Below are 72,089 nucleotides of genomic sequence, written 5' to 3'. Positions count from 1 at the left end.
CATAATATCCAACTCCTTAAGTGTATTGTTTATAATCGACCTGCTTATGCCTTCATTCCTGACATATAAATAGTAACATTTGATTTGTTAAGTTTAAAATTGAATTCTAAAGTTGTTTAGAAGATTCTTGTGTTGTTTTATTAGATAATCTCCGATAATTTATGCAGATTTATTTTAAAGTTGGTGTGAGTGAAAAGGAGTAGTTGCTAGATATCAATGACCAATAATAAGGGTTATTTATTACCTTGGCTGGAACTGCATAAAAACTGGGTCATTGACTTAGGTATTTGTTTTTTTCAGTCCCACATTCTGAGATTTTTTTTTTTTTAACTTATGCATTTTTGGCTGCATTGGGTCTTCTTTGCTGCGTGTGGGCTTTCTCTAGTTGTGGCGAGCGGGAGCTACTCTTCGTTGAAGTGCGTGGGCTTCTCATCTTGGTGGCTTCTCTTGTTGCAGAGCACAGGCTCTAGGCGCACGGGCTTCAGTAGTTGTGGCACGTGGGCTCAGTAGTTGTGGCTCGCGGGCTCAGTAGTTGTGGCTTGCAGGCTCTAGAGCGCAGGCTCAGTAGTTGTGGCGCACGGGCTTAGTTGCTCCATGGCATGTGGGATCTTCCCAGACCAGGGCTTGAACCCGTGTCCCCTGCACTGGCAGACGGATTCTTAACCACTGCACCACCAGGGAAGTCCCACATTCTGAGATTTTTGTATCACACATACACATGTACACACACATGCACACTGCACACATTCATACATAGTGTGTATGCGTATGTATATATTTTCCACTTGAACTTTCCTTCGTCTAAATGTGAAATTTCTCTACTTTCAGAAAATTTCCTTATTGCTAAAAGTGTGGTCCTTAAGGTACTGAGATGATCCCATATGTACAATGATGAAGGATTCCATTTTGAGTTGTCTCTTGGTGGTGGAGACATCTCTGTACTGAGCTCTTCTCACTTTCTCCCACAGTCCCTGGTACAATCAAGAATAGCTATTCACCACTTGCCAGATTTGACTTGGGCACAGAGCATGTGGTCAGAGGACAGGATGCGATTGACCAATTCATATGGCTCAAACCATGACCTAGGATTTACATAGGACGCTGAGCCAGACTGCTGCAGACAATAATCCCTCAGTGCTTTGAATTTACAGAGTGCTTTAGATATATATATTGCTATATTTCTCTTCCCCCAAGCTCTTGCTAACCTACTATCTCATGGTGGTTTCACAGAAGTCTGGAAAAGTATGAAGTGAGAAGCATGACTAAATCTATTTTTCTTACCTTTTTAATTTTATGTTTTCATTTTCCTCCCTCCCTCCCTTCCTTCCTTCCTTCTTTCTTTCCTTTCCTCATTCCTTTCTTCTTTATTTCCTTCTTTCTTTCTTATTCACAGAAAGAGAAACTAAAGGGGTAGAGATGTTTAAGTAAAATGTTTAGAATTCAGGTCTACCAGCTGCAAACCCAGTGTAATTGCTACCATATAAGAATATAGACGGAGACAGAGGAGAGACAGAAAGAGAGAGAGTTGTGTTGTGTGTTAGGTGGAGGGAGTGAAGCAGTTCACAAGTGTTTCCACTTTAAGCTTTTCCCTGATTATCCAAACCTTTGTATCGTGGAAGGCACCCAAGGAGCCATCTGGGTCAACTTCCTACCACTGCATGGCCCCACTCCTTGATCTGGCTTCCTCTTGATCATTTCACAGATGAGATGCTCATATCTCACAAGGCAGCACATCCTGGTTAAATCGTTTGTGTGGTAAGAACATATATTGGGCTGCAATTTGCTTCCCTGTGACTTCCATCCCCTACAGGAGTACATAAACAAGTGTAATCTTTTCCTTGACAATCTCTAGTCTAGACATCTGAGAACACGTATCATGACTTCACCAGCTTTTCTCCCCTCCAGGCAAGCATCTCTGTTTTGTACAGCTTTGCCTCTCTATGTTTATATTGCATTTTATCCTTGTCCTTCTTAAGTTGGACAGAGAACTGAGAGCCAGACTCCCACCAAGAGAACAATGGGTAGTTATATTCCCTGAGCAGAAAGGCATGTGGAAGTGGAGATTCAGAGCATCTCTGGGGGCAGATGCTGACAATGCTGTCCTGACTCTGCCCCCAAGATAAGTTACCTACCCCTTGTCTACTTCTGCTTTTTCATCTGTAAAATGATGAACTAGGAATCAATGAAATAATGCTTGTGAGCAGTTGGGAACAGTGCCTGACACATAAGTCTATGTATGAGCTGTCATTGCGTTCATATTTTTGGCAGTCATTTCACAGTTAGTACATTCTGAACTTTGAGTCAACCAAAGACCATGGGCATTTTCGTATCAACCAGTAAAAGTCAATATCCCTTCTCCCTTGTATATACGAGTGTGTGCAGTTTGTATGTGTGTGTGTTTGAACCTGAATGAAAGGTTCTATTCCTGCTAAAAGTCATCTGGCTTATTTCAGTATATATCCTCCAGCCTGTTAAGTGGTTTGAATCTTGAAGGCGCCCATCCAACATGGCAAGTCTCCCTCCCAATCTTCTGTTCTCTGTGGGTTTGACAGGCGTGCCTTTTATGACTCCAATCTTACATTGGAAAAAAAAGCCAAATAAGACTAGAACAATTAGAGAGCACTTTTTTGGTTTATGTCATCATCCAGACTACACTGACTTATCTAGTCCATCATAGTACAAGCTATTTAATTTCATGTTTGTCTGAAATCAAGATCTCCACTTTGCAAGGGCTCTATATTGACTTACCACTGAGTATCCATATAGTCATGCAAGGAAAGGAGATTAGTTTGGCATGATTTATTTATAAAGCAAATTTTCATTTTGCTCCTTTCTCAATTCTCTTAGCTATTAAGAAATCACATTAAATATGTGTGGTGCTGGCTATCATATGCATAGCTATCACTATAATTTTGCTTATGGACTTGGCCAGAACCTGTGATTTTACTATCGAGGACCAAATCAAGTGTGTGTTTCTGGTTTACCAGAAACTAATGACTATTAATCCAACCTTGGGTTTTACTTTACACTTATAAACTGTGACAATACTCTTTTTTTTCTTCAAAAGTCTTCCAGTGCTTCACAGAAAGTAATTTATTTCCCTTTATACATAAACAACACTCAAGAAACAAAGAAAAGGAAAGAAAACCAAATAGAAGAGCATGTCCAGAGACTCCTAGTAATTTCTTTGGGATAATCCGTGAGGTTGAGTAACAGAACCAGTAAAAATCAGATTTCCTCTCTGCTTGCCCAGTATGTTTTCCCAAGAGCAGCCCTGCATTCCCTTATGTCTCATTCCCTTATGTCGGCCCTTATGTCTCTCATGGGAGCACCTTATCAGGTAAGATTTCAACTAGAGGTTCACATGAGACTCCATCTGTTTGAACAACCTATGAATCTTTTGAGGTTTTGGTACATCATTAATTTGCAGTAATTGTTTTGACATTGTTGATTTCTCAAAACATAAAAAGTATTCTCTATCAATAAAGGGGCTGTGATTTCATTAAAGATTTGTTATATTTCAAGGGGGAATACAATGTTTTATGAAAAACAAAAGGAACCTTGTCATATTCTGTTAAAGCAGTCTCCTAACCCCCACTGAAATTGCCTGAGGACTTACATGGCTCCTAATTGCACACAGTCTACCTTAGATTTTCATGTAATTTAAATGAATGGCTCTTGTACTGAACGTCTCATTTCTAAATTACTCAATGTCTCTTATTTAAATTGCTCAAACTCAATATTTTGACCTCCCTCCTCAAAGAGTCACCTAAGAGAATAGAAGATTCTGGAAAAAAGAGAACCTATCTCAGTTATCAAATTACTCATTATGTTTTTAGACATGACTAGTTCACATTTCTTTACTAAAATACTGTAGATGTTTGCCATAGGAGGAGAGGACTGGATGGATAATTTGAAAAAAAGGGTTTTATTTCCCTAAACAGTTCCCAGAGAGATTAGAAAATACTTATTACTGCTACCTTAAAATCTGATCTGTAGGGCTGGCCCACTGCTCTCTGCATGTGAGGGAAGTAAACTGCCAGATTGTAAACACAGCTTGAGTTGCCTCCTTTTTGACGTTTGAAATAAACTTAGGTCCCCTTGGGATCTGAATTTAGTTTTGACAAAATGCCGCTTTCTGTTTCAACAAAGGATAAAAGGATATCACCTCATAATGGCTCCTTCTTAAACTAGTTGTCCTTAAAGTGGTCATTTTGAATGAGCTAAGGTGTAGATTTGAGAAAAACATTCAAAATCAGCAGGAATTTTTAAGTCCTTGGTTTGAGGTGAGCTTCACATGTTTGGAAAATATTGTATTTTCAGAGCTTAGTTGGACTGGGATATGAGGAAGCACAGGGTAGGAGTGGAGGAGGTTAGGGAGTGGTGATTATTTCCTGGCTGTCCCTGAAGCTGGAGAGAGAGGGAGAGGGAGGGGGAGGGGGAGGGAGAGAGGGAGAGAGGGAGGGAGGGAGGAAGGAAGGAAGAAGAAGGAAGATGAGGAAAGAAAAGGAAAGAAAAGAAAGGAAAATCAAGCTTTTGGTCAACTTTAAAAATATCCCTTTCCATGTCACACTGCCACTGTTAACGGGGCTGCTGGTTCCATTCTGCAGACCTTTCCTTACATCACCAAGTCTGTTCACTGTCACAGTGATTCTCATTGAAATGCACGAATAAGGGTGGATAAAAATTGTTTTGTGAAGTGTTATGTGTGAGCGTGGATGGGTGGTAAATGATAATATTAATAACAAATATAATAAAATGTAACGATAATAAGCTCGGTGCTCTGTGACCACCTAGATGGGCGGGATTGGTGGGGGGAGGGAGGTCCAAGAGGGAGGAGATAGATGTATACATACAGCTGATTCACTTCATTGTACAGCAGAAACTAACACAACATTGTAAAGCAACTATACCCCAATAAAAAAAAATAATTGACATACAATAAACTGCACTTATTTACAGTGCACAAATTAAAACAAACAAGCTGATACTAATCGAGGACTCGCTCTGTGCCTGACAAGATTTTTACATGTCCCAATTCATTTTCATACAACAACTCTATGAAGTAGGTACTATTACTATCGTCATATTTCAGACGAGGAAACTGAGGCACAAGCAGGTAAGTAAATTAATCAAGTTGCCTCAGGTTTTAGGCCAACGCTACTTACATAGTTCGCTCTTTCTGTAGCATGAGCTTAGATTTTTAGCAACGCCGAGGTAAGTCAGAAGAAAGGCATCCCCTACCTTCCAAACTGAGTAGACTGGAGGCATGTCCTGCTGTGTTGTCTTGGTGGTGCCATGTCAATTCCCAGCAATAGTAATTAGCACTACTGTTTGGGGGAGGGACTGATGGGGAGCGAGTATGTAGCAGCGTTGTCATTTTCTGGGATGAACTGAGACAAAAGCAAAAACTTGTAGGAGGGACATCTGAGACACACACAGGACTGGGATTTAGGGCACTCATTGATTCATTCAGCAAATATTCATTGAGCATATACCATGTGCCTGGCACCCCATTCTCAACCGTGGGGACACCATGGTGAACCCAACAGATAAGGCCCTTCCTCTCATGGAGATGACATGGCCTCGTATGCAAAGCTGCGTTTCACTCACACTGTCTGGATTTTCAGTTGTCCACAATTCTCTGCTTTAGAGGATGTTCCTTTTATATTTCAGCTACTTGTCTGGAACCTTCTCCCTGTAAACAAGATTATTTTCTGAGGCACAGAAAGGGATTATACACATTTAGTCTATAAGAGCAGGGGAGGGAAAAGCTCCTGCAGGTTACTTAAAATCGGCACAGATATACAAGCATGACTTACACAGTCCTGGGCTCCAGCCCAAGAATGTGCTGTGTCCACAACTACCATACTGCATAAAAACGCACATTAAAACAGTAATAACAGAGAAAAGAAAGAAAGAAAAAGTCATGGAGATAGAGCAGAAAGGGTTCTTGAATTAAATCACTTATGTCTGGGCTCATTCACGTAAGGATGCAATCAACTCACTATTTCAGCAGCTTGGGACCTTAGAAATGCATTTCAAGATTAATTATAAAGTGAATTCTTTAATACGGAAAAATATACTACTTTCCTATTACTTTTAACAACAGATTCTAGTTAATGAAGCCTTGAAGCAGTTTAGTGGCTTGACTGCCACCTACTGTTCATTTTTTGCTAAAACTCACATGTAGCTTGGGCAGGAGGTAAGAAAAACGCCTTGAGCAAATCATTTTTTTTGAACAAGTGTTTTAACATATGTGCTGTAATGTAATTATTTTTAAAATTTAGGAGATTGAGAGAATGTGATTGATTGCATTTCAAATTACTATATTTGTCTTAGTAGTTTATGACACTTTGGTTAAAAATGAAAATTCTACAGCATTATAAAAATGTATATATATATATATACACGGCATTTCATTTAGTCCTGACAAAGCATTATACTTGAAATTTATAAAAATATGCCACAAACACAAATGCATCAACCTGAAAATATCATCTCATGAAGCTGGCATCTCTGATCTTTAAAACAGAAAAGAGATCTCTATCATCATACTTTTATGCTTACACGGCTTGTGCAGACTTTGAAAATGTACTTCTTCTATCTAGATAAGGAGATCAAGTACTGTACATCCCCAGCTATGTCTGAGTGATTCAGGCTTTTGATAGAAGTCTCTTCAGTTAACACAGCAGTCCTGAGATTCTGTTAAATGTTTAGAACTCAGAAGGCCGATGGGTTAGTGCATTTTTCTCTCTCATGTCTGTCTGAATTACTCATTTTAAAGTAATAACTAATTTTCTGGATAAGACAATGCTATTTACTATTGAAACAGAATCTTGGTGGAAACTTTGTAAACGTGATCCTAAGACACAATCTATGTGAGTTATTTTATTTTTTGATTGTAACTTTACCAGCCTTTGCACTGAATTTTGTATGTAAAGAAAAACTGTAAACTGTTTTTCTTTACTGTCATCCTACATGTATGTATACGCTTTCGTATTTTCAAATGTGTTTGTAGATTGTCTCATTCACACTTAAATCCAGTTACATTTATTTTATTTTTTTAAAGCATAAGGCAAAAATCACCTGGAACATTTTGGCCTTATTAAAATGTGCTTCCTGCTAAAGCTATGTTGCAGTTTTCAATATAAAATGGTGTCAAATTCTAACATTCTAGAAATCTTTTCAGCTAAAGTTTCTTATCTCTACCATGGATAGGTATAGAGTAGTGATAGTTTCATTCGCTAACACAGTATTGGTAAAAGAATATAAATATCCATTTTTTTTTGCCATATAGTATTTTGTTTCTGATTTCTGAAATAGCCATCTTAGATTTTAAAAATCACTATGAGCTCTGTGATGAGCCCTCTCTGTATATAGTTTTACAGATAAATGCACATTATTTGAAAGTTTGTCCTTTATGGTGCCAATAATATAAAACAAAAGCTTTTTTGTGTGTCTCTATTTATAGTGACACTGATAGAATTTAGAAAAGTGATATGAAATGATATTAAGCAACATGAGCAAATTTGATCAAATATTAGTTTTACAGACTTTTCCCCCAAGTGATTCCATCTAATAACAATGACACTAATCCAAAGCCAAAGAAAAATAGTTCTACTTAAAATATTGGCAAAGAAGCTGAAACAAATAAAATTAAGCTGACCTTTTAATAAATGTCTGTTTATTGATTTAAATTCACTTTTTTTTTCTTTTTCTGAGCAATGCTGATGAGGCATGTTAGAATACAAGCATGTATAATAACTTGGACACAACCATTTTTATTTCTTTTGTGTGTCATTACTGAAAGATTGAAGCCAGCTTCACCTAAGTGTAGTGATGCAAAAATAATAGTATCCCAGTCTGGCTGCTCTAGAGCAGAGGCAAACAAGAGCTTCATATTAAAGTCTTCGAGGTAGCTGACATGACGCATCTAGTCAGACGTAAATAATGACAGACGGAAACTATCATGAGGTCTGTGAAGCATCAACGTACTGCTATCATTTTCTCTCTAACCTTGCCTTGCTAGCAGCTCTCAGCCTTACAGCCTGAGAGATCATTTAAAAAGCAAATCCTAATGACTCTGCCCACTCTAACAATAGTCAGTGAGATTGGCATCAATTTAGCTCAGTTTAGAAACTCAGGATAGCAGCCATTGTCGACTTGTGACACCCTAAACTCCGCTTGTTCTCCACATATCAACCCCCAGTGCTACCCCTTCCTCATGGCTATTTCCACGCCTGGCAAAATAGATTCTCTTCTCTGGTAGGAAAATTATTCATCTCCGTTATTTGTGTGGCACTCTGCATATAATCTCTTAGGCTGCACATATTTTCCTGGGCTAACTCATTTTGGTACAAAAAGCTTTAAGTCCCCCCTCTCTTTTCCATGTGGCACACATAATTTTGTGTATATTATGTATGCACAGGGTAACAGTGGGTAAATAACATCCCAGTGTCCCTGTAGCTTAAGACTAACATGGTTATGGTTCAGATAAACACATCTGTACATGGCTGCCATAATCAATGTGGAATGGCAGAACAATTTTGCAGATGCAGTCCCAGGAAGATTAAAAAAAAAAAAAAGCTGTCTTTTCCAGATTCAGTAGAATCTATTCACCAAGAAACCTGTGATAAAGCAGTCGCATGTTTTATTTGTTAAGACAGTGATGACTTTGCAAGCTGGTGGGGACTGAAGCTGATGTACAATAGGATAATAGCATGATCACTTTGCAAATCAGCATGTGGCTTTGCCTGGGTGCTGGCGGCAGAAGGGCACAGGGTTCTGAGAACTCTAGCTGGCAACCTGAAAAGGCAAGGAGATCAAACTGCCTGGCTGTGAGTGTAAATGCTTGAGGATAAATTGCTGTGACTCTCCTTCTGCTTGGTTAAAAACACATTGCATATATGCGTTTTCGCTGTTTTGTAAGAGGCTCGGAGGTAAACGTATGGGCCTGCGTGTGTGGAGTGGGTGGTGGTGGGGTTAGGTAGCAGAAAAGAATGGGGGAGTCTCACAATAGCCCATCCTAATGGAGAGCTATTGATCTCATTTCAGAACACTTTAATTTACAGCTAAACATCTTACTTACCTTGTGTAAAAGAGATGCCAAGTTGAAATAAATAATAAACACACAATATATTAAGGACTTTTGAATTTTGCATGGTAATAAATATTAATGCAGCTTGTGACTCCCAAAGAAAATAGAAGGCACTTAATTCTGTTGTTGATATCAGGTACTGTGCAGGTTGATTTCCCGAGGTGAAAGTGAAAAATGCACTATTTGGACTTAAATTTAGATTTAATAAATAACTAATTTAGGATCTTGTTCTATATGCAAGGATATAATCACAAGGCATTCATTTTTAAAAGGTTTCATTTATTCTTGTGAGCTTAATTATTGCAAGGAAACTGTGAGCAATTTGTTTTTTACCAGTGTCTGATTTCTGAGAATGGTTATTAAATATTAAATGGATGCATAATTCAGGCAATTAAGAAAGTAATCACACAAAGTAATGTAATGGAAGTTAATTATTACTGCATAAGCAAATAGTTCATTAATGCTAGTAGTTGGTTGCTATAGCTGCCTTCTTAATTCATGCAGAACTGAAGCATGAAGCCTCTGTGTATTCAGGGAGCTAGTAGGAAGTGTGGTGCTGCAGAGAGAGCGCCACTAATGAAAAACAGAAGCAAATAAGGCCATATTGACCCCTGACTTGTCTAAATAAGGTGGGATCATCATTACTTAAGAGAGTTTTATGGAAACCACGACTGCACTAGCTGCTTATAATTTTTTGGTAACACCAACCATGTTTTAAATCAAGGAGAAATCAAAAGGAATTCAGCTTGTTAAAACAAAAATCACCAATTGTACTTCCCCTGTTGCTGTTGTTTTAAAATCAATTGTTAAATAGCTAAAGTCATTATTTGCAACTTAAAAAGACGCCATAGACATTTATTTTCATAAAAACATGACAGCGGGTAACAGACCTTATTTGTCCTGCCCCGGAAGCCCAAGTGAGAATTCTGACATTTCTTTGCTAACACTATCTCCCTAAAGCATTATACTTTGTAAAGGCTATTTTATATGAATTTAACACATAGGAGTTCTGGAGCTCTCCAGACCTTGGGCTGCAGCGAGACGGTGGGACCAGGCCAGGCAGAAAGGGAGGAAAGCAAACAATGGCGAGGATTTAGCCTTGAGCCCCCAGGACCGAGCCAGGCCTGCCTCCGGAGGAGACCAGCTCCTTAATGGGCTCGCTTTTTAACTACCCAGAACCGCCCAAGGCTCCCTGCAGCAACAGCACTGCCTGCCCCATCTCGTTAGAGATGTGAATCACCCAGAGAAAGGCAGTTCTGTGAGGCCAGGTGCTCTTCCGGCATCCTGACTGAGGCGTCAAGCTGCCGTAATCCTGACATCACTTGCTTGCCTACTTACAGTACCTTGCTAAGCTATCCCCACCAGCTCCCAGGCTGGAGGCTGTGCTCGGTGGGCACAGTGACAGTCAAGAGATATTGGTCTTGTCAAGGGGATGCTTCCAGCCATTCAAGGACGGTCTCCTCTCTGTTCCTAGTGCTTGGCTTGCCACTGCAGAAAATAGAAAAGACCTACAAGACAGACTCCAACTCTGCTTTAGGAAAGCAGCTTACAGTGCTTTTAGAACAGTGGTCCTTTTAACCTGTTTTTTTTTGTGGGGGGGTCATAGAGCTTTTGGACACTCTAATGCAATTGGGCATTTACACAAAAATGTGCATCTGATTTTAGAAGTTTCATGGTCTCCTTAATCCTGTTGATGGATCTCAGTTTAAGACCCTCTGCTTTGGAGGAGACCAATGTCTTCAGATAGTGAACGTTTAGGAGATAATCTGTTTGGGTTTTTGGCATATAGATAATAAATATAGCAGAGGGGTTGGTGTGGTCTGAGGTAGTTTGGGGAAGGCTTTATGGAGTAAATGAGCCTTGAGGTTGACAATGAAGGATGGTTGGTATTTTGAAGTCAAAGGTAGAGCATTTTTGTATAGAATAGCATGAGCAAAGGAAGAAAGGCAAGATTTCATTCATTTATTCATTAACATTTTACTTCATTTATTCATTAGCATTTTTATTCATTTATCAAATATAGAACTCCTACTGAATTAGGTAATCAGGGGAAATAAAGGTAAGACACGGTTTCCTGACCTCAAGGGATTTACAGTACAGAAGATGCAATACGGCAAGCACATAAATTAACATGTTACAAAGAACATGTAATTGCTCTGAGTGAATTCAGCTAGGGGGTTTCAAAACGCTCAATGTAAGAGACACGTTTCGGCATTGTTGGAAGGCAACTGTGCAATTAAATGGGCAGATGTGAAGCACTCGCTGACAAGACCTCACCTTTGGTTTGGATGTCATACCTCAAAAAGAGGAAGGAAACAGTATGGGCAAAGTCAGGGAGGTGGAGAAACATGTTGTGTGTTTGGAAAACATGTTTAGCTTGAATAAAGCACAGGTTATGAGTAGGGAAGGCTTCAAAAGGTGAATGGGGACAGGTCATGAATACTCTTAACTGGCAAGTAAGGGGATTTGAGTATCACGAATGGAGAACCACAAATTTTCCTTAACGTGGTGTTTTAGCACAGTACACCTAGCTACAGTGCTCAGGAAGTGTTGGCATGGAGTGGTACACCTAGCAACAGGGAGACCTCACAGGCCGCTGCAGAAACGCAGGAGGGAGCCACCGAGCGGGATCTTGTTGGTATATGTCTGAGGGAATTAACTTGGTGAACTGCAGGTAGTGAAGGGGGAGGCATGGGAATTTCCAATTCCTACCTACCTACTGGGGCCAGAGAAGGGACATGACCCATGGGTCACTTTCAGAAGGAGACACTATTTTTACTCACCAGGGAGAAAGCAGGCGTGTCGTCATGACAGTGGACTTCTATGGTGTCTCTGCCACTCTCTCCTGGTTCTAGCTTCAGAAGGACAGGAAATACATGCCAGCTGTATCATTTGTCCCCCTCACCCCAGCCTATTTTCATATCTTCTCACTCAGAGCAGTGTTTGCCACACAACGCTGGTGTGTAAGTCCAGATCATTTCCATAAGTTTTTGCCCTTTAAACCAAACTATTACTCTGCCAGGGGCCAAGGGATTCCTTGAGGAAGGCTTGGAGGTTTCAGAATGTGGGCTTCACCTTCTCTCTGATTTAGAAACAAGCTTCTCTTTCAGTTTTTTTTTCTTTTTTTTTTTTTAAGTGGCATCTCCCACAGTACCTCATTTGATCTCCATAAATGCAGGAAGTAAATTGGGAAGATATTTCTCTTACAGATGAAACACAGAGGAGATAAATGCCTAGCTTAAGACAACATAGTGAAAGACGACCCCAAGATGAAAACTTTCCACCTCAAGACGGTATTGATGTTCAAGACAGCCCTGAGTGAAAGGTAGCAGGAGCCTCTATTTTCTCTACTCTGATCCACAGAATTTCTTCCAGACTCCTAAGTTCATCCTAGCGTTTATAGGCTAAGCTCAGGTCAGATGAGCTCTGTCTGTGCCTTAGGGATTACTTGATTTCCCATTCAGCAGTAGATCCTTTCTCTACTCTTACAGAGATTTCGATCGCGGCAAGCTGGTATTCCAGTTCTCATTGTCTGCTGAGGCACTTTTCACACTCTAGGGCAAATGTCATTTCTGCAGTTTCTCTACTTGGGAGCAAGTCTCTTATTCCCTTCCAAGTCACCAATGACTTTAAATGTCAGAATTTATCCCAGCAATACTAAGCAGCCACTTCACTTGCTTATCAGCATAGTGTCCGAGTTCCATTTAAAGTCTCAAGGCCAGTGCTTTCTTAAACTAATTCTAGAAGTTTCTAGAGAGTCCCAAAGGACTTCCAAAATTTGGCTGCTTCTTCATCACGGTTGAGGTGAAAGTGATCAGATTATAGAATTTTTCTCCTATGTTTGACATTGTCACATCTGATGCCACAAAACTCTCCTTTAACACACTCCGAATTAGCTGCTAACCAGTTTCTTTCACTCCACATTTCAAATTCTTTAAACCCTGGAAAAGCAAGCCGCCACAGCCTGAAGGCCGAAGATATCTGTGTTGGACGCTCAGCTATTTTAATGGCCTTTACAACGTGTCTTTAGGACTCTGCCCATTTCTCTTTTGGCAGTCTTCACTGTGATGGGGGTGGCAGTGGAGGTTCGAAAGGGAAATCCCCACCTCATGTGAATGCAGGGCTGGCCTGCACTACTCTCCTTAGACAGAGTCTAAGCTGCCAGAGACGGATTCAGCTCCCACATTGGAGCTCTCCTCCGTTAAACCCTCCGCATCACCACAGTGAGAGAAAAACATGCCTTCTGGGGACTAATGACTGATTCCCTACATCATGTCTAATGTATCCCAGGGTGCTAACTTCGGCACACCTGCCTCCACCACTGGTAAGGTAATGAGATCACTTGTGAGTCACTGGTCACCGACAACATTTATAATATTCTTCAACCGAACGTCATTGCGTAGCCAGTGTGCAGTGTTCCCCAGGGGGTGGCGAGTTCTGTCACCCTGGGAGCCCTGTTTTATGGGTAGTTGGTTGGGGAAGTGGTTCAAAACCCTTTATAAATGAGGTGGATGCATTTGGAAAGGTTCTAGGTGTCCCATGATACGCTGTTAAATTTCGTTACTAATTACATCATCAAGAGGTAATTATAGCCCTCTGAGGCCAGAGATTTTAAAATTATAGCCACCCAGGAAGTTTAGCCCATAAAAAAAGGAATGCATTGGCCTGAATAACTGAGGCGGTTGGGGAAAGGTGTGGGGTGGTGACGCACAGGGAGCTCAGGAATCCAGTTCGCTTGAGTTCAGTTAGCACCGAAGTCCATTCACAGTTGTCTGTGCTGTGGAGATTGAATGAGGCTGCATTAGGGACACACTTCTCAATTTTAAAGAATCAAAAATTACCCAATTTACTCAGGAAGGTATCTAGAATAATTATCTTATTTCTCTTCCTTAAACCAGTCCCTTTTTTGGTAAGTTCGCAGAAAGCAGAGCTGACATTCAGTTTCAAGTGAGAAAAGAAATGTAAACTTCCTTTGAGCCACATTTCAAGATAATGTAGTAATGTAGATTTTTTTTTTTGGATACCAAATAGCCAAAGATAAATACAAGGCAGTGAGACACAGTGTTCCTGGACTCTCTTCAGAAGAGCTCTTTGGACTTGGTCTCTTAATACCATCTCTATCCCCCTTTGCATTTCTGCCGTGAGTGAACTAGCGTGAGGAGCTTACCGCCTCCTTTCCTGAGAGGCATGCCAGTGGAATGGTTAAAATGGGACTCTGGATCAGAATCCCTTGATTTGCTTCCTGGCTCCTCCAAGGTAATCTTGTATATTACTTAGGGTAGCACTGGTTGCTATAACAAATAAACCCCACGTTGTCAGTGTTTTGACACAATAGAATTTTATCTCTCACCCATGTAACAATCTAGTGCTGGTGTTCCTGGTGAGCAGTCTTCCATGTTGTGATTCAGAGATGAGGCTCCTTCATCTTGTGGTTCTTGCATTTCTTAGAACCTCAGCATCTTCTGTATCCAGCCAGCAGATAAGTAGGGAGTGTGAAGAAAGCACAGTCAGTAACTGACAGAGCTGGAAGAGACACACATCCCTTCCACAGCTTTCTACTGCTAAGAACTAGTCACATGGTGCCACCAGGATGCAGGGGAGGCTGGGAAATGTAGTCCCTGGCCAAGCCGGTTGATTCTATGGAAGGGAGAGAACAAATGTTGGTGAAAGTTAGCTATTCTTGCCACAATTCGGCCAGATACTTCAATACTCTGTACCTCATTTCAGTTCCCTCATCTATAACATAGCAACAATAGCAGTACCTACTTCAAAGAGTTGATTATGGATTCAATTAGATAACATATAAAAATATTTGGTACACAGAAAGTACTTCATAAAAGTTGGCCATTATTTCAACAATTGTTATTGTTGTTAATTTTTCCGGTAGTTACTTTCTTAACACCCAACAGAGACTCTCATAATTAATATCTCACATTACTCTAATTAAAATGGATAGCCAAACAGTGTGTGATAAGTCTCATGGCTCTTTCATGAACAAAGAGAATCTATTTGATGGGGTAGGTATAAAACTAACCAGTGTGACAGTCAGACAGTCCCTGAAGGATATGAAGCCTGCCTGTAAAGTCATGGCCCCTGCTCCCCTCCTGCTGTATGCTCTACACTCAGAAGGAAAAAAAGTTAGAATTTCTCAGAGGGGATGACAGAACAGTTCATCATTTCATTGTCTACATGTTATTTTTCAGTATTTATTTCCATACCATTTCCATTAGAAATTATAGGAAGCTTTTGTCTTTGAATCTGTATCTATATGTACTTAAAAGGCTCAAAAAGGGCATTTTCAACCTGTGATTCATTTCTATTTCGATAAAACTTCATAAAGAGAACCCAATTCAGTAAGGTCAGTTTTCCTGGCTACTAAATTCCTCTTTCAGACTGCAGAAAAATTTCATGGTCACCAGCAAGAATCCTGGGAAAGTAAAAAGAAATGAATGAAGATAATCTAGACATTTTATACACAGAGTGGGGAAGGCATGCTGGTGATTAGCCTGTTACACTTCCTGAAGGGCTGCTTACTTTTATTCAGTGTCATAAACCAAGCCAGGCCAAATCGCACCACACTTGACCCAACATGACTCAGCAGTGGTTGGAAAGCTGAAAGTCAAGGCTGTATAGCAGAGTATTATTATTATTATTATTTTTTTTTTTTTTTTGCGGTACGCGGGCGTCTCACTGTTGTGGCCTCTCCCGTTGCGGAGCACAGGCTCCGGACACGCAGGCTCAGCGGCCATGGCTCATGGGCCTAGCCGCTCCGCGGCATGTGGGATCCTCCCGGGCCGGGGCACGAACCTGTGTCCCCTGCATCGGCAGGTGGACTCTCAACTACTGAGCCACCAGGGAAGCCCTATAGCAGAGTTTTTAATCAAATGGACTCTGTTAGCAGAATACTTGGGTTGGAATCTTGGCTTCACTCTTAACTATACCTGCACAACTTCGGGCAAGTTACCTAACCTTTCTAAATCTTGGTTTTCTCGTCTCTAATTTGGGATAAAAATAATGCCTGCCTTATATGTTTAACTGAGATAATTTCTGTGATATACTTAGTACAGTGCTTGCCTCATAATAACAGCAGGTACTTATGTGCTCTGTCTTAAGAGCTTTCCTTGCATCTACTCATTTAATTCTCATAACAAACCTATGGGAAAAGGTACCACAATTAGTCTCATTTTACAGGTGAGGAAATTGAGGGCCAGAAGGGTTGAGTAGTCTTGCCAAGATCACATAGCTACTTAAAATGTAAAGTCACAATTCAAACCCATGCCCGGAGTCCAGAGTCCATGCTCTTATCTTCTGTATTATTCTGCCTCTTCATAAGAGCTCAGAAATGTTATCCATTATTTACATTTTTATGAAAAGGTAGAGGTTAAGAATTTAATTCAGGAATGTTTGATAACATAGCTCTGAAATTGGGGATATGAGGGGATAAGAGCCTGGAAAACCTTTGCTCATTAATACCTATTGAGTTAGTAAATGAGTGAATAAATGAATGAGTGAATTAATGTGTGGATGAAAACAAACCTTGCATGATCTGAAGCCAGGGATATGTCTCAGAATCAAACTCTGGAAATTAGCATCAGCTGAAAGACATGGACCTTGTACCACCATGGCATCACAGTGAGCAAAAATGACAGTTCTGATGCACTGGTTGTATTTGAGTCAGGGGAACCTCCCCGCTGAGTCTCAGACTTCAGATGGAAGAAGGCTGCTACCCCTTGAGAAGCACTCAGTGTGATGATCCTATGTCAGGAGTGTGTGTGCAAAGATGATTTCCCTCAATGCAGCGCTGGCCCATGTAAAATACATTTTTATCTAACTTTCTAAAGCCCCATTTGGTGTTCCAATAGCAGAGTATAGGAGGCATGAGTGTCCTCTGCATTATGCTAATTGTTTAAGCAGGACAGTTTATTACTTCAGTCAGAGGGGTAATGTAGATCGGAGAGGGGGGAAACGTAGGGTACAAACACAATTTTCTAGTTTTTGAGAAGCAATTACAAATAGATGAGAAGCCATAAAATATTACACGTAGGATGGCTTATCAGTATGACTGAAAAGGTGGCTGGAGCCTGTGCAGTCAAGAGCAGGAGTGGTTCAAAGCTGACAAGTCTACAGCGATGATTTAAAAATAGCAATGGTAATTCTGCAGCAAAACAGAACAATGAAACCAAGAGTAACGGTGCTCAAAAAAGACACTGGCCCAACACAATGCTCTTTCATTGGGTAAGCTATTTTCATAGCAAACCCAAATTTCAAAATGTCAGCCTGATAAATAGGGGAGATCTGAAAGGATAAAGTCAAGGTGTTTTGTTTTAATACTTAGAAAAAAAAAAGGAAACTTACTCTTGTTTCTAACAATCTTTTAGAGCTCTAAGGAAAGAGCGTGTTGTGCTTTGAAAAGAGATCTAGTTATATCTTGTCTAGATGGTATTTTAATGTATACAGGCTTAAGTAGGTTTGGATCATATTATGAGGCTCATTTTTTCTCTGTAACAGAATGAATACTGGTTAGAATTCAATAACCATGAAGAGCTATAAAAGTTTAAAATATAATGTCTTACTCTAATTTCCATTTTCTTCTGAATATAAGTGTTATCTTGGTATGGTAAGATTTGATGAGGTCTACCAGCATCTGGTAGGATAAAGTATTTACCAACCTGGCAGGGTGGCTCTGAGTCCTAGATTTTTTGTTTTAAGTCTTTTATTGAATTTGTTACAATATTGCTTCTGTTTTATGTTTTGGTTTTTTGGCCAGGAGGCATGTGGGATCTTAGCTCTCCAACCAGGGATCGAACCCACACCCCCTGCATTGGAAGGTGAAGTCTTAACCACCGGACTGCCAGGGAAGTCCCTGAGTCCCAGTTTTGAGAGCCATCTCTCCTTATTGGCTGGTAGATCTTGGACAGTGTTTAGGATCTCTAAGGTTCCCTTTTCTCATTTCTAAAATGAAAGTAAAATAGCCTCTACTACATAGGGTAATTTTGAGGCCTAAGTTAATGAATGCAAAGCGCTTAGTGTGAGCTAAATTAATAGCAGCTGCCATTATGGCTATTTTACTGCTACTGCCTGTAATCTTGGGCAAGCTGTGTGATACTTGGCAAGTCTCCTAATCTCTTTGGCTCTTGAATCTTTCCAGGGATGGAGCTAGGTAGCTTTGAGGTCCCTTAAATTTATACATATATAATTTATTTCATTCTTCATAGAAACCTCTGTGTAGCTTAAAGCAGAGGTCTAAAAAAGGTTTTCCAAGAACAGTGTGCCTCTTAAGAATCAGGAATTTTCATCCCAGTTGTTCCTCCTGCTAGGTGGAGGTCCTCTTAAAACATAGTTCATATATGAGATTAGAAATGAGATCATAACGGATTTCAAGGACCATGCAACTTGACATAGCTGGCAAGAGCATCTTGACTCTATATACCAGCTCTGTCCTGGAGGTATGTTCTTATTATTAATCATTTAAAACTAAAAGAAAGATGTTTCAGGTACTCTCCTGTTCTGTCTTAAATCCCTAGCTGAGAACACACCTAGAATTAAATAGGACCCACGGAGGAGCAGAGAGCAGTCCTATCTCTGTCTCCTCAGCATTGTTATTTGCTCTATGATGGGAGAGAGAAAACCATCCATAAAGTTACAAGTGAATTAGAAAGTGGCACAGCCGCAAGAGTCCAGGGCTGATTTCAGGCTATGTTTTGACATTGATTATGCCTGCCTTTGCTATTGTCATTCCAGTCAATGGGATGACAACAGGGAGTTTAAGGGAGCACAGAGAGAAAATGATACACAGAAGCACAAAGAAAGTAGTAAAAGGAAACGCTCAAGATAAGCCAAGCTAGTTTGGGGCACTTGGGTTGAAGGGCCAGGGTGGAACCTCTATCAAGTAGGGTAACAGGAGTGCCAGACCATTCTCCCCACCAAATCCTGTAGTTGTCACAGAAAACCTCACATCCTTTCCTATTTTCCATCTTCTCATCCTCATGTATGTTGAAAGGGTTAATTATATTTGCAAATTGTTTTGTTTTAAGGATCTTGAAAAAAATTCATGAAGTTGTGGAAGACTGAGAATTAAGCACTCATTCATGATGAAAATCATGTATAATTTTTATACTACTTAATATTTTACAATGCATTTAATGCATTTTACCTCTCTGGGCCCTTACAAATGTGAGGCTTGCATTTGTATGATAGCGTTATCTCCATCAGTTGGATGCATTAGGCTGCAAGTAACAGAAAACTCAACTCAAAATGTCTTTAACAACATGTAAATGTATTCTTTTGGGTCAGAGCTGTGAACAGATTTCAGGATTGGTTGATTCAGTAGCTCAACATGGTCACCAAGACTCCCAGTTATTTCTACCAATGTGCTGTCACTGGTGTTACCTACATCCTCAAGCTGGTAGGAAGATGGCTACAGTAGTTCTAGGCATCACAGCAAAGCCCAGATATTTTCAGAGGAAAATGGAAGGTCCTTTCTCGCTGATGACTCTCTTTCTTAGGAGTGAGAAATGTTTTCCAAAAGCCCTCCTGCAGGCTTCCCTTCATGCCTCATAGGGCAGAATTGCATTGCATGCACTTCTTGAACTAGTCATTGGCAAGAGGAATGGGATTACTTTTAGACCAATCAGGTCTATTTCTGGGGATGTGGTCAGGGTGCCCTGAAGACTGTGGCTGCATGGGAGAGAGATGGAGGAGATCAGAACAGAATGAGGTATATGGAAGCAGTGGGGAACAGACACAGTGTAGGTAACTCATAGTGTCCACTATACCAGATAGATAGATAGATAGATAGGCAAAAAGATAGATATAGATACAGATATAGATATACACTGAGACTCAGAATGGTAAAGGGATTGCCTAAGCAGTGACAGAGCCATCGTTGATAAAAGCTGTTATAAAGGGTATGTAAAATATTCACAGAACAGGGCTTCCCTGGTGGCGCAGTGGTTGGGAGTCAGCCTGCCGATGCAGGGGACATGGGTTCGTGCCCCGGTACAGGAAGATCCCACATGCCGTGGAGCGGCTGGGCCTGTGAGCCATGGCCGCTGAGCCTGCGCGTCCGGAGCCTGTGCTCCACAATGGGAGAGACCACCACGGTGGGAGGCCCGCGTACCAAAAAAAAAAAAAAAAAATCACAGAACAGAGAATGTTCTGCCTGGAAGAGACTATAAAGGTCATCAAATCCTTGGTCTCTCCTAGTACTTTGAGGGCGTGGGCCTTGGTATCACTAGCTGCTTAGCCAAAAGCACTTACTTAACACATACCTCTGAATTGAACTTATCTCTGAAATCTGTTGATCTTCCCTTTAAAGGGCACTGTGTGTGAGTCCTACAAAAATTTTGCACTAGTGGGAGAGTGGTAGGAGAGTGAGCCAGGAGAGCTCCCTCTCACTGAAGTCCCTCCTGCTTCTGAGGACAAAGAGTGTGGGAGGGCAGGGAAAGAAAGGAGCTTGTTTCTAGCTGAGTGTCTCCCATGACATTTGGAGGTGGGAATGGACAGCTCCTCCTTATACTGAGCAGCCTTCGCATCCACGCATGTACACCTCCAGAGGCCCCTGTGGCCTTTGTCTTTCTTCTCTTTAATTCCTACAGTCCTCTCTGTCCTTTACTGCATTTCCTGCCCCAAGCTTTGCTTCTTTTTCTTATCATTAAGTCCTGGCACTCATTTCTATCTGGTTTTACCTTGATAAACCTAGAGGAGGAGCTGGGAATTGTTTTCAGGTTCTACAAGTAGAAGAAGGTCAAAAACAGTGGCACTGGCTGTTCTAGCCTCAAGGTGAAGCATCTTCAAGACAAGCAAACCTTTCTCCTGCAAAAATCGACTGACCGCACGGAGCATAATTCTGGTGTATTAATATGCTAGCTGAGTCTTTGTCTCTTTGCTGAACCTTATCAAATATTCCTAAGATTGTCTACCTTTTAGCATAACTGTAGAACATCTTAATGCTAAAAGAGCCACTCTCCCCCACCTTATCAAAGACATTTTTATCCAGACTTGGCAGGGGCAGGGATGAGTGTGCTCTTTATCATTGGGCCTGCCGTGCACTGTCAGGGCTGTTGGCCACACCGTCCCTGGCTGGGCCACCAATCATCAATCCCTGTGTCCTTAGGTCTCTCTCCCCCTGATTCAAAGTCCAGGTGGGGGTGTCCGGTTGATCCTGGGTCAAATATCCTTGCTCTGGGTGTGCTTGTGTGGCGGGGTGAGGGGATGGGGAGAGTAAAGAAGGTGGGCGTTCCAGCTTGAGTTTTTGGAGTGTAGGGGGGCGGTGGCCTGTCTCCCACCAAGGCTAATTAAGTGTACAGTTTAGATGTTGGGGGTTCAAACGTCAAGCAGCCAACAAAAGACCGGAGTCTATGATACAGGGTGTGTGAAATGCCTGGGTTTCTAGAGTGGAGAAGCTCAGACCCAATCAGAACAGAATGATCACATTAAAGAAAACCTACTAGTTAGCAGAGCAAATCAAATAATCAAATTGTTACCAACCCTCCCGAGTCGGTCCCCAACAAGGGTCCTTCTGCCTGGTGTAGCTTGCGCCAATAGAACAAGACGGAGTTTGGTTCGGAAGCAAAGGAAAGCTTTAACTTGGATCAGAGAACGGAGAGGTGCGAGCTCTACGGCACACGCTCTCCCCGGCAGGCTGTGGGAGGGGCTGCTTTAGGGGGATTTTGTCAGTGGGGAGGGGGTGGAGTTCTCACGGCGCTGGTGCGGCTGCGCTGCTCAGGTCCCAGATCACACTGCGGGGCTCGCGTAGGGTCTCTGCGCCCGGCCTGCCGCCATCTTGAGTTGAGTGTGCTGTGAGGAGCTTCAGCGCGCGTCCCGGGCTGAGGTGTCGGCTCCGCCGTTTCACAGGGAGCTCTCGTTTGAAGGGCTGGGGGCAAGGCCTCTACATGGGCCTCGCTATGAGCAAGTGAAACAGACTAAGCACGAAGGGAAAAAAGGTTAGACTTTATCTTATTACCCCGATTCTATCTTTATTTCCTGGGAGTTGTTTGTGGGCTTTGTTGGTGTAAGAATGTTTTTTAGGACAACTGTGGTGGTAGTTCTCAGACTTCTGGGTGCGTCACAATTGCGGAGCACTTAGTAAAAATACCCCGTTTCTGAACCTCCCCCCAGACCTGTTAAATGAAACTCTTCTGGGGGGAGGGGACCAGGAATCAGCAGTATTCATAAACTCCCTGGGTAATTATGATGCATTTGGTCTGGAGACCTCCTCTGAGAAATACCGCTGTGTGTGGCCTGAGAGAAGTGATCAGCAAAACAACAAAAATAGCTAAATTTAAGTAGAGCTTTCCATGTTAAACACTTTACCCAGGTTATCTCATATCAACCTCACAATAACTAGCAGGTGGTACTATATTAACCATTTCACAGGTGAGCAGAGAGATGTTAAGTAACTCGCCTAAGGTCACAGAGCTGGTAAGGTTTGCAGCCATGGGTCTTAACAAGGTTTGTGGGTCCTGAGGATTGGTCCCATGGAAAATGCAGAGAGAGAAAGATGATTATCACATCCAAAGAGGGCAAGAAGCTTAAAGAGGGAAACACTAATGTAATCACAATAACTAATATGTTCTACCTTAATTTCTTTTTAACGTTCTAAAATTTGGTTCAGTAATCTAGAAAGCAGAAAAGAGGGGGGGGGATAAATTTTGTATGACATTAGCTAAAATTGTATTGTCTTGATTTTCTTATTTGTATGGAGATAAAATTAGCGAAGATTCTAGAATCCATCCCAGGTTCAACTAATAGCAATCCTCAGACAACCAGATTTATTCTCCTTGCTTTTAACTGAAAGGAAAAAAAAAAGTCAAATGATAAAATGATAACCAAAGAGAATTTTGGTTTTTAAAACTACCTTATAGGGCATGTTCTCAGATCACATTGAACCCAATATCCTATATGTTTTCTATTTGTGTCCAAAATACTGCCCAGTGAGACCTGCCATTTGGAATGATGGTCCCATGACCCCACAGTCACAAGTCACATAACAAATATGAGTGCACCATGCTGAACTTGTTAAGGGATGAACATAGCTTGAAACACAAAGGCTTTATTTTAGTTGATCAGAGAATTCAATTAACCAGAAAATCCCATTTGTTGAAAATACAGTACTTTCCCCACCCCTCCTAAATGTCGTATTTTCTGTATCTGTGTGGCAGGGTGGTGCGGGGCTGGGGAGGGGTGGGGTGCGGGGGTGTTGGGGGGAGCCTTAGTAGGGATGGGAAGAGGTCAGCTTACACTTTTCAAAGGAAAGGAGTAACCACGTGTTCTGTATATAACAAAAGATATCAGTCACCCTGATGAGTTTGGATTCAACATAATAAAAAACAGGAGAGTTTCATTAAAAGAAGAGTAGCTTCCTGCCAGTCTGAGTGATGGGTCCCACTGGGAGGCAGAGAGATGCACAAAAGTCTTTTTGTACCCATGATCCTTTGATCCTTTATTTTTATGGTAGATAAGACAGTAATTTTTCTACTGACCCACAGAAGGTTACCTAAGAGAAGCCCAGAAACTGCCCTGGATTATAGTAAATTTAGAAAGTGGGCGGAAAGCATATATAAAGATAATTTCTGGCTTCCCTGGTGGCGCAGTGGTTGAGAGTCTGCCTGCCGATGCAGGGGACATGCGTTCGTGCCCCGGTCCAGGAAGATCCCACATGCCGTGGAGCAGCTGGGCCTGTGAGCCATGGCCGCTGAGCCTGCGCGTCCGGAGCCTGTGCTCCACAACGGGAGAGGCCACGGCAGTGAGAGGCCTGCGTACCACACACACACAAAAAAGATAATTTCTTTTACCTTATTTTATGTATCACTTTCCTTTAAAGAAAACACTGAAAAAAAAAACCCCACATATTTTCTTTTTTAATCCTATATCTTTACGAAGTGTGAAAAAGAGGTATTTTGAATATTGTTTAATAGATGGAGAAACAGAGAAATCTACCTGGCCTGGTCAGCTAGGATAGTAGAGAGGTGTCAGACGAGGGGTTTAAGGGTCCTTTGCTGCCCCCCACCCATATCTTCTCTGTTAACTATCTCTAACTTTCATTGGTCAACCATCATTAGCAATGTGGCCTCAAACTCTTTTCTGCTTGAAGTCCCACCCCATCCCCATTTGCACTGTAAATAGCATCTTGGTCAAGAAAAAGTGATTCTGAAAATGCTGTCTCTTGTAAGAAGAACTGTAAAAACAAGTAATTTCACTCTAGAAGTGAACTTCCTACCTGAAGGGGAGAAAAATAAGAAAGATGGACGACTGTGGAATTTTCATAGAAGTTTTTCACGCAGGAGACGCTGTGGGCATGTCCTCCCTTTGCAAAGCAAGTGGCCCTTTATGTGTGTCTCAAAACATCCTGTGGATTTTACCATCTATTTCAATGGGAGTTTTTGAGACATGGAAGGCAAAGAGACTTACTGACCTTTAAAAAGCAGCTGATCCATTTGTAGTCTCTACTGTCGACTTAGCAGTTGCTTCAGTATTTCAGTGGAGGTTTTTAATAGAAAGGAGGTTCAGGAGTCACACAGTTTATTTTGACTTGACCATTGGGAATTACCATATCTGACCATCGGGGAGGAATTATAAATGTTCTTTAGTGTCACTTTACTATGTGATGATCAATTAATAGAGCTTGTGCTGAGGAGGATAGAGAATGGTAGCAAGGAAGGAACTAGTTGATGTGGAACAAAAGAGCTAGTGAAAAGATTAGTTTTTCTGTGGAGTTAAAATAGACGAGTGAGTCTCTGGACTCACAGTCTTTCACAAAGTACTAATGGCTGGCTTTCATTTGAGAAGGGACAGATTCAGGGCAGTCTTGGGATAAAGGTTGTTCATGTCCTCTTGTCTGGGTAAAAGTTGTTCCATTCCCATATTGGAAAATTCTGAAAAAATATGTTTCCTGAAAGTTAGTTTTAGTGTTCTGGTTTCAGTGAAACAACACAGAGGGTTCTATGATAGTCCAAGAAGTACAAATGGGATAGTGAGAAGGAGCTGTGCTTGGAGGGGACCTACATATCCCTTACAACCAGCTGGTGAAGAGTCCCTTGATGATTATAGATGAGATATCCATAGCTTTTGAGTAATTGCAAAGGTAAAGTCAGAGAAAATAACTAGAACCATGATGGTGGAATGTTGTAATCATCCAGGAGAGAGCTGATCAGAGCCTGATCCAAAGAATGGAGTTGAAGGGGGATAGTAGAGAGATTGCATGAAAGGACAGTTGGCAGTATTCAGAAAGAGACACAATTGCCGAGTGAAGAGGAGTGGAAGAAGTAACAATAATTCTGGGATTTTAATTATTTTTACTTGAGAGTGTATAATTGGACAGCATAGCCATGTGTGATGGGTAAACAAGGATGAATTTGGTGTTTGTTAGCAATTATGATTAGAGCCAGTCTTGGAAACAAAATGGTACATATACATGAACCAACAAGGACAAAAGGGACCAGACAGATCTAGGTGTCATCTATGACTGTTTCTAGAGTTACTTGTGGTTCTTGCAGAGTGGCTTATTTATGGGATGCCTGGAGTGGAATACAAAGCCATACTGAGCTACAGATAGAGTTAAAGAGTGTAGCATATTTTGAAAATGTTTCCCAAATGATTTACCAAAGCCACAAAAAATGTAGTGAAAGAGGAATAAGCAAAGTGTATTGATCAACCAAAATGTAACTGAATGTAATTAGCCAGTGAATAATCATATTAGAATCAAGGTAAGAAGATCTCAGTGCATAAATATCTTCTGAAAATTATACTGTTTTGAATTCATTAAAAATTTTTAAAAATCTGAACTACTTTTACTCCATTGATAGGAAAAAGAATATTCCTCAACTTTGTTCACCCACAATAAAGGGGAAAAAAGAGCTTTACATAATAAAAAGATTACGTACGTGAAAGTTCCAACATATTTCTTAGCATAAAGTTAGTACTTTGTAAGTGTGAATGTGTTGAATAAAATTAAGTGAGATTCCTACACAGTTTGAGTTTTATTGCTAAGCTATTTTATCCTTTTGGTTGAATTTGTATAATATATAGTCTCTCCTAACACCTGCATCCATCTTTACCCTTCTTAAAAGAATAATCCAGCTTCATCTTCCCTATTTTCTCACTTTCTTCCAATCTCCTGGCTTTGCCCACTCACCCTCTGCTCAAACTCACCTGGAGGAAGTTGCTAATTGCCAACTTTCAGTTTCATTTTCAGCTCTTACTTTACCAGACCTCACTGGAGTATGTGACACCACTTTTTCTTTCCTGCATCTGTATCCACCTTTGGCTTCCTGGACATTTCTCTCTCCCAGTTTCCCCCCAGTCTTTCTGAATTAATCTTTCTCATTTTCCTCTGAAACTTCCACTTTCTCTCTCCAGGCCTTGAATGCAGTACTTCTTTATGAGTGTATCCTTCTATTCTGCTCTCTTTCCTCTTTCTGCTTTCAATTTTAGTATAAAAACACATCCGTGGCTTCATTTACCACCTTCAGGCCCGTGACTCCGGAAATACATATGCAGCTGAAGTCTCCCTTGTGTTCCAGAGGAGTAGTGCCATCTCCCTGGACACTTCCACTAGGACAGCCATGGACAGTTCAACATTACCACATCCAGAAAAGAATTCATTTTGACCCTCTAACCCCATAAGCTGCTTCTTCTGTATTCCTTATCTCAGTGAACCATAATACCATCCTCCCAGTTGCCAAAACCATAATCTGAGACTCATCCTTAACTCTTTCTTCATGTTGAAATGATGTAGATGTCAGCCCTCAACTACTGTTGATTATGTTTCACTCCTACTGCTATTATTCAAGTTCAGACTCTTATTATTACAGCCGTTTCATCCTCCTTGCCTCCAGTTTTGCCATTCATTCACAGCACAATTACGGAGTGTTTGCTAACATCCAGGCATTGTGCTGGGGATGCGTTCCAAGAGATGAGCATAGCCAACCTGGATTCTGCTCTCATGGAGGCTCCACTAAGACCCATAGTCACCTTAAAACCCAAATATGATCATGTCATTCTTTGTTCAGCATCTTTGAGCAGGCTCTCAAGCCTCAGGGCTACGTCTGCCTTTCTTAGATTGGCGTGGAATGGCTTGTGTGAGACACTGCCCATTGCCTCCCCAGGGGAATCTCAACTGCAGCTGGACACAGGGCCACCCAGAAGGCAAGGCATTGTCTTCCAGACTCCCATGCAACCAGGGTGGTGGCCACGTGACTCAATCCTGGCTGATGAAGTGTAAGGCTGCTTAAAGCCGGTTAAACTAACCTGGGAGGGGTGGTGGAAGGGGGCACTTTGTGCCCTCTGTCTTTCTTCATTCTTTTGCCCTGCTACACAGATGTGCTGACGGGAGTCCAGCAACCATCTAGAACCACGAGGAGACCTTGAGTATGGAAAGGTGTGTACTAGGATAGTGAAGCAGACAGATGGGAGCCTGAGTCCCTGAAGAAACTGAAAATTGTGGAGCCCTATACCATCTTTGGCCCCCTTACCATCACATCTTTTTGTGAAAGAGAAATACACTTTTACTCTTTTAACTTGATTAAACCACAGTTAGTTGGGGGTTTTATATTACATGTAGTGGAACTTAACTAAATAAATGAGACTTATAAAGACCTTTACAACGTGAGCCTTTCTTACCTCTCCGGAATTAGCTTATCTTACTCCTCATGCAAGTCCGAGATCCCCCCAACTCTCTCCTCTCCTCTTCCTCTCTCTCTCCCTCCCTCTCTCTCTCCTCTCTCTTCTCTCTCTCTCTCTCTCTCTCTCTCTCTCTCTTCTCCTCTCCCCCCCTCCCCGTCCCTACCACGCACTCCCACTCACACAGTGCAAACTCACACCTTCATGCTATTGTCCCTGCTGCTCCTTCTACCTGGACTTCCCTCTCCCTTTACCTTCACACATTCTTAAGTCTAATTCTTACTGGCTTGGTTCAGATATCACTTCTTCAGACCTACTGGTTTGGTTCAGGATCCTTCACTACCCCTTCTCAGCCTGGCTTAGGTGGTGCCCTCCTAAGTGCTGCTTCTGTATGCTTCTGTGCTTATGGTCTTTTTAGTCTCCTACCTAATACATTTCTTGTTTCCTTATCTGAGTTCTTCACTAGCCTGTAAGGGCAGGGGGTATATATGCCTGTTTGAATGAATAGCTTGCACTCTAATTTCTCTTGCCCATGCTGTCAGTTTCATATCTAGTCAATGGAAGAAGTTTAAACTAACAGGGTTGGGCTTCCCTGGTGGCGCAGTGGTTGAGAGTCCGCCTGCCGATGCAGGGGACATGGGTTCGTGCCCCGGTCCGGGAAGATCCCACATGCTGCAGAGCGGCTGGGCCCGTGAGCCATGGCCGCTGAGCCTGCACATCCGGAGCCTGTGCTCCACAATGGGAGAGGCCACAACAGTGAGGCCCGCATACCGGTAAAAAAATAAACTAACAGGGTTTTATAACTTGACCAAGGATGATCTTAGAATCGATTTGCCTATCTTCCTGTTTTCTTTCTTGTGTCCTGGGCACATGTGTGGGTGGGGTGACTTCATGTGAGTTGGGACAAACTTGCTGAAGTGGAACTGTTCGCTCAGGGAGGATGGGGTAAGTGTGTATAGCAGTTTTCTAGGTACTCTTACAAGTCTTCGTACAACTGGCCACAACCTGTGAACCTGCTCCACACGTTGTTAATGTTCATTTGGAAATCTTTTGCATACACTGGGGCTAGGCTGAGCCATCTCAAATCCAAATCTTCACCCTGCCACTTAAAAGACTTGAATGGATCTACTTCTTCTCTGGAGATGTCTAGTCTCTTTAATGGGCCACACAGACCTCTCTTCTACTTCTTCGGCCTCATCTCTTACCACCATTTTGCCATTTCCTTTGCACACTAAGAAGCTTGTTCTTTTGGGATAGCCCATATCATTTCTTACCTCCAAACCTTTGCTCCAGCTACTTCTTCTGCCTGGATTGTCTCCCCTAACTTCTAAAAGTACTAACTCCACCCATTGCTTAGGGACCTTAGAACTTGACTCAGGGCACTTCCTCCTCCCAGAACTCTTCTCCAGGCCCACACTGGCTGGGTTAGGTTTAACTCATGCCCCCAGTACCCTGTGCTTGGCTCACCCATCGCACTTGCCTCAGCAGTTAATAACCCATCTCCAGTGTGTTGGCCCCTCCAAAGGCAGGAACTGCATCCTGTTAATCTTCGAATCTTCCCGGTGCTTGGCACATGGCAGGCATGCAAAAGTATTTTGCTTAATTAATAAGTGAAATATCAAATGTAAATGCTCTCAGAACCACACAAATTACCTTATTGCACAAATTTTCCTGGTCTCACTCTGATGAGCCATCAGTTTTCCCCTTTGCACATTTCCACATCCTGGATGGGACTGATGATTTAATCAGCTCATGTGAGAGTTTGGAGTGACATCTTGGGAACTAGCCTGATGTTGGAGGAGGCAGGGGGACTGACCGTAAACTCTTTATATGAGCAGAAGGCTGTTTAATAACTGTGAACATTCGCCCCTAGTTCTGAGCTTCGTCACAGCACACCACACAGAGACCTGGGGTGCTCACTCTGGCTCAAGAGAGTTATCATTTGCCTGGAGCATAACCTGACATCCCAGGAACTTCTTCACCTGGGGAAACTGAACCAGAACTTAGAGGCTTAGAGGTTCTTTGGTGGAGGTGCCACTGTCTATGAGACCCTTGGCTGCCATCTATCCAGACTGAGTTCCCCTCCTTCCAGGTGGAAAAGGTGCCAGAGATTCATATATGTGGGGGCCTAGTTGGTGCTGATAAAAGGTCATGTAGAACCTGTGTGATCTTAGATAAGTTATTTAACCTCTGTGTGGCTTAGACTCCTCATAAAAAGCATGAAAATACCTATGTCATAGGGTCAATAGGAGGACTAAATTAGATAAATTATTGAGTCTTGCAGAGGCAAGGTCTGTAAGTAAGTGCTTATAAATGTCAGTTGCTATTATTACTGTTGTCATAATACTGGTCTGTGGTGTCTACAAAGAACAAATCTTGAGAAGATAAGTGAGACAGAAAAATGTCCTGGAGGGGAACTGAAATGAAAATGTAAACCAGCGTCTCCGTGTTGGAATTCAGAATCGTTTCATTAAGGAAGACTATGTGTCATGTCATTTAATGATCTAAAAAACACAACAAAAACCAGAGTTTGCATGAAAAACTTGTATGATTATGACTACTTTTTCCCTTGCCTCCCCTTTTTGTGCTGTCACTAAATTTCCTGTTCAAAAGTCACCTCTTGGGTCCCTCACATTGATTTTGCTCAATTATCTTTCAGCACTGCTCTGACCTATTTATGGGAAGTGGCAGGAGCTTTCTGCCTTCCCCAGAGATCTCACTCCTCTTTTCATAAAGACAGAAAGTGGTCCTTGTTTCTTTTAAATGCTAAGCTCTTTTGCCTACCTTAGAAGATGTGGCTGACATCATCTTTCTGGTTAAGGGACTATGTTTCCTACTGAGGAAGCTTGAGATGGAGCAGAGGGCAGGTGATAGGCAAAACCAGGGAACACCTTAGGTCTAAAGAAGCCTCAACAGGAGGGAATCCTGGGGCGCAAGGTGCAGATAAGTAACCGTAACGCCAGTTTGCTTTTGCATGCATTGGTGGTATGCCCACATCCTCCTTTGCCTCTTACCTCACTGCTGGCTGCTTCTCCATCTCCTTTGCAGTGTTCTCTTCCTCTGCTGGTCTTTCAGTGCTTGTGTTTCTCATGGTTCTTTTCATGGGCCTGAGCTCTTACTCTTTACTTTCCCTGGACCATCTCAACCATCCCAGGGCAACAGGAACCAGATCTGTCTCCCAAGCTCCAGACAAGTACATGCAGCTTCCTTCCCGGTTCCTACTTGGATATCCCACAGGTTACTCAAACTCAATATAACAAAAATCCCATGTTTCTCCTCCCTCAAATTTGCTTCTCCCTTAGTGTTCCTTGTCTCAGCAAACAGCACCACTCCCCAAACTGTTACCCAAGGAGCAACCTGGAAGTTGACCTTGACTTTTCCGCTTTCTCTCTCCCTTCCCATTCAGTCCATCACTAATACCTGTCAACTCCTCTAGTTCTTCTCTACGTTAGTCCAGGCCACCAACACTTCTCTCCTGGGCCAGTGCAGGAATTCCTCTGCTGCCTCCTCTGCTTCTAGGCTTGTTCCGATCTGTTCTCCATCCTGCAGCTAGTTGGATAGTCTAACACTGAAAATCCACCTGATCTAACATTTTCCCCACTTTCCCAGTGCCCTAAAGATAATACCCAGGCACCTAAACATGCTCTAAGGCCCAAGATTCAACCTTGATCTAGCTTCCAGCTGCATCTCTCCTCAGCCTTCTCCTATTTTTGTGCTCCAGTTACCCTGAGCTTCATTCAGTTCCTTTCACCTCTGTACCTTTGCACATGCTAGTCCCTCTGCCTTAGCATGCCCCCACCTTTGGCGTCTGGGTTACCTCGACTCCTCCTTGGCCTTCCAACTTAAACACCAATCTCTCTAGAAGCCCTTCCCTAAGCTTGACTGTATCCCCTGTTCTCTCTACTCCCACCAGCATAACATGGATCACAACTGGCATCATTACTTGTTCAAGATTTGCATTGCTTGATAGTATTGGAGAGCAGGGAATATATCTGTCTTGTTCAATGGTATTTCATTGCCTGGCATACCAGGCACAGTCATGCTCAATAAATATTTATTAAATATTTAAATAAATTAATAGAAATAAAAATCTCTCTTCATTGTTTTATTTTGAATTTTGCTGATCATCAATAAGATTGAACTGTTTTGGTATGTGTTTCTTGATCATTTGTTTTTTATTAGTTGCCATTTCATATTCGTGGCCTATTTTTCTTTGTTTTTTTGTTATTGATTGTTAAGAACTTTTTGTAAATTGAAGATTTTATTTCCTTTGTATTTTGTACATAATTTTGCTGATTTACCCCTTATTTTTTACATTTGGTATTTTTTCTTATAAATAAAGTCTTTAAGTTGTTACATATTCAAATTGACCAATCTTCTGCATGAGGATTAGAAAGGGCTTCCAGGGCCTCCCTGGTGGCGCAGTGGTTGAGAGTCCGCCTGCCGATGCAGGGGATACGGGTTCGTGCCCCGGTCTGGGAGGATCCCATATGCCGCGGAGCGGCTGGGCCCGTGAGCCATGGCCGCTGGGCCTGCGCGTCCGGAGCCTGTGCTCCGCAACGGGAGAGGCCACGACAGTGAGAGGCCCGCATACCGCAAAAAGAAAAAAAAAAAAAAAAAAAGGGCTTCCATATAGGCGTATGTTTGTATTTGCAAAGTAAGGAAGCATGCCTGACATATTTCCTCTGTGGGTTGATGTGGAGGGGAATGCCTGTGAGGAAACATTTATCTCTTACTTTGCTATAATGTTGTAAAGTATTTTGTAGATCCTTTTTTTTCCCAACAAAAATATTTAAGGATAGCTGTTAAGACTTCCACTTCCTAAAGATGGAGTGAATATGTTTTTCTCAATTCCTCCTGCTTAGCAAAACTAAAAACCTTGGACATTATTTAAAAATCAAACACGAGACTCTGAAAAGTAGAAAGAGGAGGGAGATCATCTAGGGAACTTGCAACCCCAGGAACAACATGGTGGTGAGTTCCTGGGTTTCTCTCACATTATACATCCCGGTCTTAGAGTTGAAGAAGCCATTGCAACCCAGAAACACCAAGGGGCACAGACAAACATAGCCCCCCAGAAAGCCTGCTCTCTAGTTAAAGGACCAGGGAAAAGGCAGCCTACACACTCTCATCCATGCCAGCAAAAGCTAAGTTGGGCGGGTTACTTATGCCCACCCTAGGCTGTAACAAGGCACCTCTGTCCCCCTCCCTGCTGCTGGGGTGGTGTCAGAGAAGGCCAAGTAGGGAGCCAAGACTTTTCAAAGTGCCCTCCCCCAGGTATCATTGGAGACCATGTGGGGAGACAGAACTTCCCACTCCTCATGGCAGTAATGAGACACCTTTCTGTTCCCCACTGGGGTAGTGTCAGAGTAAACCTAGGGAGAGTCAGGACTTTCACCATCACCCAGGGGGTAATGAGGTCACTACCACTTCAGTGTTGATGGAGGCCACAGGGTGATCCAGAACTCCCATCCCCACCCAAAAGTATCAAGCAGCCTCTCACCCTCTGCTGTCAGTGGAGGCCACGTGGGGAACCTAGACTTCTACCTCCACCTGACAATAATGAGGCAACCCCCTGCCAGGGTGGCATCAGAAAATGACAGCTAAAACAGAAAGTTTAAGTAAGATCCAGAGTCTCCTAACTTAATATGCAACTGTTCAGGTTTCAGTTGCAAACTACTCCTCATAGCAAGAACCAGAAAGATCTCAAACTGAATTGATAAAAGACAATCAGTAGATGCCTTACTAATTTCCTAGGGCTGCTGTAACAAATTACTACAAACTGGCATAAAACAATAGAAATTTATTCTCTCAGAGTTCTGGAGACCAGAAATCCAAAATCAAGGTGTCAGCAGGGCTGCCCTTCCTTCAAAGGTTCTAAGAAAGGGTCTGTTCCTTGCCTTTTCCAGCTTCTAGTGATTCCAGGTATTTCTTGGTTTATAGCTGCATCACTGTAATATCAGCTTCCATGGACACATTGCCTCCTCCTCTGTATTTCCCTTATAAGGATACCTATCACTGGGTTAAGTCCTGCCCAGATAATCCAGGATGATCTCTTCAACTCAAGGTCCTTAATTACATCTGCAAAGACCCTTTTCCCAAATAAGGTAATGTTCACTGGTTCCAGGAATTAGGATGTGGATATATCTTTTTGGGAGTGGCCACCATTCAATCCACTATGGGTGCCAAAACTGAGATGACAGAGATATTAGAATTATCAGACAAAGATTTTCAAGTAGGCATGAAAAAAATACTTCAGTGACCAATTATGAACATTGTAGAAACAAATGAAGAAACAGAAAGCCTCACTGAGAAATCGAAAGTCTCACCAAAGACGTAGAAGATATCAGGAAAAATCAAGTGGAAAATTTAGAAAATACAATATGGAAATAAAAAGCTTAGTGATGGGCTCAACAGCAGAATGGAGAGGACAAAGGAAAAAGTCAGTGAACTGGAAAATAGAAATGATCCATTCTGAACAACAGAAAGGAAATAGATTGAAGAAGAGTAAAAAAACAAAAACCTAAAATAAAGAGAGCCTCAGGTACCTGTAGGACTATGACAAAAGATCTAATGTTCATGTCATTGGAGTTCCAGAAGAAGAGGAGAAAGAGGGTGAGGCTAAACAAGTACTCAAAGAATAATGAACAAAAACTTCTTGAATTTTATAAGAGACATAAACCTACAGATTCAAGAAGCTTTGAGAAACCCAGTCAAGATAAAGACAAAAAAATCCATACCAAAACATATCATAATTAAATGTCTGAAAACTAAAAACAAAGAAAAAGTCTTGAAAGCAGCCAGAGGAAAACCATATCTTACCTGTAGGTGAAAGGCAATTCAAATGACATTGTATTTCTCATCATAAAATGTGGAGAAAGAAGTGGCCCAATATTTTCAAGTGCTGAGAGAAAACTGTCAGTCCAGAATCCTATGCCTGGTGAAAATATCCTTTAGGGATGAAGGGGGAATCAAGACATTTTCAGATTAAAAAAAATTTTAAGAGAATTAGTCTTCAGCAGACTACCTTAAAAGAATGGCTAAGGAAAGTTCTCTACATAGAAAGGACACAATAAAAAACAAAACTTTGGAACACCGGGAAGAGAGAAAGAACACAGTAAGCAAAAATATGTGTAAATACAACAGGCTTTCCTTCTCTTTAGTTTTCTAAATTGTTTGATGGTTGAAACAAAAAATTATACCAATCTCCAATGTTTCTAATATATGTAGATGAATATTTGAGACAATTATAAATTGGGGAGATTAAGAGGATGTAAAAAGAGGTAAGATTTCTATACTTCACTCAAACTGGTGAAATCATGACACCAGTAGACTGTGATAAATTATGTATATTTGATGTAATATCTAGAGCAACCACTGAAAAAGCTGTACAAAAGGATACATTCGAAACATTATATACAAATAAAAATGGAATCTAAAAATATGTTCAGGTTACAGGAAAAAGAAAACCAACCAACCAACAAACAAAATCAAGAATAAACAAGACAAAAATAAAATGGCAGATTTAAACCCTAACATATCAGTAATTTCATTAAATGTAAATGGTCTAAATATACCAATTAAAAGACTGGTAGAGTGGACTAAAAAGATGACCCAACTATATGCTATCTACAAAAAATGTACTTCAAATAAGATGTAGGCAGGTTGAAAGTAAAAGGATAGAAAAATATATATATTATGCAAGCATTAATCAAAGGAAAGCAGGAGTAGCTATATTAATATCAGGGCAAAGAAAATTACTAGAGACAGAGAGGAACATTACATGATAGAAGGTCAGTCTACTAAACAGACACAATAATCCTAAATGTTTATTCACCAAAGAGCAGAGCTGCAAGATATGTGAAGCAAAAACTGATGGAACTAAAAAGATAAATAGAAAAATCCACAATTATAGTTGAAGATGTCAACACCCTACTCTCAACAATTGGTAGAACAACTAGACAGAAAATCAGCAAGGATATAAAAGAACTAAATAACATTATCAACCAACAAGATCTAATCAACATTTATAGAATATTTTAACCAACAAAAACAGAATGTACGTTTTTTTCAAGTGCACTTGGAACACATAACAAGATAGATCATGTCCTGCGCTATGAAACAAAACTTAACACATTAAAAGAAACTGAAATCATACAGAGCACATTCTCTGACTGCAATAGAATCGAACTAGAAATTACAACAACAACAAAAAATCACAGGAAAAATTATAGCACTAAATGCATGTATTAGAAAAGCGGAAATGTCTCAAATTAATAAACTAAACTCCCACTCCAAGAGCTTAGGAAAAGAAGAGCAAGATAAGCCCAAAGCAAGGAGAAGGAAGGAAATAATACAGATAAGAGTGGAAATCAATGAAAATGAAAAAAAAAAGAAAAATCAATAATGAAAACAGCTGATTGTTTGAAGAGATCAACAAAGTGGACAAACCTCCAGAAAGACTGACCAAAAAAATAAAAAAGATATAAACTACCAACATCAGGAGTGAAACAGGGGCTATCACTGCAGATCCTGTAAATATCAAAAGGATAATAAGATAATACTAAGAACAATGTTACATGCATGTAACTGACAACTTAGATGAAATGGACCATTTCCTCAAAAAACACAAACTACCACAATTCATCCAATATAAAATGGATATCTCTATATGTACTAAGGAGATTGAACTCATAATTTTAGAACAGAAAAATGAAATCACCAGGCTCCGATGGTTTCACTAGAAAATTCTACAAAGTGTTTAAACAAGAATTGACTTCAATTCCACACAATCTCTCACAGAAAATAGAAGAAGGAATACTTCCTGATTAATTTTCATGAAGCTAGTAGTACTCGGACATCAAAATGACAGAAAGATAATACAAAAAAAACCAACCACAGGCCAATCAATATCCCTCTTGATTATAGATGCAAAAATTCTTAACAAACTATTAACACAAAGAATTCAGCAATGTATAAGAAGAATTACACAGAAAGATGAAGTGGAATTCATTCCAGGAATGCTGGTTGATACCAGAAAATCAATGTAATCCATCATATTAACAGACAAAACAAATCATATGATCATATCAATTGATGCAGAAAAAGCATTTGACAATATTCAAAACATATTCATAATAAAAACTCTCAGAAAAATAGGAATACAGTGGAACCTCCTTAACTGATAGAGAGTATCTACAAAAAACTTATAGCTAACATTATGTTTAATGGTGAAAGGCTGAATGCTTTCCCCTCTAAGACTGGGAGCAAGGTAAGAATGTCTACACTTACAACTCTTATTCAGCACAGCTCTTCAAGTTCTAGCCAAAGCAGTAAGGCAAGAAAGAAACTAAAAGCCATAAATATCAGAAAGGAAAAAATAAAACTGTTCTTATATGAAGATGGCATGATTCTTTAGGTAGAATGTCTCAAGGAATTTCAAAACAAAGGCAAAAATAAAAAGCCTCTTAGAAGCTAACAAATGAGTTCAGCAAGGTTGCAAAGTACAAGATAAATGCACACACAAAAAATTGTATTTTTACATACTAACAGTGAACACATGGACACTGAAATTAACACAATATTCTTTTTTTTTTTTTTTTTTTTTGCGGTATGCGGGCCTCTCACTGTTGTGGCCTCCCCCGTTGCGGAGCACAGGCTCCGGACGCGCAGGCTCCGGACGCGCAGGCTCAGCGGCCATGGCCCACGGGCCCAGCCGCTCCGCGGCATATGGGATCCTCCCAGACCGGGGCACGAACCCGTATCCCCTGCATCGGCAGGCGGACTCTCAACCACTTGCGCCACCAGGGAGGCCCCACAATATTCTTTATATTTATTCCATAAAAAAGTATGAGTAAATCTAATGGAATGTATATAGAATTTTTATGCTGAAAACTGTACAAAGTTGATGAAAGAAATCAAAAAATAAGTAAATGAAATAACATACCTTATATATGAATTGAAATATTCAACATACTAAAGATCTCAGTTCTTCCAAATTAATATACAGGGTTAATGAAATTCCTATCAAAATCCCAGCAAGATGTTTTTGTAGATATAGACAAAATTATTCTGAAACTTATATGAAAAGGCAAAGTAACCAAAATAGTTAAATCAACTTTGAAAAAGAATAATGTGAAAAAGAAAAATAATTTCAAGAACTAAAATATAGTTACAGTAATGAAAGAATATGGTATTGGCAGAGGGATAGAAAATGGAACAGGATGGAAAGCCTAGAAGTACATTCACACAAGTATATACAACTGGTTTTCAACAAAGATGCAAAAGCCATTCAATGGAAGAAGCACATAATTTTCAACAATGCAGCTGGACATCCACAGGCAAAAAAAATCAACCTTGACCTAAGTCTCACATGTTATACAAAAATTAATTCAAAATGGTCATGGACTTAAATATGTAAGCTAAAACTTTAGAACTTCTAGGAAAAAACATAGGAGAAAATCTTCGTGACCTAGGGTGAAGCAAAGAGTTCTTTGACTTAACACCAAAAGCATGGTATATAAAAGGAAAATTGATAAATCAGACTTCATCCAAATTAAAAACTTTTTCTCTGAGAAAGATCCTGTTAAGAAAATTAAAAGAAAAGTTAAAGAGTGGGTAAAAGTATTTACAAGTCACATATTATAAAGGACAAGTATCTAGAATATATTTTTTAAATTGTCAAAACTCAAACAAAAATTATAATTAGAAAATGAGCAAAAGATATGAAGAGTCTTGTCACCAAAATGACAACTAAGCACATGAAAAGATGTTCAACATCATCAGTTATTAGAGAAATGCAAGTGAAAACCACAATGGAATATTACTACACACCTATCAGAATGGCTAAAATAAGAAATTTGACACCACCAAATGCTGATGAAAATAGGGAGAAACTGGATCACTCATACATTGCTGAAGGGACTGTAAAGTGGGTGGAACCACTCTGGAAAATAGCTTGGCAGTATCTTAAAATACTAAACGTGCAACTACCATATAACCAGCAATTGTACTCCTGAGCATTTAACCCAAAGAGACGAAGACAGTGTCCATACAGGAACTTGTGCTTGAATGTTACAGCAGCTGTATTTGCAATAACCAGAAACTGGACACAACCCAGATGTCTTTCAGTGGCTGAGTGTTAAACAAATTAGCACATTCATACCATGGAATACTACTCAGCAATAAAAAGGAACATGTATTGATACAGAATAATTTAGACAAATCTCCAGGAAGAATAATTACACAGAGTGAAAAAAAGCCAATCCCAAAAGTTTACATACTATATGATTCCATTTACATAACATTCTTGAAATGACAAAATTATAAAATAGAGAACAGACTAGTGGCTGCCAGGGGTTAAAAGGGGGTGTAGGTGGGAGGGAGGGAGGTTTGGCTATAAAAGGGCAACATTCGGAATCATGATAGAAATGTTCTGTGTCTGACTTCAATGTCAATATCACGATTGTGACGTATAAAGTTTTGCAAAATGTTACCATTTTACATGGGATCTCTCTATATTATTTTTACAACTCCATAATCTATAATTATGTCAAAATAAAAAATACAATTTAAAAACCCCGGTTAAAACCAGGTTTTAAAATAGTTTAATACTTTCAAGATAATAATACATAGAAAAATTAACTTGGGTTTTGTTAATATTACCAGAGCTAAAACAATTTCAGTTTTGATAGTGTAAGATTCCTTTGACCCATGTAACTTACTCTGTCATAAATTTCTGGATATGTTGGTTTTTTGGTTTTGTTTTTTTAAATTTTTTGCTCTATTTTGTTTCTTTTGAGAAACCATGTCTTTAAAAATCTAGAAAAAGATTTTTTTTAAGTATAATGCAACATTTGGAAAAGAATTATGCTTCTTTAATAATTCAAATTACAATTGGCCTCTATCTGCCCTAAATTAAATCTCTGTTAAAGAATTAGGGGAAAATGCTCATGGCTTGGAAAAGACTAAGTTCAGTTAATTATACTCTTGGCCACAATAAACCTAACTTTTTTACAATATACTTTTCTCTTGGAAACAAAACACAGAAAACTGCACTAGAGTACCTTGGCTCTGTCATGAATGGTTTTACACTATGAGTAAATCGTATCCCTTGTTTACACATCTTGGGACATAAGGTGCTTTATTCATGGAGGCCCCATGGCTTTGTTTTGGACATTGCTGGTTTAAGTTCAGTAATCAATGAGAACGGGACTAAATTCCCCCTTTGTTCCACTTGAGCTCCTGTTAGGCCAGCAAGGTGGGCTTGAAGAGTATTGGCCTTGGAGTCACAGGGTTTGGGCTCAACTGTGCCTCTCTCATTTATGAGCTATATGGCATTGGGAAAGTCACTTGAACTACCTGAGCTTAGAATTTTTTATTTGTAGCAAAAGAAAGATTACATCTTCCACCTAGGATGATGAGAAATAGAGAGAAAATATATATAAATAGACCTGCTCATATTATGAGCTCAGTAATTGATCACTCTTACTATTACTGTTATTTGGGCTTGGCACTTGCTATGCTGTGTTTCTATTTATCTTTGATTTATCCTTTCAACTGGATTGTGAGTACCTGGAGGGCAGACATGCCACCAAACCACCTTTATAACCCTCACATCTTTCAGGATAATGTTTTGCACTCAATAGGGGCTAAGTAAAAATATTAGTTGATAACAAAGATGATGCTGTAAGTAGAACAATTGAAGGTAATACATCATGTTGAAGTTCCTTTAACACATCTGTGTACAAGTTTTAGTGCATTGGAATGAACTAGGGAGTTGGTAAAACAGATCTCTGTTCTCTACCTCCTACCCCAGGGAATCTGATACAGCAGGCCTAGGAGTCTGCATTTTAGAATGCTCCCGGGGTAATTATGATGCAGGTGGTCCATGTACTGATTGCATTCAGAGAAACCATGCTTTAGTAGATAACCTATGTCTTGCTGACTGTTAAGTTGTAAAGAGATTGCCCATATGATACATAAAGTAGGAACTGATGATTGTTGAAATGAAAATTTGGTCTGCAGGGTCATCCAAAAAATCCACTTTATCACTGAGCTGCCAGGCACATATTACAAAACTAATCAGAACTTACTTTTAATTAACATGTTTTATGTCCTAGTTATCTAAGCCAAAACTATATATGTACATGCTGTCTTCTTGGCTCCAGCTTGCCTAGTGAAGAGAAAATAGAAATGGAATAAAATGCCCAGTGGGCATTAGACTGCAAATACATTTATCCTGCAGCAAAGCATTAATTTATAAAGGCAACTGCAATGCATTATGCATACAGTCCATCCTCATTTGGCCCCCAAACTGACTCTTAGAGGGACATGTCCTTTCTCTAGTGGCTGCTATTTAGGACAAAGACTTGGAACATTATAATAACAAAATGATTGTACTTCCTAGGAGTGCTACCCTAAAGCACTTTCTTTTATTATTAGGAAGACTTGATACAAAATTGAGGAAATAAGAACTGGTGGCAAGAGTTATGTCCTCCTTCCACCATAGGGACATAGGGACCATTTAGAGACAAAAATAAGTGATTTTGTTCTTCATGAGAACAAGTAATACAGAAAAGACCTGTTATTTCCTTTTGGTTTTCATCCAAAGACTTCAAAATACTGATTAAGAATAATGCCTGTTTTCAGATGGTTAGTAAGAAAAAAAGGGGAACATTTTCTTGTTAGGCTATAAAACTGAAAATAATCATTTTGATGTCTTCTCCTCCATCCTTACATTATTTACAAAACTACTTCTATTAATATGTAAATTATCCAAAATAAAATGTAAAATCAGTTTACTAAGAAATCACGGTTCTGTAGAAGATACTGGTATATAATATATGTATTCTGGAACTCAATGATAATCCAAGTCCTTGACCCTAACATGGGTTCTACAGTGAAATGGATGTAACTGGCCCCTCTTGTAGGCCATCTCAAACATTTCCCATTCCTGAGGATATGAACAAAAAATGGACTTTGAAAAAAATATGTATTCTTAGATCTTGATTCTACTCCAACTCTGCAATAATTACAGTAATTACAAAGATAAAGGGTAAAAGTCACAAAGTGCTGGCTGGGACATTCCAGAGCAGGAGAAAGCTTGGCGCCATTTTTATAGTTATGCCTATTAAGATTTAATAGATGGAAAGTTTCATTAGTGAGCTGTGCTGCAATTAACTTCAAGGAGGTTCCAGACTACTGTATGTTGCTGTTACCGACAGAAAACTGTTCAGCTTTCCCTCTTGAAAGAGTGTATTGGATTTTCAACACTTCAATTATAAAAAGTTGTAAGAGGCATGATTTTAAAAAATTTAATGTAGAGCCTAGTTTCTCCTTATCATAGAACCCATAGTAATAACAGACTTTTATGCTTCATTTGACACGCTAATTGTTGACTCTCTGGGAGTGAGTCATTTTGGGATTGTATCATTATTGGTATTAATTATTTTAGATAGAAAAAAGGTACAAAAATCTTTGTACCTCTTTTTCCTCTCTGCCCTCCTAGCTCATAAAATCATGTCCTAATGGGATTGTGGCAAATTTGGAAAGTATGATTTCTTTAAATCAAAGAATTTTCTGAATCATGTACTCCACCTTTACTGTAAAATGCTTGCTCTCACCTCTGACAAGCTGGAAAATTTCAGAGAATAAACACTGGAATCCAGTGACTTGCTTTTCTCCAGTGGCTGGTCAGATTCCAGCCTACTTTTGGAGCTTTGAGTCTAGACTTGAGTAAAGTAGGCAGAACTTTGCAGACTCCTCTTCGCTGGAGGTGAAGCTGGTGCTCCCCTTTATAGTATAAGCAAACCATTGAAGATCATCCAGTGTTATTCCTCATGGAAATTACTGCCATGTTCTGGGTTTTGTGTCCTTCAGAAGACTCTCTCTATCTAGCATGTTATTTGATTTCTCTATCCTACTATGACATGGCTAAACTGTTATGGTCCTTACTGTTATGTTTTATTGTGTTAAACAGCAGACTGCTATGGGTCTTTTAATGACTTAAAGAATGAGATATGCATTTCATGACTTTTACAACCTGTCTTAATACTCCTTCTTCCAGTTACAATCCACCCACCCCCTTCCATTCTACATGTGTTTCCATTAATAGGCTGCAGATTTTTTACGTGTGGTAAGTATGTAACCATGATAGGCACTTTCAAAGACATGTTAGCTTTTTCAGACACAAGGATGCAGTTTGGTGTCTGGGAACAGTAATTTAGTTTGACAAGCAGTTATGGAGTACCTAAAAAACTAGAGTTTTAATCTACATGGAATTATCCCACAGACAGTGTTTGCTGTTGTCCAAGCAGCACAAATGCATCAATTTTTTTCTACCTAAGTGTGAAGTCTGGAAGTGGGTGACATATTATTGATATTTTATCATGTGGTAACACTGTTGCTGACTTACGAGTGGTTGGAAGACCATGGTCTGTCTATTGGACTAAACTTCTCCCTGAACTTGGCGTGTCCCCACAGTCCTACCTCCTCCCCAGTGGATAATCTTTCATAAAGTTCTACACCCTCCTTATTTTCCTTGTCTTCGTGAATTCATCAGACCTGGCCACGCCATGTCCCAAAATGTGACCAGTATGTGAAGAATGGCAGGAAGTCATGCTTAGAAATTCCACAGTCCCCCAAGAGGTTCCACGATAGGGTACAGATCAGGGCACAGGGCCCCATCAACTCTTTCCGCACACCACAGTTTTCAGTACTTTGATGCCTTTTGATGTAGGCTCTGTTTTTTTGGAAAATCTTTTTTGATTTAGTTCTGAGAAAATCATTAATACTTGGGTTAAGTTTGGGTCAGAGTTTAAGAGATCAGTATGTTTATTTGGGTTTTATATATTTATGGTTGGTTTTAGTTTCTGCTCTTAAACACCAGCAGCAAATTCTTGGGGTTTGTAAAGCATTGCGTCACTTTCTTTCTGCCTTCTTGTGACATGGTGTTTGGATAATGCAGTTAGAAATCAGACTGGGAATTAAAGTCTCTTGTCACAACTGAGCGAGTTCTGACCTCAGGTGCAGTACCTTGCATCATGTTATATATTTTTTGACTTCTCTGTTAATCAATGTGTTTGTTTATCAGTTTTCTCACAGGAGGGTAGTTAGAATTAATTAATCTTTAAAATGCAGGTAAGCAGTGTAACATTATTAGAACTGGTTTGTGTATGTCAAATGGATTGCTACATTTTGCATATTTAACTATCTTTCTTGGTCTGCATTCTCATTTGAAGAAACATTTAACTTTTTATAAGCAAGGACAGTATAATATACAATGCTACTAAGCCTAATATTCAAGAATGTTTTCATACATGTCTTAGTATTAATTAGGGAGCAGTTCTTATTTGACATGTTTACTTGGATTCTTAATAGGTTTCCAAGTGGGGTAATGCAGTAAGTACCCAGAAAAACTAACAATTATCTAGTCTAAAGAGCTTTGGATTTCACTGTAAAATTAAAATTGTGTGGAAATTGTGTTTTCATTCTACTCATATTAACCTTTTCTTATCCATATTAGCTAAAGGTTAACTTGTTCCTGCCATTTTTATGAAGTGAGAAGCAGGAACTTTGTCTTTTTATGAAAGGAAGCATAGGAGTGACAAGCAGTCATTAGAGATTGAAAGTAAAAGCGACTGTGAGATTAAGTTATAACATAGCTTATTGTATAAGCCCAATTTGGACTTTTGTAAGTGCCGATATTAGGAAGAGTGAGCATAATTGCGCATATGAAATTTACATTCATTTTACCCTGCCTGATGCCAGTGCCTGTTGGGAGACCGGGTGCTGTGACTTTCTGGGAGGGAAATGAATCTCACAGGCGGGTGTCACTGCCCCCAGGCACCAGAGTTGAGGAAATCTGGGCTTTTTGTTGTTGTTGTTTTTATATTTTCTTGGCTGGGCTGCACAGCATGTGGCATCTTAGCTCCCGGAGCAGGGATTGAACCCACGTCCCTTGCTTTTGAAGCGTGGAGTCTTAACCAGTGAACCACCAGGGAAGTCCCGAGGAGATCTGTTTTAAGTGTAGCTCAGAGACCAAGGGAGAGAATTCCTGTTGTTTTCTTTTTTTGTTTCCCTGGCTTCGCCACTGTGTTCCCAAGTAGCTAACTTGTTTCTCTGCCTCTCACAAGTGAACAATATGGCCAAAGGAAATATTATTAGTGTCTTCACAAAATGGCAGAGTGGAAAAGGATTGGTAGGTTTCCAGATCTCATTTCAGGGAAAGGGAGACCCTGAGAGGGGTGAGTAGCTGGTTATCTGGATGGGAGAGTTATCTCCAGTAATTGTAAGGCTTTCAATAATGGTAAATTCTCCTAAGAATCTGAGGAAACAAAAATGGGAAATAACTCCTGTTTACTAGGTTTTTAAAAAGTTGATTGGAGGGGCCTCCCTGGTGGCGCAGTGGTTGAGAGTCCGCCTGCCGATGCAGGGGATACGGGTTCGTGCCCCGGTCTGGGAGGATCCCATATGCCGCGGAGCGGCTGGGCCCGTGAGCCATGGCCGCTGAGCCTGCGCGTCCAGAGCCTGTGCTCCGCAACGGGAGAGGCCACAACAGTGAGAGGCCCGCATACCGCAAAAAAAAAAAAAAAAAAAAAAGTTGATTGGAAACATTTTTAACCTCCCTAAAGAGAATAGGAGAACCTCAATCTTTTAAAACACTAGTTTCCAGTCAGTGGGGTGAACCTTTTGCTAGAATTTGTCCCATAATTTCTAAATGAGTGAACAGAAATAAGAAAGGTATTATACTATTTTATGCTGAATTAACCTCACTATATACTGCTAAAGATCTATCTCTGGAGACACATCATAAAAACTAAGCACTTTTACCACCATGGTAGTATTAAAAAGTATTTCATATTTTATTATTAGGGTGTAAAATTACTAATCAAGGGTGGGAAATGACCAGGAGAAAGTAGGAGAAAAAGAGAGTCATTGAAACATGCTGAAATATTACCAAGCTTTCATGAATGTATTTTTCCCCTCATCTTTTAGGGCCAGCACATTTTAAATAAAAGACAATCTGTTTAGAATAATAGACCATAATAAATAACTGTTGCAAATGAATGAATTCTGTTTTGTCTAGCAGGATCATCAAGGCAGAAGAGCTTCTCTAAATGCATCATTGATTTCAATGAAAGCAAAACTTCTTTTAGGTTATGAACCCCTCCTATATTGCAAAATTGCTTCCCCTCATGCCAACACAAACAGTACCACCCCAGAATTAGGGGATTATTATGTTGGTTTTAGAAGGAGGGTGTTGAATTGATGTCTAATTTTTAGTAAATCCCATCAAAATTACTTTTTGAATAAAGGAACAAATATAATCATATATTTGGTAAACCATAATCTGGAGAACATTCCAGAGGTCTTTGTCACCCTTCAGCATATCCTTAGAATGTACCTCAAGAATGCCTCCAGAGAGAGAGCTGTAAGTCAAGGCATTTGCATCGCATTTTGAGTTCCATCACGCTGTGTCTTATGTAGGCTTCTAAGACCCTCTAATCTTTCATTTTCTTCTCCCCTTCTGTTGTTCCTTTCTTCTACATGCCAAGAAGGCATTGGGAGATTTAGGTGACAAGGTTGGACCCTTTCCTTCTCATGAAAGGCAATATAGGCTCTGGAGTCAGACTACACACGTTCACATCTCAACTCGATCACTTATAATGTCTCAGTTTTCTCATTTGTAAAGTGGGAATAATAATGGTTTCTATCATGGAGGGATTAAATAAATTAATATGTATAAAGGATTTAGAACAGTGCTTGGAAAGAAATGCTATTATTATTAAGTGATTGCTACTGTCTTTCTTTTTATTTATATTTTTATTGGAGTCAAATTGCTTTACAATGTTGTGTTAGTTTCTGCTGTACAATGAAGTGAATCAGCTATATGGACACCTATATCCTCTCCCTCTTGGACCTCTTTCTCACCCCCCCGCATCTCACCCATCTAGGTTGTCACAAGTGTCAATGCAAAGGCTGCATCCACTGAGCTTTCCGGTTCTCCTAGGCAGAGTGTTGTACTTTGTGTATAATCCCAGTAGAGCAGTTTGTTTTTTAACAGTTTGTTTCCACATGTATTTCCTCACTAGACAATAAATCCCTTGAGGTAGGGATTGGAGGATGGTGTTTTATTGGAGTATTCCTAACACTAGCACAGTTTCCAGGCATTCATTAGGCATCCAGTGTTTATGAGTGAATGAATACATGGATGGATGAATGAATGCATGTTTCACTTGTTGTCTCCCAATATCCATTCTCTACTTGTTTCTTTAGAAATAGAGTCTCCAAATTTTAGCAGAGCATCTGGCTGTCCAGCTAATGACCACATTTCCCAGCCTCCCTTTCAGGCAAGGTATGGCCATGTGATTACATTCTGGGCGATGGGATGTACATGGAAGTGTGGTGTTCCATTTATGGGTTATGCCCTTAAAGAAAAGAGACACGTCCTCCATTTTCCCTTTTCCTCCTGCCAGTGGCTAGAAGGTGGATGTGATGGTGACATCTGAAATAGCTGTCTTAGACCATGAGATGGACGGCACTTGTTGAGGATTGCAGAGCAACAAGATCTAGTAATTCATATGTTCTTAATGATGTGGAGCTGCTATACCAGCCCCGCACAGCTTGTATTCAAATACTTCTCTTGTTTGGAGCACTGTTTGGCTGTTGATATTTGTTTTGGTGGTAGGTGGGTCTTTGTTTCACCATCTGAGTCTGCCTACAGAGCTACATTTATTGAATCTTCGCCCTTTGATAGATAAGTTTCTAATGCAGATAACGATAAAAAATAGATAAAAATTAGCTTATCACAGCTGATTAGAATTGAGCAAGTGTGTGAATTAAATATAGCAACAAAGGCTTTGGTTGGGAAGAGGGATGAAAGATTACACAGAACTCTGGGTTACAGGACTGAGGCCAGGGAGCAGTACTTATCCTAGGAAGTGTTTCTATTCAGACCTCATTTGGATGGGCAGGAGGGACAGAGTTTTCCCAGGAAATTCCCATCATCTCAACAAAACAGCCTTCCTCCCTACCCGGTACCCTGTGGGCGAGCATGTGCTTGCCCAGTAACAGGGTCAACAGGGAAAGGGTAGAACCCTCTTTTGATCTGCTCTTCTATTTGTCATGAACTCCTTTTTGACTTTCGAAGCAAGAGCTACTAAACAGAGAGCTGCTTGGGTCTCTGGATCAGGGATTTGGACTTGATGTGTGGCATGAGGTAAACAGTTTTCTATGTCAACAAAGATTTGCCAAGAAATTTACCAAGATGCTGTTCCACAGATTTTCATTGTAAAGGAAAATCATTCTGGGGAAAATTAAAAAGGGGTAGTAACAGCTTGATGGTCATTTTGAGAAAGTACAGAAAATAGTGATGAAACATGAATATTCAGATCCACATAGATACAGTTTTGAAACTTTTTATTAACATACAACATACACATAAGAAAGTATCTAGACCATAAGTGTACAGCCTTATATACTCTTACATACATAATTTTTAATTTTCAGGAGCCATACACACCCATGTTTACTAGAACACAAGTCAAAAATGTGCAGCATACATTTTAAAAATCTGGAGCTTCATGGTAAAATGCTGAAATACAGATGATAATATTTCTCACGAATATGAAGATATACCATGTTCTTGGATTGGAAGAATCAATATTGTGAAAATGACTATACTACCCAAAGCAATCTACAGATTCAATGCAATCCCTATCAAATTACCAATGGCATTTTTTACAGAACCAGAACAAAAAATCTTAAAATTTGTATGGAGACACAAAAGACCCCGAATAGCCAAAGCAGTCTTGAGGGAAAAAAACGGAGCTAGAGGAATCAGACTCCCTGACTTCAGACTATACTACAAAGCTACAGTAATCAAGAAAATATGGTACTGGCACAAAAACAGAAGCATAGATCAGTGGAACAAGATAGAAAGCCCAGAGGTAAACCCACGCACCTATGGTCAACTAATCTATGACAAAAGAGGCAAGAATGTACAATGGAGAAAAGACAGTCTCTTCAATAAATGGTGCTGGGAAAACTGGACAGCTACATGTAAAAGAATGAAATTAGAACACTCCTTAACACTGTACACAAAAATAAACTCAAAATGGATTAAAGACCTAAATGTAAGACTGGACACTATAAAACTCTTAGAGGAAAACATAGGCAGGACACTCTATGATATATATCACAGCAAGATCCTTTTAGACCCACCTTGTAGAGAAATGGAAATAAAAAGAAAAATAAACAAATGGGACCTAATGAAACTTGAAAGCTTTTGCACAGCAAAGGAAACCATAAACAAGACCAAAAGACAACCCTCAGAATGGGGGAAAATATTTGCAAATGAATCAACGGACAAAGGATTAATCTCCAAAATATATAAACAGCTCATGCAGCTCAATATTAAAAAAACAAACAACCCAATCCAAAAGTGAGCAGAAGACCTAAATAGACATTTCTCCAAAGAACACATACAGATGGCCATGAAGCACATGAACAGCTTCTCAACAACACTAATTATTAGAGAAATGGAAATCAAAACTACAATGAGGTATCTCCTCACACCAGTTAGAATGGGCATCATCAGAAAATCTACAAACAACAAATGCTGGAGAGCGTGTGGAGAAAAGGGAACCCTCTTGCACTGTTGGTGGGAATGTAAATTGATACAGCCACTATGGAGAACAGTATGGAGGTTCCTTAAAAAACTAAAAATAGAACTACCACACAACCCAGCAATCCCACTACTGGGCATATACCCAGAGAAAACCATAATTCAAAAAGACATATGCACCCCAGTGTTCATTGCAGCACTGTTTACAATAGCCAGGTCATGGAAGCAACCTAAATGCCCATCAATAGACGAATGGATAAAGAAGATGGGGTACATATATACAGTGGAATATTACTCAGCCATAAAAGGAAAAAAATTGAGTTATTTGTAGTGAGGTGGATGGATCTAGAGACTGTCATACAGAGTGAAGTATGTCAGAAAGAGAAAAACAAATATCGTATATTAACGCATGTATGTGGAACCTAGAAAAATGGTACAGATGAACTGGTTTGCAGGGCAGAAATTGAGACACAGATGTAGAGAACAAACGTATGGACACCAAAGGAGGAAAGCGGCAGTGGGGGGGGCTTTGGTGGTGGTGTGATGAATTGGGCGATTGGGATTGAGATGTATACAGTGATGTGTATTAAATTGATGACTAACAAGAATCTGCTGTATAAAAAAATAAAATTCAAAATAAAATATTTCTCATGAATACGAAAACGTTTTCTCCAGAGTTTCTATAATTTTACATTTGTAAGTTGGAAATAGGAGGAACTCGTGTTTTTAGATGCCTAAATTTTTTAGCTCAATTTTTGTATATGTAGATAGTGGGAATTCAGAGCAATTTATCTCAGCCTCCTCAGCAACCATCTCCTTGTCAGTTCCACATATGCTCTATTTGTCTTAGTGCTACTCTCATCCTTAAGCTCTTGAGGCCTCAGTTTTCACAGCTGTAGACTGGGAACAATAGCTGTACACAGGATTGTGCTGATCAAATGAGATAATGTATAGAAGGAGGTTCACATGACAGTTGCATGTAGGAAGACATCAATAAATGGTGTTTTGTTATTATTATTGTCAATGCCAATATCAACTGATGCTGGATTTAGGGGACCTACAGAAACAGCCGCATAATTGTATTGAACTATATCATATTCTTTCTCAGGTGGATGGGCTAAGCCTGAAGTGAAATTGCCAGATTTATGTCCTTTCTAGATGAAATGTGGATCTTCTAGCAACAGGAGGTAAGAGATATATGGTTTACACGTGGACTTCTGGTTATGACTCTTTTTAACTGATGAGTTATCATGTTTGAATTGGTGTAACTCTGAAGAGAATATTTCCAAACGGTCTTCAAGGAATGTCATGTAGCATTTATTTTAGAGTCACTCCAACAGGGACACTTCCCACTTGCTTTGATTTAGTGACATTACTGCTGGTTAAAAGCCTTAGGTGAGGCCACACACAGTGGCTGGCGATTTGGATAATTAGAAGGAATGGCAGAGGCCTGTCTCTTTACAAGGAAGTTAGCAGTGACATGCAATTAAAGCAAACCACGGAGGGATGCCGGGTAGCTCTAAGGATTATAGTGGATCGAGTGGAATCAAACCATACTTACAGATTTCCCTCTTCCACAAAGGATTTCTGCTTGCTTATTTTTAAAACATATTCCGGAGGTAACTGTGCTATTTCACACAAGCAGAACAAAAAGAACAATATAACTCACTGCATGGTAAATTTCCTCATAATTTTGTGGATTGCATTGGCCAGTTGGTGAAGCTGTTTGTCCATTGGAATCTTGATAAGGCATCTGAACCTTGAGTATCACACATTTACTGGGGTGGTGTTTTCTGCTTGAAAAGATGCTTTCATATCTGTTACCTATTATGATGCCCACAACTGTATGAAGTGAGGTGAGGAGTCACTGTGATGTCCATTTCAAACATAAAGAAATGGAAACTGAGCTCTGAGAAGGGATTTGCCACAGTTCATTTATGGGAGAGGAGAGTAAAACACCAGGCCTGTGACTCAGTGCAATACTCTTTCCGACAACACATGGAACTGTCTTCTCCAGCATAAATGTGCATTCTTGCTTTCTTAGCTTTTCCAGGGTACAGTTTTCTTTCTTTCTCCTCCTGAGACCCTGCAGTGGTCATGAGTGCCTTAGAGAATGAGCTGAAAGCTCTAGACCTTGTCCTCAGAAAAATTCACAGACATGCACACACGTAAAAAATTGTATCACCTTCAGACCACCTCCTTCTAAAATCTGTGTGGGCAGCAGTATAGGGTTTGTGGAAAATACTAGTTTGAGCTTGTTAGGGCACATGGCCTTCTGAGGGGGAAAAGTCACACCACGAAGGTTTGTTCGGCCTTAATGGCACTGGGTGTCGCTCAGCTCATATCAGCTTGGTTCAAACCTCACAGCAACCTTCAAAGGTGAATATTGTTGGGCCCATTTTATAGATGAGAACACTATGAACACTTTACTGGAATTTGAAGCCAGAGGGAAGCTTTTCACCACGGTGCTGCATAGCCTCCCGAAGTGGTGACAGTCTGTTGGTGATGAGCTATTCTCCTAGTGGTCGGCCCATGCTTGTGTGTAATGGTATGGCTCGGAAGGGGGAAAGGAGTTTTCTAGAAGCCTTTCAGCAGCAAGGGTTCCTTGGGGAAATCCTTTTCTTGGGGGTGACAGGTTGGAACTCTTACCAGGGGTAGAAAAGTGAAGTGTGAAAGAAGTGTTGAGATACAGGGATAGAAAAGAACAGGGTGGCATCCACGGGGTGGTCTGTTTCTCTTGGGATGTGTGTTGGATATCCAGCTGTTCTATTAATTTTTATAGATTCCATGCTACATTCTTGCTAACTTGGCAAATGATTCATGAAGTTACTGTAATGGGGTGAGTAAACTCGTGGGTAGAGCTGGGGCTGGGAGAAGGGAAAAGGCAAATCCCTACAGTTGGGGTTTCCTGAGCCATAAATAACGGCCATGTTGCCATTCCCAGCAATATGCTTCTGTCATTAATTAACTTTTATGGAAAGCTATGGTGTTCATGACTTTGGCCTCTCCTCACTCTTGATCTATGTGGTGTTATGTGGTGTAGACAGCAGTGCTCACAGGTGGGATTTGTCTGACAGGGGAATCTGAATTAGCTGATGTGAAATGCCCACTAATATATGGCATGGCCCTGCAGAGGGCGAGTGCGTGGGGAGAAAGCAACCATGACACGCTCCCTGTTCCTGCCGATTGTTTTTCCAGCACCTACACATGTGATCAGAATATCCTGTTCTCTGTTAGGTTAAACTTTAAGTGTGAGATTTTTTTGGTGTTGTTAGAGAATGCTGAGCTGTCGCTCTAGGATTTGGTGGTGTGGTGCTCTATGCTTGAGACACGAACAATGAAGATGGAAAGTTCCTAGAGACACAGGACAGCTCCCATCTATCAGAGCCAAACGGGGCGATCCCAGGCCAGCCTTTTGAGCTGCGCCACGCTAGTGTTAACATCACACCAGAAAATTATCCCTCACCCTTAACCTAAAGTCTTCCTGCTTGGTTTGAACAGTTGTTTTTAAACATTAACATACATCAGAATCACCTGGAGGGCTAGTTAAAACACAGATTGCTGGGCCTCACCTTCGGAGTTCCTCTTTTCTCTCTAGATTAATTGAGATATTACTGACATACAACACATGTAAGCTTAAGGTGTACAATATGATAATTATATACATGTAATTATTGCAAAATAACCACTATAAAGTTAGTTATATCTCACATAATTGTGATTTTTTTGTTTGTGGTGATATTTAACATCAACTCTCTTAATTTTCAAGTTTGTAATACAGTATTGTTAATTATAATCACCATAATATGCACTAGAACCCGATCTTCTTACTCCTATAATTTGGAGTTTGTAGCCTATAACCAACATGTCTCCATTTCCCCCACTGCCAGCCCCTGGCAACCACCATTCTACTCTCTATTTCTATTAGTTTGGCTTTTCTTAGATTCCACATATAAGTAAGAACATAGAGTACTTGCCTTACTTTGTCTTATTTTGCTTAGCATAATAAGTTTTATTCATGTTGTTACAAAACGCAGGCTTGCTTTCTTCTTTACGGCTAGATAATATTCCATTTTGTGTGTGTGTGTGTCTGTCTGTGTGTGGTGTGTGTATATATACACACCAGATCGATAGAGTTTGTTTTTTTTTTTTTTACATGGTCTTCTGTGCAGTTTTTTTTCCTCCTTTTTATTTTGATTTATTTATTTAACATCTTTATTGGAGTATAATTGCTATACAATGGTGTGTTCGTTTCTGCTTTATAACAGTGAATCAGCTATATATACACATATATCCCCATATCTCCTCCCACATGCATCTCCCTCCCACCCTCCCTATCCCACCCCTCTAGGTGGTCACAAAGCACCCAGCTGATCTTGGTGCTGAGCTATGTAGCTGCTTCCCACTAGCTATCTATTTTGCATTTGGTAGTGTATAAAAGTCCATGCCACTCTCTCACTTCATCGCAGCTTACACTTCCCCCTCCCCATATCCTCAAGTCCATTCTCTATGTCTGCATCTTTATTCCTGTCCTGCTCCTAGGTTCTTCAGAACCATTTTTTTTAAGATTCCATATATATGTGGCAGCATACAGTATTTATTTTTCTCATTCTGACTTACTTCACCCTGCATGACAGACTCTAGGTCCATCCACCTCACTACAAATAACTCACTTTCGTTTATTTAATGGCTGAGTAATATTCCATTGTATATATGTGCCACATCTTCTTTATCTATTCAGCTGTCAGTGGACACTTAGGTTGCTTCCATGTCCTGGCTAGTGTAAATAGTGCTGCAGTGAACATTGTGGTACATGACTCTTTTTGAATTATAGTTTTCTCAGGGTATATGCCCAATAGTGTTATGGCAGGGTCATATGGGAGTTCTATTTTTAGTTTTTTAGGGAACCTCCATACTGTTCTCCATAGTGGCTGTATCAATATACATTCCCACCAACAGTGTAGGAGGGTTCCCTTTTCTGCACACCCTCTCCAGCATTTATTGTTTGCAGATTTTTGATGATGGCCATTCTGACAGGTGTGAGGTGATACCTCATTGTAGTTTTGATTTGCATTTCTCTAATGATTAGTGATGTTGAGCATTCTTTCATGTGTTTGTTAAGAATCTGTACGTCTTCTTTGGAGAAATGTCTATTTAAGTCTTCTGCCCATTTTGGATTCAGTTGTTTATTTTTTGGATATTGAGCTGCATGAGCTGCTTGTAAATTTTGGAGATTAATCCTTTGTCAGTTGCTTTGTTTGAAAATATTTTCTCCCATTCTGAGGGTTGTCTTTTTGTCTTGTTTATGGTTTCCTTTGCTGTGCAAAAGCTTTTAAGTTTCATTAGGTCCCATTTGTTTATTTTTCTTTTTATTTCCATTTCTCTACGAGGTGGGTCAAAAAAGGATCTTGCTGTGATTTATGTCATAGAGTGTCCTGCCTATGTTTTTCTCTAAGAGTTTTATAGTGTTACATTTAGGTCTTTAATCCATTTTGAGTTTATTTTTCTGTACAGTGTTAGGGACTGTTCTAATTTCACTCTTTTACATGTAGCTATCCAATTTTTCCAGCACCACTTATTGAAGAGGCTGTCTTTTCTCCATTGCATACTCTTGCCTCCTTTATCAAAAATAAGGTGACTGGGGCTTCCCTGGTGGCGCAGTGGTTGAGAGCCCGCCTGCCGATGCAGGGGACGCGGGTTCGTGCCCCGGTCCGGGAAGATCCCACATGCCGCGGAGCGGCTGGGCCCGTGAGCCGTGGCCGTTGAGCCTGTGCGTCCAGAGCCTGTGCTCCGCAGCGGGAGAGGCCACAACAGCGCGAGGCCCACATACCGCAAAAAAAAAAAAAAATAAAAAATAAGGTGACTGTATGTGAGTGGGTTTATCTCTGGGCTTTCTATCCTGCTCCATTGATCTATATTTCTGTTTTTGTGCCAGTACCACACTGTCTTGATTACTGTAGCTTTGTAACATAGTCTGAAGTCTGGGAGCCTGATTCCATCTCCGTTTTCCTTTCTCAAGAATGCTTTGGCTATTCGGGGTCTTTTGTGTTTCCATACAAATTGTGAAATTTTTTGTTCTAATTCTATGAAAAATGCCATTGGTAGTTTGATAGGGATTGCATTGAATCCCTATTCAGTGATTGCTTTGGGTAGTATAGTCATTTTCACAATGTTGATTCTTCCAATCCAAGAACATGGTATATCTCTCCATGTGTTTGTATCATCTTTAATTTCTTTCATCACTGTCTTATAGTTTTCTGCATACAAGTCTTTTGTCTCCTTAGGTAGGTTTATTCCTAGGTATTTTATTCTTTCTGTTGCAGTGGTAAATGGGAGTGTATCCTTAATTTCCCTTTCAGATTTTTCATCAGTAGTGTATAGGAATGAAACAGATTTCTGTGCATTGATTTTGTACTCTGCTACTTTACCAAATTCATTGATTAGCTCTAGTAGTTTTCTCATAGCACCTTTAGAATTCTCTGTGTATAGTATCATGTCATCTGCAAACAGTGACAGTTTTACTTCTTCTTTTCTGATTTGGATGCCTTTTATATTTCTTTTTCTTCTCTGATGGCTGTGGCTAAAACTTCCAAAACTATGTTGAATAACAATGTCAAGGGTAGGCAACCTTGTCTTGTTCCTGATCTTAGTGGAAATGGTTTCAGTTTTTCACCATTGAGAATGATGTCGGCTGTGGGTTTGTCATATATGGCCTTTATTATGTTGAGTTAAGTTCCCTCTATGCCTACTTTCTGGAGAGTTTTTATCATAAATGGGTGATAAGTTTTGTCAAAAGCTTTTTCTGCATCTTTTGACCTGATCATATGGTTTTTCTCCTTCAACTTGTTAATATGGCGTGTATCACATTGGTTGATTTCATTTATTGAAGAATCTTTGCATTCCTGGGATAAACCCTACTTGATCATGGTGTATGATCCTTTTAATGTGCCGTTGGATTCTGTTTGCATCTATGTTCATCAGTGATATTGGCCTGTAGTTTTCTTTCTTTGTGACGTCTTTGCCTGGTTTTGGTATCAGGATGATGGTGGCCTCGTAGAATGAGTTTGGGAGTGTTCCTCCCCCTGCTATATTTTGGAAGAGTTTGAGAAAAATAGGTGTTAGCTCTTCTCTAAATGTTTGATAGAATTCGCCTGTGAAGCCATCTGGTCTTGGGCTTTTGTTTGTTGGAAGATTTGTAATCACAGTCTCAATTTCAGTGTTTATGATTGGTCCGTTTATGTTTTCTGTTTCTTCCTGGTTCAGTCTTGGGAGGTTGTGCTTTTCTGAGAATTTGTCCATTTCTTCCAGGTTGTCCATTTTATTGGCATATAGTTGCTTGCAATAATCTCTCATGATTCTTTGTATTTCTGCCATGTCAGTTGTTACTTCTCCTTTTTCATTTCTAATTCTGTTGATTTGAGTCTTCTCCCTTTTTTTCTTGATGAGTCTGGCTAATGGTTTATCAATTTTGTTTATCTTCTCAAAGAACCAGCTTTTAGTTTTATTGATCTTTGCTATTGTTTCCTTCATTTCTTTTTCATTTATTTTTGATCTGATATTTATGATTTCATTCCTTCTGCTAACTTTGGGGTTTTTTTGTTCTTTCTCTAATTGCTTTAGGTGTAAGTTTAGGTTGTTAATTTGAGATGTTTCTTGTTTCTTGAGGTAGGATTGTATCCTCGTAGAACTGCTTTGGTGCATCCCATAGGTTTTGGGTCGTTGTGTTTTCATTGTCATTTGTTTCTATGTATTGTTTGATTTCCTCTTTGATATCTTCAGTGATCTCTTGGTTATTAAGTAGTGTATTGTTTAGCCTCCATGTGTTTGTATTTTTTACAGTTTTTTTCCTGTGATTGTTATCTAGTCACATAGCATTGTGGTTAGAAAAGATGTTTGATATGATTTCAATTTTCTTAAATTTACCAAGGCTTGACTTGTGACCCAAGGTATGATCTATCCTGGAGAACTTTGCATGAGCACTTGAGAGGAAAGTGTATTCTGTTGTTTTTGGATGGAATGTGCTATAAATATCAATTAAATCCATCTTCTTTAATGTATCATTTAAAGCTTGTGTTTCCCTGTTTATTTTCATTTTGGATGATCTGTCTATTGGTGAAAGTGGGGTGTTAAAGTCCTCTACTATGACTGTGTTACTGTCGATTTCCCCTTTTATGCTTGTTAGCATTTGCCTGATGTATTGAGGTGCTCCTATGTTGGGTGCATAAATATTTACAATTATTATATCTTCTTATTGGATTGATCCTTTGATCATTATATAGTGTCCTTTTGTCTCTTGTAATAGTCTTTATTTTAAAGTCTATTCTGTCTGATATGAGAATTGCTACTCCAGCTTTCTTTTAATTTCCACTTATATGGAATATCTTTTTCTATTTCCTCACTTTCAGTATGTGTGTATGTGTCCCTAGGTCTGAAGTGGCTCTCTTAAAGACAACATATATATGGGTCTTGTTTATGTATCCATTCAGCCAATCAGTGTCTTTTGGTAGGAGCATTTAATCCGTTTACATTTAAGGTAATTATCGATATGTCTTTCTGTTACCATTTTCTTAATTGTTTTGGGTTTGTTATTGTAGGTCTTCTCCTTCTCTTGTGTTTCCTGCCTAGAGAAGTTCCTTTAGCATTTGTTGTAAAGCTGGTTTGGTGGTGCTAAATTCTCTTAGCTTTGGCTCATCTCTAAAGGTTTTAATTTCTCCTTCAAATCTGAATGAGATCCTTGCTGGGTAGAGTAATCTTGGTTGTAGGTTTTTCCCTTTCATCACTTTAAATATGTCCTGCCATTCGCTTCTGGCTTACAGAGTTTCTGCTGAAAGATCAGCTGTTAACCTTATGGGGATTCCTTTGTATGTTATTTGTTGCTTTTCCCTTGCTGCTTTCAATATTTTTTCTTTGTATTTAATTTTTGATCGTTTGATCAATTTGTGTCTTGACATGTTTCTCCTTGTATTTATCCTGTATGGGACTCTCTGCGCTTCCTGGACTTGACTGACCATTTCCTTTCCCATATTAGGGAAGTTTTCAACTATAATCTCTTCAAATATTTTCTCAGTCCCTTTCTTTTTCTCTTCTTCTTCTGGGACCCCTATAATTCAAATGTTGTTGCATTTAATGTTTTCCCAGAGGTCTCTGAGACTCTCCTCAATTCTTTTCATTCTTTTTTGTTTATTCTGCTCTGAAGTAGTTATCTCCACCATTTTATCTTCCAGGTCACTTCTCCGTTCTTTTCCTCAGTTATTCTGCTATTGATTCCTTCTAGAGAATTTTTAATTTCACTTATTGTGTTGTTCATCACTGTTTGTTTACTCTTTAGTTCTTCTAGGTCCATATTAAACATTTCTTATATTTTCTCCATTCTATTTCCAAGATTTTGGATCATCTTTACTATCATTACTGTGAATTCTTTTTCAGGTAGACTGCCTATTTCCTCCTCATTTGTTAGGTCTGGTGGGTGTTTACCTTGCTCCTTTATCTGCTGTGTGTTTCTCTGTCTTCTCATTTTGCTTAGCTTACTGTGTTTGGGGTCTCCTTTTCACAGGCTGCAGGTTCGTAGTTCCCATTGTTTTTGGTGTCTGCCCCCAGTGGGTGAGGTTGGTTTAGTGGGTTGTGTAGGCTTCCTGGTGAAGGGGACTAGTGCCTGTGTTCTGGTGGATGAGGCTGGATCTTGTCTTTCTGGTGGGCAGGACTGCATCGGGTGGTGTGTTTTGGGGTGTCTGTGACCTTATGATTTTAGGCAGCCTCTCTGCTAACGGGTGGGATTGTGTTCCTGTCTTGCTAGTTGTTTGACATAGGGGGTCCAGTACTGTAGCTTGCTGCTTGTTGAATGGAGCTGGATCTTAGCGTTGAGATGGAGATCTCTGGGAGAGCTTTTGCCATTTGACATTACGTGGAGCCAGGAGTTCTCTGGTGGACCAGTGTCCTGAACTCGGCTCTCCCATCTCAGAGGCACAGGCCTGACACCCGGCTGGAGCACCAAGACCCTGTTAGCCACACTGCTTTTGAGAAGTCTGAGTACTTCTGCCAGCAGTCAGTAGGTGTTCTGTAGGAGTTGTTCCACATGTAAATGTATTTCTTATGTATTAGTGAGGAGGAAATTGATCTCCAGGTCTTACTCCTCCACCATCTTGAAGGTCTCTCTCTGGAGTTTTTGATTTGTCTGGAGTCGGGCCTGAGAATTTACATTTGTAACAAGGTCCCAAGTGCTGCTGCTGCTGCTGTTTCAGGGACCAAGTTTTGAAAAGCATTGCTCTAGACTATGATTATGAGGGTAACAGGTAAAAGCATGGGTTTTGGAGACAGAAAGCCCTGGATTCAAATCCTGCTCTGTCACTGTGAAATTATAGAAAAGTTGCCAAGCCTAGGCGTCCTTATCTGTAGAAAGGGGATTACAAACATCTGATTTGGTTTGGTTTGATCGGGTAAGGATTAAATGAGATAATCTATATAACTTGCTTAGCACAGTGTCAGGCACATGGAAGTGACTTCGCAGATGTGAACTTGTGGTATTGATAGTGTGCCTCTTAGAGGTAGGGTCACCAGAACTGCTGGCCCAAATGTTAAGGCAGAGACATCTATTTAGGGCAGTCTCTTTGAAAGTTAAGAAAGTCAGAGAAAATGTAGATGTGAAGAAGCATAAAACAGAGAACATGGGACCATATTCTGTAAGACTTTCTGATATGCTACAAAAAGAAAAAACAGGAGATCTGTTTTGCATCAAATAGTGAGAGAGTCACCCTCCAAAAGGTGAAGTTTAAAAAGGGGGTAGAAATGGAAATCCTGAACTGGACATTGGGACTATTTGTATTTAACATGTAATTCCCAACAAGTATATGCAGAGTGGAGTTTTTTCCACAATGGGCTTTTGAAGTGAAGGGATGAAGAACATGTAAATTAGGGAAAGCAGGATACAGTACAAGGCACAGCACTGTATATGAGCTTATTTATTTGCAAAGATAGTACATGCTTGGGCCAGTTATAAAGCAAGTAATGTTTGTCATCCTGGGACCAGATGTCTCCTGTCTTCATCTTCATCCTACTTCTGGCTCTTCATGTGCTCTTTACTCAGTGGTGTGTATTGTAGCTTTCCATCTCCTTCTCAAGCTGCACCTCACCAGCAAAATAACTCCCAAGGAAGAATTTACAAAAATTGTTAGCATAGTGTAAAATTATGTCCTAAATGATGAGCATCCCTAGAATAGCATCTCCTAAGCTGTGTTTCTTGGAACAATGAATAGGTGGTCTGTGGAAAAGCATTCTTGATGTAACGTGTATTTGCATATTGAAGGACTGAGAAGTCCTTAAGTTAAAAAAAAAAAAAGCTATGTGATTTTTATTAAATCATCCTTTTAAAATATTTTCAATATTTTTCTATAATGAGCATGTATTACTCTTATAATAAAATGTGAATCAAATTACGTTAGAATAAAAAAGAATACAGTCTAAGCCACCAAATGTAGCTTCCAGCCTTCTTTCCTCTCTACCTGTTACAGATTATTTGTGTCCCCCCCAAATCCATATATTGAAGCCCCAACCCCCAACCCCCATCTGGAGACTCTGGGAGGTAATTAAGTTTAGATGAGATTATGAGCTTGGGGTCCTTATGATGGGATTAGTGTCATTCTCAGAAGAATAAGAGAGATCAGAGCTTTTTCTTTCTCTGCCATGTGAGGATACAGCAAGAAGGCTGCCATCTACAAACGAGGGAGCAGGCCCTCACCAGATATTAAATCTGCTGGCACCTTAATCTCAGACCTCCCAGCCTCCAGAATATGAGAAATAAATATTTATGGTTTAGCCATACAGTCATTGGCATTATTTTACAGTAGCTCGAACTGATTAAAACACTACTCTTCCCTCACTTCTGTGGAAGAACTAAGGATGGCATGATGCCAGATTCTAAAATAACACATTCTTCATAAAATGCCCTTTTTGAAGGATAACTGAATGTAGATAGTTTGTATAATTGTTGAATGCCTCAAATATTTGCCATATGGAAAACCTCCTTCATCCCAATTAAAGCCATGAATCCACAGTCACCCTGAGCAATTAATTGTTCAACCTACTTAGTCTAAATTGGGTCAATCAAATCATGGGACATAAGATCTTACGGTGGCAGGAGAACCACAGAATCAAGGAACTATATCCAACTTCACTCTTCTAAGCTTGAGCACAGGCACATGGTCATGGACATCAGTGCTACATTTGTAGGCAGCAACTCAGCAAGCAGGCTTTTCCTGAGAAAGATCTTCTCCCAGGATTGGGTTCAGTACAGACTGTAAGGGCCTAACCTCAAATCCTTTGGAAATCTCGACTTCACTCCTGGAAAGTGTTTAAAACTTCAGTTGGGGTGTGGTTGTTCTATAGGTCACATTCTTCTTGGGGAGAGAGCATTTGAGGTCTCTGGTATTTTGAGGATAATCCAGGGCCTAGCACTATCAGGTGAGATGCCTTTGGAAAGAAACTGAAGTGTGTGTTAAAATTAGGTTAGAAAACAATATATGTTTGACATTCTAGAAAGCAACTTTAGGCTGTTGAGTCCAACAGTGTGGCACCGTTTTTCCAGTAGGCAATGGAGAAGTTCAACAAGGCTTGTCTCTCTTTGGTAGAAATGAGATGTAATCCAAATTGGGTAAGTATCACCCAGGCCAGCAAAGTTGATTAGACTTCTGTCTCAAGCGGGCATTGATCACACTTTGATCTTATGGAGGGGTGCCACCTGCAAGCAACAATAGGCCACTTGGGCTTTCCTGAGCAGAGGTCTTTGGGCAAAACAAGTTCAAACTCAAGGGAATGTGGACGCAGGAGTTATTGTGCTGACCTGTCCAGAACGTGTGTGAATTAATGACAAAAATTGTTAATTTTGGTAAAAATAAATTTCTTACTGGAAAAAAAATATTGACTTTTTTCTTAAGCAATTTGGGAATTGAATTAAAAACTCAATATTCTTAATTTTTAAGCAGTCAGTTCATTAGTATTAAACTGCCAAATATCTCTTACTGGAAAGGACCACAAGGAGACGAAATAAAACACACTGTAAGGAATTGTACCTGTAAAAGGAAACAATAAGAACAACTGCAAGGGGGCTTCCCTGGTGGCGCAGTGGTTGAGAGTCCACCTGCCAATGCAGGGGATGCGGGTTCGTGCCCCGGTCCGGGAAGATCCCACATGCCCCGGAGCGGCTGGGCCCGTGAGCCATGGCCGCTGGGCCTGCGCGTCCGGAGCCTGTGCTCTGCAACGGGAGAGGCCACAGCGGTGAGAGGCCCGCGTACTGCAAAAAAAAAAAAAAAAAGAACAACTGCAGGGCCCACCCCTCGCACCTGGCTCACAGTGGCAATGGAATTTGATACTTGGCAAAGTGTGTACTGGGCTCTCCCATGTGGTTGTGATTGAAGCATGTCTTGGTGGAATGTGCTCTCTCTCATTCTTCGTGGCAAACTGTCCTAGTGAGAGGAAGCTCCAGAATTCATGCATAAGACATGTCATGGTAGTAATAATAGCACTTACTCATATTTACATTTATATGTCTGGTCTTTTCTTAATCTATTTCTCAGAAAGAAAATTCTAATACTGGACTGTCTGGTTTAAAACCAGACACATGGCAACCATATTTACTAAAACTTGACTGGCTGCCAGGCAATGTGCTATTTGCATTCACATGTATTATGTGTATTATGTCTTATTAAACCCTTGTAATGGTTCTGTGAGTAAAGTATTTTATTCCTGTTGTACAGATGAGGAAACTAGAGCTCTGAGAGGTTAAGTAACTTGCTTAAGGTTACCCAGCTAGTTTCTAATAAGGTAATATGGTCTTGGAATATGTAACCTCACATATCTTTATGTTCCTTTGATATTTGATACACTGAAGTAATGGAAGATTTCCCTAAATCTGCCCTCAAGCTTTTCCTTGATTGATCTGTGACTATGGAACACTTCAAAACTGAATAGTATCCTTGGGATCTCAGAAAGCATGATGTCTATGAAGTATTAGAAAAAGATCTGAAGAGTATCATCAATAATCAACTGTTGATAAACTTAAGTGAGGCCAAATTTTGCACACACACAAACACACACACACACACATTCCCCCGACAAGCCATGAAAGACAGGAAGAATTACAGGCTTTGATAGTGACTGGTGTGGTCAGAAGTCACCTCAGGGTCTCAATATACCATTAAGTTTCAGAACCTACCCAATTGGGGTCACTTACTGGCTACTGGGTGTCTAGTTTGATTAGATTTTCAGACTCTTATTTTCAAAATTTTCAAGAGATCTGGTGCAATGGATAGAACCAGATGGAGAGACACTGATGCCTCTTCCATCTTCCTAAGAAAATGCTCAGAAAAATCACATGGCAGTTTTCAGATTGCAGGCTCTTCTAATGGTGTGAATGCTTTAGGCTGTGATTCCTAGAGGTGTGAACGAATTTCTTCCCAAGAGAATTTTTACTCTCCCTTCCACTGATATGTTGGAACTTCCTATAAGGGGGCATTTCACAACAAAACTTCCAGGACCATCAGCTGTATATGGGTACAGACTTGATGAATATGTCTTGGTTTAAATCTGGGACAACAAAAAGGACTTCTGAAATAATATTGCAAAAAAAAGTATCTTTATCCATTAACTGGCTTATGGTTGCATCAGTATAGCCATTTCTATTTCTGAATTAGCTAGAGGCATTTCTCCTGGCCTTCTGAAAATTATACAACTCCTAGATTTTACTGACATAATGCCAGGTGGTGAGTACTGTTCCTCAACTTCATTTTAAAAGGTGTGAAGAGAGAGGACCTTCAAGATGGCGGAGGAGTAAGTTGTGGAGATCACCTTCCTCCCCAAAAATACATCAAAAATGCATCTACATGTGGAACAACTCCTACAGAACACCTACTGAACGCTGGCAGAAGACCTCAGACTTACCAAAAGCCGTGTGGCTGACCGGGTCTTGGTGCTCTGGCCGGCTGTGAGGCCTGAGCCTCTGAGGTGGGAGAGCTGAGTTCAGGACGTTGGACCACCAGAGACCTCCCAGCCCCATGTAATATCAATCAGTGAGAGGTCTCCGAGGTGCCTCCATCTCAACACTAAGGCCCAGCTGCACTCAATGACCTGCAAGCTATAGTGCTGGACACCCCATGGCAAACAACTAGCAAGACAGGAACACAACCCCACCCACTAGCAGACAGGCTGCCTAAAATCATAATAAGTTCACAGACACCCCAAAACACACCACCACACGCAATCCTGCCCACCAGAAAGACAAGATCCAGCCTTGTCCACTGGAACACAGGCAGCAGTCCCTTCCACCAGGAAACCTACACAACCCAGTGAACCAACCTTGCCCACTGGGGGCAGACGCCAAAAACAACAGGAACTATGAACCTGCAGCCTGTGAAAAGGAGACCCCGAACACAGTAAGTCAAGCAAAATGAGAAGACAGAGAAATACGCAGCAGATGAAGGAGCAAGGTAAACACCCACGATACCAAACAAATGAAGAGGAAATAGGCAGTCTACCTGAAAAAGAATTCACAGTAATGATAGTAAAGATGGTCCAAAATCTTGGAAATAGGATGGGAAAAATACAAGAAATGTTTAATACGGACCTAGAAGAACTAAAGAGCAAACAAACAGTGCTGAACAACACAATAAATGAAATTAGAAATTCTCTAGAAGGAATCAATAGCAGAATAACTGAGGAAGAAGAATGGATAAGTGACCTGGAAGATAAAATAGTGGAAATAACTACTGCAGAGCAGAATAAACAAAAAAGAATGAAAAGAATTGAGGAGAGTCTCAGAGACCTCAGGGACAACATTAAACGCACCAACATTTGAATTATCGGGGTTCCAGAAGAAGAAGAGAAAAAGAAAGGGACTGAGAAAATATTTGAAGAGATTATAGTTGAAAACTTCCCTAATATGGGAAAGGAAATAGTCAGTCAAGTCCAGGAAGCGCAGAGAGTCCCATACAGGATAAATACAAGGAGAAACATGCCAAGACACATATTGATCAAATGATCAAAAATTAAATACAAAGAAAAAATATTGAAAGCAGCAAGGGAAAAGCAACAATTAACATAGGAATCCCCATAAGGTTAACAGCTGATCTTTCAGCAGAAACTCTGCAAGCCAGAAGGGAATGGCAGGATATATTTAAAGTGATGAAAGGGAAAAACCTACAACCAAGATTACTCTACCCAGCAGGGATCTCATTCAGATTTGACGGAGAAATTAAAACCTTTACAGACAAGCAAAAGCTAAGAGAATTCAGCACTAAATTTAGCATTAAACTGAATTTAGCATTAAAACAGATGCTAAAGGAACTTTTCTAGGCAGGAAACACAAGAGAAGGAAAAGACCTACAATAACAGATGCAAAACAATTAAGAAAATGGTAATAGGAACATACATATTGATAATTACCTTACATGTAAATGGATTAAATGCTCCCACCAAAAGATAGACTGACTGAATGGATACAAAAGCAAGACCCTTATATATGCTGTCTACAGAGACCTACTTCAGACCTAGGGACACATACAGACTGAAAGTGAGGGAATGGAAAAAGATATTCCATGCAAATGGAAATCAAAAGAAAGCTGGAGTAGCAATTCTCATATCAGACAGAATAGACATTAAAATAAAGATGATTACAAGAGACAGAAAAGGACACTACATAATGATAAAGGGATCGATCCAACAAGAAGATATAACAATTGTAAATATTTATGCACGCCACATAGGAGCACCTCAATACATAAGGCAAATGCTAACAAGCATAAAAGGGGAAATCGACAGTAACACAGTCATAGTAGGGGACTTTAACACCCCACTTTCACCAATAGACAGATCAACCAAAATGAAAATAAATAAGGAAACACAGGCTTTAAATGACATATTAAATAAGATGAATTTAATTGATATTTATAGGGCATTCCATCCAAAAACAACAGAATACACTTTCTTCTCAAGTGCTCATGGAACATTCTCCAGGATAGATCGTATCTTGGGTCACAAATCAAGCCTTGGTAAATTTAAGAAAACTATAATCGTATCAAGTATCTTTTCTGACCACAGTGCTATGAGACTAGATATCAATTACAGGAAAAAAAAACTGTAAAAAATACAAACACATGGAGGCTAAACAATATGTTACTAAATAACCAAGAGATCACTGATGAAATCAAAGAGGAAATCAAAAAATACCTAGAAGCAAATGACAATGAAAACACGACCACCCAAAACCTATGGGATGCACCAAAGCAGTTATAAAAGGGAAGTTTATAGCAATACAATACCACCTCAAGAAACAGGAAACATCTCAAATTAACAACCTAAACTTACACCTAAAGCAATTAGGGAAAGAAAAACAAAAAACCCCAAAGTTAGCAGAAGGAATGAAATCATAAAGATCAGATCAAAAATAAATGAAAAAGAAATGAAGGAAACAATAGCAAAGATCAATAAAACTAAAAGCTGGTTCTTTGAGAAGATAAACAAAATGGATAAACCATTAGCCAGACTCATCAAGAAAAAAAGGGAGAAGACTCAAATCAACAGAATTAGAAATGAAAAAGGAGAAGTAACAACTGACATTGCAGAAATACAAAGGATCATGGGAGATTACTACAAGCAACTGTATGCTAATAAAATGGACAACCTGGAAGAAATGGACAAATTCTTAGAAAAGCACAACCTTCCAAGACAGAACCAGGAAGAAATAGAAAACGTAAACAGACCAATCACAAGCACTGAAATTGAGACTGTGATTAAAAATCTTCCAACAAACCAAAGTCCAGGACCAGATGGCTTCACAGGCGAATTCTATCAAGCATTTAGAGAAGAGCTAACACCTGTCTTTCTCAAACTCCTCCAAAATATAGCAGAGGGAGGAACACACCCAAATTTATCAAATTTATTCTACGAGGCCACCATCACCCTGATACCAAAACCAGACAAAGATGTCACAAACAAAGAAAACTACAGGCCAATGTCACCAATGAACATAGATGCAAACAGAATCCAATGGCACATTAAAAGGATCATACACCATGATCAAGTGGGGCTTATCCCAGGAATGCAAGGATTCTTCAATAAATGAAATCAATCAGTGTGATACACCATATTAACAAATTGAAGGAGAAACACCATATCATCTCAATAGATGCAGAAAAAGCTTTTGACAAAACTTATCACCCATTTATGATAAAAACTCTCCAGAAAGTAGGCATAGAGGGAACGTAACTCAACATAATAAAGGCCATATGTGACAAACCCACAGCCGACATCGTTCTCAATGGTGAAAAACTGAAACCATTTCCACTAAGATCAGGAACAAGACAAGGTTGTCTACCCTCACCATTATTATTCAACATAGTTTTGGAAGCTTTAGCCACAGCCATCAGAGAAAAAAAGAAATAAAAGGCACCCAAATCAGAAAAGAAGAAGTAAAACTGTCACTGTTTGCAGATGACATGAAACTATACACAGAGGATTCCAAAGATACTACGAGAAAACTACTAGAGCTAATCAATGAATTTGGTAAAGTAGCAGAATACAAAATTAATGCACAGAAATCTGTTTCATTCTTATACACTATTGATGAAAAATCTAAAAGAGAAATTAAGGAAACACTCCCATTTACTACTGCAACAAAAAGAATAAAATACCTAGGAATAAACCTACCTAAGGAGACAAAAGACTTGTATGCAGAAAACTATAAGACACTGATGAAAGAAATTAAAGATGATAGAAACAGATGGAGAGATATACCATGTTCTTGGATTAGAAGAATCAATATTGTGAAAATGACTATACTACCCAAAGCAATCTACAGATTCAATGCAATCCCTATCAAATTACCAATGGCATTTTTTACAGAACCAGAACAAAAAATCTTAAAATTTGTATGGAGACACAAAAGACCCCGAAGAGCCAAAGCAGTCTTGAGGGAAAAAAACGGAGCTAGAGGAATCAGACTCCCTGACTTCAGACTATACTACAAAGCTACAGTAATCAAGAAAATATGGTACTGGCACAAAAACAGAAACATAGATCAGTGGAACAAGATAGAAAGCCCAGAGGTAAACCCACGCACCTATGGTCAACTAATCTATGACAAAGGAGGCAAGAATGTACAATGGAGAAAAGACAGTCTCTTCAATAAATGGTGCTGGGAAAACTGGACAGCTACATGTAAAAGAATGAAATTAGAACACTCCTTAACACTGTACACAAAAATAAACTCAAAATGGATTAAAGACCTAAATTTAAGGCCAGACACTATAAAACTCTTAGAGGAAAACATAGGCAGGACACTCTATGATATAAATCACAGCAAGATCCTTTTAGACCCACCTTGTAGAGAAATGGAAATAAAAAGAAAAATAAACAAATGGGACCTAATGAAACTTAAAAGCTTTTGCACAGCAAAGAAAACCATAAACAAGACCAAAAGACATCCCTCAGAATGGGGGAAAATATTTGCAAATGAAGCAACTGACAAAGGATTAATCTCCAAAATTTACAAGCAGCTCATGCAGCTCAGTATCCAAAAAACAACCCAATCCAAAAATGGGCAGAAGACCTAAATAGACATTTTTCCAAAGAAGATATACAGATTCCCAACAAACACATGAAAGAATGCTCAACGTCACTAATCATTAGAGAAATGCAAATCAAAACTACAATGAGGTATTACCTCACACCTGTCAGAATGGCCGTCATCTAATAATCTACAAACGATAAATGCTGGAGAGGGTGTGGAAAAATGGGAACCCTCCTACACTGTAGGTGGGAATGTAAATTGATACAGCCACTATGGAGAACTGTATGGAGGTTCCTTAAAAACTAAAAATAGAACTACCATATGACCCAGCAATCCCACTACTGGGCATATACCCTGAGAAAACCATAATTCAAAAAGAGTTATGTACCACAATGTTCATTGCAGCACTGTTTACACTAGCCAGGACATTGAAGCAACCTAAGTGTCCATCGACAGATGAATGGATAAAGAAGATGTGGCACATATATACAATGGAATATTACTCAGCCATAAAAAGGAACGAAATTGAGTTATTTGTAGTGAGGTGGATGGACCTAGAATCTTTCATACAGAGTGAAGTAAGTCAGAAAGAGAAAAACAAATACTGTATGCTACCACATATATATGGGATATCAAAAAAAAAAAGGTTCTGAAGAACCTAGGGGCAGGACAGGAATAAAGACGCACATGTGGAGAGTGGACTTAATGACACAGGGAGGGGGAAGGGTAAGCTGGGACGAAGTGAGAGAGTGGCTTGGACTTATATACACCACCAAATATAAAATAGATAGCTAGTGGGAAGCAGCTGCATAGCACAGGGAGATCAGCTCGGTGCTTCGTGACCACCTAGTGGGGTGAGATAGGGAGGGTGGGAGGGAGATGCAAGAGGGAAGGCATACGGGGATATATGTATATGTATAGCTGATTCCCTTTTTTATAGAGCAGAAACTAACACAACAGTGTAAAACCATTATACTCCAATAAAGATGTTAAAAACAATAAAATAAAATGTGTGAAGAATGTGTGACCTGTCCTCTTTTAGAATCTGCACTCATGGCCGATGAATTTGTAGCACTTCTGAAATCTTTGGCAGCATGAGCAGAAGTTGGTTTCTCTGCAGTGATTTACAGGATTTCTGGGGATGAGTGTTTCCTTTTAGTTAGAGGCAGAAGACCCATCTATTAGAAGCTGCTCTCTGGTTTCTCAGGCATGTAGAAATACACCAGGGTACTTTACTGGGCCATTAGAAATGTGACATTTGAATTGGTCAAGAGGTTCAGAAATCCCGCAAATTTGGGGGTTGAGAAACGGTGCGGTTATAGGTAGTGTAATGGCCTCACTAGTCTATGGATTTTTTTCATGAAATTTAAGTCCCTTATCAGTAATTGATAGGGTGGATAATAAGCAGTTTTCAAACAATCTGATGTGTTTATCAAATACCTTCAGCTTAAGTGAAGCAGGATATTGAGAGTTTTTAGAAGAACATATGTTATGCCTCACAGATGTTGAGAAACACAGCAGGAATGTGTTCAGGGTAACTTTATCTTATATGCTTCAAAATACGATAAGCCTGTCAGCATGTGTAAATGGTAAGGACTCTTATTCACAAGGAATAGAACCTGCCTCAAACAAGGAAGAACACCAAAGGAAACTTACTAGATCCCAGATCTGGGGAAGCCTGAGGCTGGAGCTGTCTTTGTGACCACATTGACCTACATGATGTCCTTGGCTTGCCTTCTCTCCCTCATCCTCTTTCTAAGTAGTAGCCTTATTGCTTTTCTCCTTCATTCCAAATGCTTCCTTCCTTCATGTAGAACCTTCAGGCTTACATTCATCCAGTTTAACTATTCCATAAAGGAGTAAAAAGAGCTTCTTTCTTGCAGGGTCTTATGCAAAATCCAAAAGAAGGACTCCATTATTCCTATAGTGTCCTGTGTTCATCACAAGCCCACTATTTCAACAAATGTATGAGACACTGGTCCATGCAGTGTGAGGAAATCAGAAAAGGACTCTTAAGATCTTGGGCTTCCTACAAAATGGTAGGAGGTATGGGGCATTAACAAATACATAATTTGGGGCAGCATGTGAGATTAAGACAAGAGAAATCTAAAATGGTGGAAATCAGACAGATCAGCTGACTGTGACCAGAGCTCTTTCATGAGGAGAATATTTCATCTGTTTATTGAAGAATGGATTAGATTTCAGTGGTGAGAAGATCAGGAGCAGGAGAAGAGTCATTCCAGAAAAAAAAGGAATGGTATAAAGAACCACAAAGGGACAGGACAAAGGGAAGAGTTAGCAGCTTGATGTGAATAAAATATGGGTTTTGTAAAGGAAGAAATGTGAGCTAAAGTTAGTATGAAATATTGGTATCAGATCATAGAGGACTTTGAGATCTTCAGCTTTAACCTAGTTGTTTCCACTTAAAACAACAACAACAAAAAATGCCGTGTAGGTCCAGTGAAGGTTTTAGAGCAAGGAGAGGCAGGATCAAATAATTCATTAGAGAGTTTCAAATGGCAGTCATAGTGAGGAAGGATTGGATGGGGAATTTACTGTAGCTGGCCATTTCCTTGTATGTCCCACAACCACCTCACATTCAGTGCCACCTCTCCCATTGTCTTTTTGTGGCTGCATCATTTTCTTAGCAATTCTTAGCAATTCAGCCACGGCCGTTGGTGATAATAGGTGACAACATGGATGAGTCACAGTGCTATCCTTGAACACCAACATTTTTATGTGGATGAAAATCAAGTTAAAATGAGTGTAGAAGACACACTGAGAGGAAACACATGGCTGTCTCCTAGCCTGGGGGCCAAGGAGCAGGGACAGTCCTGCCCTCTTCTGCAGGTGAATCGAGCTGGGTGAAGTGAGCTAAAAGTCTAATTGCTATGGACAGACAGACGGGAACCCCAGATCATTCTGAGCAGTGGCAGGTGGGGAGTCTTTCTCAGACTCAGCAGCCAAGTCCTGGAGACAAGCCCCCTTGCAGTAATACAGAGGTCCCCCAGAGGCTTCATCCAGGTCCAGAAAACTTATCAGTATGTATTTGAATACAGGTCAGTGTTATAACCAAGACCTCAAATAATAGTGGCTTAAATCAGATAGAGGTTCATTTTTCTCAGGCAATAATCTGAGCATAAGCAGACCAGAGCTGACATGGCAGGTCACAGCATTAGCAACACACA

The sequence above is a fragment of the Mesoplodon densirostris genome, chromosome 8, assembly GCF_025265405.1.
Source record: "Mesoplodon densirostris isolate mMesDen1 chromosome 8, mMesDen1 primary haplotype, whole genome shotgun sequence".
Classification (NCBI taxonomy): domain Eukaryota; kingdom Metazoa; phylum Chordata; class Mammalia; order Artiodactyla; family Ziphiidae; genus Mesoplodon; species Mesoplodon densirostris.
This window is presented reverse-complemented; position numbering follows the sequence as displayed.